General features: G+C 43.9%; 3 protein-coding genes and 1 pseudogene across 8 annotated transcripts in view; 3 read left to right on the plus strand and 1 right to left on the minus strand.

The window, feature by feature from the left end:
- Positions 1 to 1,522: 1,522 nt before the first annotated feature.
- On the minus strand, positions 1,523 to 1,621 carry LOC133458856 (U6 spliceosomal RNA; annotated as a pseudogene).
- Positions 1,622 to 10,612: 8,991 nt separating this feature from the next.
- Positions 10,613 to 33,602, plus strand: misp (mitotic spindle positioning). Of its 3 annotated transcripts, XM_061737509.1 has the most exons (6): positions 10,613 to 10,727; positions 14,902 to 15,012; positions 22,321 to 24,196; positions 25,073 to 25,251; positions 28,837 to 28,875; positions 33,208 to 33,602. In XM_061737509.1, the coding sequence occupies exons 2-6, from the start codon at positions 14,941 to 14,943 to the stop codon at positions 33,295 to 33,297; spliced, it is 2,256 nt and encodes a 751-aa protein (XP_061593493.1). In that variant the 5' UTR covers positions 10,613 to 10,727; positions 14,902 to 14,940; the 3' UTR covers positions 33,298 to 33,602. The 3 variants fall into 3 exon arrangements, with proteins under 3 accessions (XP_061593493.1, XP_061593494.1, XP_061593495.1); XM_061737510.1 differs by lacking the exon at positions 28,837 to 28,875; XM_061737511.1 differs by lacking the exons at positions 10,613 to 10,727; positions 14,902 to 15,012 and adding an exon at positions 16,600 to 16,669.
- Positions 33,603 to 39,402: 5,800 nt separating this feature from the next.
- On the plus strand, positions 39,403 to 56,723 carry med16 (mediator complex subunit 16). 4 transcript variants are annotated; one of them, XM_061736983.1, is made up of 18 exons: positions 39,404 to 39,592; positions 41,471 to 41,563; positions 41,710 to 41,798; positions 41,959 to 42,138; positions 43,206 to 43,313; positions 43,396 to 43,565; positions 46,191 to 46,472; positions 47,715 to 47,864; positions 47,948 to 48,053; positions 48,138 to 48,293; positions 49,259 to 49,473; positions 51,206 to 51,412; positions 51,486 to 51,696; positions 51,766 to 51,899; positions 53,708 to 53,900; positions 54,011 to 54,227; positions 56,245 to 56,328; positions 56,473 to 56,723. In XM_061736983.1, exons 4-18 carry the CDS (start codon positions 42,000 to 42,002, stop codon positions 56,597 to 56,599), a joined length of 2,499 nt encoding a protein of 832 aa, XP_061592967.1. In that variant the 5' UTR covers positions 39,404 to 39,592; positions 41,471 to 41,563; positions 41,710 to 41,798; positions 41,959 to 41,999; the 3' UTR covers positions 56,600 to 56,723. The 4 variants fall into 4 exon arrangements, with proteins under 4 accessions (XP_061592971.1, XP_061592967.1, XP_061592968.1 ...); XM_061736984.1 differs by having other exon boundaries at positions 41,475 to 41,563; XM_061736985.1 differs by lacking the exon at positions 41,471 to 41,563.
- Positions 56,724 to 67,664: 10,941 nt separating this feature from the next.
- The window catches only part of plppr3b (phospholipid phosphatase related 3b), a 25,216-nt gene continuing 21,399 nt past the window's right edge, over positions 67,665 to 71,481 (plus strand). The window contains exons 1-2 of the mRNA XM_061736988.1: positions 67,665 to 67,807; positions 71,221 to 71,323. Coding sequence (XP_061592972.1) covers positions 71,225 to 71,323 — 99 coding nt within the window. The 5' untranslated portion in view covers positions 67,665 to 67,807; positions 71,221 to 71,224. The remainder of the gene's footprint in view (positions 67,808 to 71,220; positions 71,324 to 71,481) is intronic.

The raw sequence follows: 71,481 nt of genomic DNA on the forward strand, positions 1-71,481 counted from the left end.
GTTTATTTGTATAGCACAATTCAACACAAGGTAATTCAAAGAGCTTTACATCAACATTAAAAGCAGCAAGACACAATTAAACAGTAAATAATAAAATAAAATAACATGATAAGAAAAGAGGTAAAATAATAAAAAGCACAAGTTGTTAAAAAGTAAGGACAGTAGAGTACAGCAGGTACATCTCATTCTCACAATGGCAAGAATTACGTTTCTATACGGTCAAAAGGTACAAAGACCAGGTCAAATATATAGTATTACGAGAAGCAAACAGCATTCTTAATATGGTGTGGTTTGTGGCTGCTTCCGCTTTTATTTGTTCACAACACTTTTTCTCGTTCATTTCCTCCTCAGGAGGAGGTCCAGCGTCCTGATGTCCAGCCGGGATTTCAGCATGTCCTGGTGGAGGCCGTTTGCAGCAGCTCTGCCGTCTCCATCCTGCCGCCACACGCGTGGGAGGATCATGAGGACCTGTTGGTCCCTCATCCAGAGGATCATGAAGACCTGCTGGTCCCTCATCCACGGAGACTACGTGTCCATCAGGGAGACGGTGCTGGCAGCCCGAGGCTGATGCTCGGACCGAGGACTCTGTGGTGAGAGCTGCCGTTGGTGGTGAGTCTGGCCGACTGGAAGGACATGAAAAGACAAAAAAAAAACATGAGGTTTTGTATATAAATGTATAGTTTTTTATCATTTGTATATATATATATATATATATATATATATATATATATATATATATATATATATATATATATATATATATATATATAAAATAATATATGTATATAATTTGTTTTTATTTTGTATATAAATGTATATATTTGTTTATCATGTGTGTATTATTTTTCTTTTTGTATGAATAAATGTGGCTTGTTTTTCTTTAAAACTTTGAATCTTTGTCTCATTCCTTGTTAAATTATAGATGAATATAGTTCGATTATCCACTTGAAATGATTGTTAATTACATGACTGGATCAGATGAGATCCCATTGAAGAAAAAAACCTCAGGGAAAACTTTTAATTGTTCTTGTTATAAATGACATAAATAACAAGAAGAACTGGAGTAAGCAGCCAAAACAGGATCTGGTTTATTTATATATACTATTTATTTTTGCAGCTTTACTTTACAGATTCTTGGCAGGTACGTCGTCTGGTTGTTCTCCGGGCCCACGTATCTGAAAGAGAAACACATTTAATATAATAATATTAATAAAATAATTAATATGGTTTTAAATATAAACCATGTTATGGTTTTATCTATCTTTATCCTTGGGGCAGGCAGGGCACACTGTTGTGCATGTTTTGGTTATTTCCCTTCATAATCACACATTTTATTAATTAATTAAGAAAAATTAATTGTTTCAATTTAATCTAATTGTCATCTGTTGATGACAGAGTTGGGAACCGCTGATCTGTTTTATCCACCGTTTGTTGTTGTGGTGATTTTTTTCGTCCAGCAGATGGCGACATTTCACCCAATCGGGCGCGTCTCCCCCGCGGCCCCCCGCCTCCCCCGACAGAGAAGAACGGGCAGGGTCCCTCCCTCGCGCAGGGGCCATGCTAATCTTCTAATCTTCTCTGTATCGTTCCAATTTTAGTATATGTGCTACCGAAGTAACACAACAGAGAGGTGTCTGTGAGCCGTATTTAAATACCCCGGATGTCAGACCGTAGAGTCACATGGTCGGCTTACCAGAGGGCAAAAATGGGCTTTAATGGGAGAAAAACAACTCAAAAACAAGAATTGCAACTTCATTTGCACAGATAAATGCATTTAACAACTCATCCATTTCCCAAAGTTACAACATCTGGTTCTGATCCGTCACATTTAGCCTCAGTTTTACCCTCTAAAACATGCAGTGGGCTGACGGGAGAGAGGGCAGGCTCTCTTACGTCAGGCAGTCGTGAATGGCTGGCTGCAGAGACAAAGACGGGCTGATATGGCGTCCCTCCCCCAACAGTACGACGAGGAATGCTGGTCTCAGTAAACCTATGAATAAAACCTGCTCAGGGACTGAGAACTCCAGTACAACATAAACCAGAAGGCTAATCTGGATTCCAACAAGACCTGGAGATACTCGTGTCCTGCTTGGATCACAAACCTGGCTGTTTGTTGCACTGCAGAACAGATCTGGATCTGGATTGAACATGAAGACGCTCTGGGGTTTTTTAGTTCTGCTTAGAGCCTCTGTATTTAAATTAAGTGCATGTGAGTGATAGCGTTGCTGAAGAAATGTTTTTTGATTATCTTTTATCTTAAACTGAAAAAAAAATGGCGGGTTTTTTTTGTTGTTGATGTAATGTCACTTGCCTGCCACTTGGTGTCGCTGTCTGACCGCTCTCCTGCAGCCTGCCGGCGGAGCCCAGCGCCTGAAAGGGAGATGAATCCAGTTAATAGGTCAAATCAAATGTAATGGGTACACTAAGATCTAGTTTGGATGTTTTTTCAGCTTTGACAATGAAGAGGGAATTTAAAAAGAGGTTAGTTATTCTGGATGCAGTTTACAAAAATGTTCAAGAAGTTTATTGTCATCCTCAGCAGTAACACAAGGTTCTATTGAGCAATTATAAACTGGTGACAAGGCATGCATTTAATAATAATATTAACACTCAAAGCAAATAAAAACAAGAAGCTAAAAGTATAGACAGCAAGCAAAAAATTAACTAAAATCTGTATAAAAAAGGGCATTTAAAAAGGTAAATAAAATATTTACAAAGTTGCAGGAATGTATTGACCAATTTGCAGAATGTAAAATGGATATGAAAACTTGCAAAAATAAAATGTGCAAAGAGTCAGTTTTTACCCTTTTTTTCAAGTGCATTTGTACAGGGGTAGTGTGTGAAGTCTGCTTGTTCAGTAGTCAGATTACAGAAAGGCTGTTTGTTTAGTCTGATCCTCTCTGTTTTCCTGAGGCGAACCTCAAAGAAGAGAAAGGCAGCTTACAGCCAGGGATGTGCTCAGCTGTCTTCACCACCCTTCCTGTTAGCAGCAGAGCAACCGCTGTACCAGGAAGTGATGGTGCCAGTCGCAACACTCTCAATGGTGCATCTGTACAAGGTGCAGAGTGTACTGGTGCAAATTCCAGGCTGATCTGAGTTTCTTCAGGAAGCCCGACATAACTCGAGAGCGTAGTCTCTCCTGTCACTCTTCCCGGTCTCTATCACCAATCTCCTTTGTTTTACAGATATTGTGTGAGACAGCAACAGCAGACTATTTCAGCAGCTAATACAACGTTTTTCTTAATTTTTCTTCAGTATATAGGCAAATCTCATCATCAGGAAGTTGAATAGAAAATAATTAAGGATGAAATAAATAAAGAGCTATGACTGGGCTGCAACGAATAACGAACATAGTCGACAAACATCGATGCATTAGTTGCCAGTAAATTTAATAGTCAATAATTAGGTGGACGTCATCACATGTCCTTTTCATGATGTCGATTGCAACTTGCAACACTTCTTAAAGGAATAATGGCGTTCACGTTTCTTTTGATGACATCAGTCAATACAACAGCAAGTAAAAAAGGAGAAGCTAACGTTGAATGTATGTGACCATAAACTGTAAATAAACGTGTGACAAGCTGGTGAATCTTCAGAAGTCCCGGGGATGCCATAACGACTCCCATATGGGGGCAAACCTATATTTATCTGCATTCTGGCCTTTATTTCTTTAGGCTGTTCCCTCCAGGAGTCACCACAGCCAATAATCCACCTCGGTCTAGCCCCGTCCTCTGTGTCCTCCTCTCTCTGACCATCTAACTTCATGTCCTCCTCACTTCCATAAATATTTGACATTTTCTAAATGTCTTCAATGGTCCAAAAGTTATACTCGACCATTGTCCAATAAATTACAAGACGTTGGATTAATGCCTCCACATTTACAATCACTAACAAGGCAGGGGGAGGATGATTTTCCAGGACAACCGTTTACAGGACGTTTGACATTTTTTCTCATGTTCCTTATGCTTTCCAGGATCATTTTCCAGGTTTTCCAGGACACATGGGAACCCTGATTTAGTAACTGAATGTACAAATTGAAGCTTCCCAATGGGAATGTGTCAACTGGCTCACAATACTCTGCATCACTTCCTAAATATAATAAAATAAAAAACAATGTCCAGGATAAACGCTGCAGGTCTGAGTCTGTGCTTGTGAGTGTTGATGTCTGTAGACACGAGAAAAAAAAACACATGCAACACTTTTGTACTCACAGTTTCTCTGTTCTGTCACTTCTGCATCAATGGTTGCAACTGGCGACGGGGAATGTTGAAGGAGGAATGACGATGACCTCAGAAAACCTCCACAGCAGCAGGAATAATCTGGGATTTCTCCTGGAAAACCTCCACAGACACGGGAATATTCCGGGATTTCACCTGGCTAGCTGGGCCTCCACCTCAGCTAGCTGGGCCTCCACCTCTGCTGGCTGGGCCTCCACCTCTGCTGGCTGGGCCTCCACCTCTGCTGGCTGGGCCTCCACCTCTGCTGGCTGGGCCTCCACCTCTGCTGGCTGGGCCTCCACCTCTGCTGGCTGGGCCTCCACCTCTGCTGGCTGGGCCTCCACCTCTGCTGGCTGGGCCTCCACCTCTGCTGGCTGGGCCTCCACCACCACTGGCTGGCTTGACATCGATGCCAGCGGGACCTCCACCACTGCCAGCAGCTCATTCAGGCTCCCTCAGCAGTGCAGCGATAGGTGAGTCCAGGAGTGGGTTATGCCCCAGAAACCCTGTGTTCAAAAAACAACGATCTGCAAATCTACACAGCACCCTTAACCAAGCCAAGGTAATCTGGGACCCACAATATAAGCCAAGAGGTCTACTTGGTGGACATTTAAATATTAGAAGTATTTTGCCCAAGTGTGACCAAGTTCATAATCTATTAAGTAACTCGAACCTGGACTTTTTATGTTTGTCTGAGACCTGGCTAAATATAAATTCACCGATGGCTGGACTACATGTACCAGGCTACAACATCTTTAGGAAAGACCGGGTGGGAAATCGGGGTGGAGGTGTAATATTTTATGTAAGGGAACACTTTAAGTGCAAACAGATAGAATGGGTCTGTGTACATAACCTTGAATGTATCGGTCTTAAAATAGCTCTCTCTCCACAAATGTCGATAACGCTGATTGGGATGTATAGACCTCCATCAGCTTCTAATGCTTTCTATGCAGAGCTTCAGGCTGTACTTAAGGAATGTGACACGAAAAATGAAGTAATCTTGCTTGGAGATTTAAATATTAACTGGCTTGACAAATCAAATCGGAGACAGTTAAAATCACTATTAACTAATCTTAATTTTACTCAATTAATCAAAGGTCCCACCAGACTAACTACTTCCTCGGAAACATGCATAGATCTTGTCTTTTCCAACAAGTGTGAGAGAATTCAAAAGACGTTCAATATGATCACAGGTCTGTCAGACCATAACCTCATTCTGTTCTCAAGAAAGCTATCTAAAAATAGATTTTCTTGTACTAAGAAAACAACATCAGAGCAGATGAGAGTACCAAGGAGGGAGATTCCAAATTTGACAGAGGCACTAAACAATATCAACTGGGATAATTATCTCACCCATAATCATGTTAGTGATAACTGTAACGTATTCATGACTGTTATCCAAGACACAGTGTCTGCATTTACTAGAAAAATTAAAGCAAAACCATCAAAAAAGAATCACCTCCCGTGGTTGAATGAAACCATATGGACATTACTGAAAAAACGAGATCATGCTCTCAAAATATCACTTAAAACGAAAAGGGTGAATGATAGACAGACATTTACTTCTCTTAGAAATAAAGTCGTAAAGGAAATTCGATTTGCAAAAGCACATTTTTTTATTAATATAATCAGTACTGCAAGAGGAAATGCTAAAGAGATCTGGACAAATATTAAAAAATTGACGGGAAATAGTACAGTGCACAGAGAAATTAGGGAGCTACAGCTAGAAGAGAAAGTCATCCATGATCCAAGGGACATTGCAACAATGTTGAACGATTATTTTATAGACTCAGTTAAAGAACTGACTCAAAGCAACTTCCCCCAGATAGAATACCACCCACCAATGCCACTGAACGCCGACAACCCCGTTCTTAATTTGTGCGTAGTGTCGCAGTCACAAGTTGATAAAGCTGTGTGTGGCCTCAAAAGCTCTAAAGCCAAAGATGCATTTTGTATGGATGTAACATTTCTAAAATATCACAAAGAATCTTTCATAGCACCCTTAACTACTATTATAAATAAATCCATAAACGAAAGTTCCTTCCCTGAACCCTGGAAGTGCTCTGTCATTACACCAGTCTTTAAGTCAGGTAATCCTGCAATACCCAGCAACTACAGACCGATAAGCATACTTCCAGCAGTCTCCAAAGTCATGGAAAAAATAGTAGCAGAGCAAATTGAAGATCATCTTAACAACAGTCCATATACCTTGAACAGGATGCAATTTGGCTTTAGAAAACATCATTCTACTGAGACGGCGGTTTGCTTCTTTCTGGAAAATATCAAATCAAAGCTTGATGGAGGCGGTGTCATTGGTGCTGTTTTCATCGATCTTAGAAAAGCATTTGACACCATTAACCATCAGATACTGTTGACCAAACTGTCTAGCTTTAACTTCTCCCAAAGTACTCTGAATTGGATTGAATCATACATATCTGCAAGATCACAGTGTGTTAGGATACAGAACATGAAGTCAACATTACGCAACAACAATCTTGGGGTACCGCAGGGGTCAGTGCTAGGTCCACTGCTTTTCAGTTTGTTTATAAATGATCTGCCAAGTTGTTGTCCTTCGAATGTCACCTGCCAAATGTATGCCGATGATACTGTTCTGTATGTCCATGCAAAGGACAAAAAACACGCTGCGCAAGAACTGACAGATGCTATGACAAAAGTGTATAACTGGCTTGAGAAATCCCAACTATACTTGAACACATCCAAGACTGTGTGTATGTACTTCTCAAAAAGAGCAAATACTGACAGCGATACCAACGTTTCTGTGCAAGGCAAAACAATTGAGGTGGTACAAGAGTTTAAATACTTGGGAATCACTCTTGACTCACAACTTCTCTTTAAACGACAGATAAAAAACACTGTGAATAGAATTAAGTTTAACTTGTCCAACTTTAGGTTTATTAGAAACAATCTAACTCTTGAGTCAGCAAAATTGTATTTTGATGCTATGATCATGTCACATATGTCCTATTGCATAACAAGTTGGGCATCGGCCTGTAAGACGAGACTAAAACCGATTGAAACGGTTTATAAACAAGCTCTGAAAGTATTGGATAAAAAACCAAAAACGTACCATCACTGTCAGATATTACAAAAACATGAGCGCTTAAGCTGGGACAACACTGTTAAACACACCGACGCTATCTTGATTTACAAAATCCTCCATGGCAAAGCACCTCCTCCATTACAAGATTTTGTGAAAAAAAATTCAAACAGATCAACAAGAGCTGGTTCTAGAGGTGACTGTGTAGTTCCTTTTAGAAAGAGTGCCTTTAGCCAAGCCACTTTTTCTGTTCGTGCTTCCCACACCTGGAATTCAATACCAAACACAATACGTGAACTCCCCAATCTGTCCTCTTTTACCAAACATCTTAAAGCTTGGCTATCGGAAGAACAACAGTGTTGCCACAACCGTGCCTAAAACATGTATACTTTTCATTGATGTTGCTTTTCTTTTCCTTTTCTGTCCTATTGTGTTTTTAAGGACACTTGTAATTGCTCCTCCTGCTAACTGTTCTACTTGTCGTTACTGTTGTTTTATTGATTTTAGTATTTTATGTTGTTGACATTAACCTGCCTAAGGGACTAAAGATGAAAATTAGCCGTTGGCTATAATCTTGCATATTTACATGTATATGTTCATTAATATGTATTGTCCCTGTTATAAATAAAATAAACTCAAACTCAAAACCTCCACAGCAGTGGGAACATTATACGATTATATACAATTCTATCGTTTTATTTGATATTTGATAATCATTCAGTCATTCGCCTTTATTTAAGGCGAATGACTTAAATAAAGTAATTTGCCTACAATAAAGGCAGGTTAAATAAACCTGCCTTTATTTAACCAGGCAGGTCATTAAGAACATTCTTATTTACAATAACGGCCTGGCAAGCGACAAGGACCACTTGGGGGGAAAGGAAGTGGTTTACGGAGTAAAACACAGTAAAATTGTAGCTCTGTAAAAGGTATAAAACCATTAGGGAGCATTTTTTGGCAAAGGAGCAGAAACCGTGATCAGCATGTGTTGCAACGCTATCATGTATTTCTTAAATGTTGTAATTTGTGTTAATGATATAAAGAAAAACTCGAACTAAATTAATTGGTAATACATTTGTAATGCAAAACGAAGTAATAAAGGGACATGTATGTTATGTGTTTTTTGACGCTGCTGTGAAGGTTTTGTGAGGAAAAACCCGGTGTTCTGCCAAAGGCGAATGACTGAATGAATATCAAATAAAGCGATAGAATTGTATATAATCGTATAATGTTCACAAAATGTAATGCAATTCATGTCATGGGTAATGTATTTTGAAGGATCAAATACTCAACATCCCATATTATCAATTTAGCGTAGCAATCAAACTTTGAAAATCGAGTGCGCATGCGCAGAACCACAAAATAGCATTTCTCGGCAGGTAGCAGAAATTGGCAGAACACCGGCTATGATACCGTGTAATGATAAAACGTTTTGTAATTACATAAAATGGTATAGCAACAAAATATTGGCTATCTTCAAACCTTTATATGGCCCTTTATTCATAAGCGAACTCAATATCCAGCAGTTATATCCACTATATCCACGAAGTTTGAGGGTTTACAGGACACGAGCAGCGACGTCGTCCAAGTGTGTCCGTCCAAAAATCGGGTTTCCGGTGGGCCCGCCCCCTCACCTGCTGATTGGACACACATTCTGGGACAACCAATCAAAATTAAGATATGCTAATGCACCTGCTTGGAAAATACTGAGCAAGGTTGGTTTACATCGCACGCATGTGCAGTGCAACCAGCAAATCGAATCAATCTTTATTTGTATAGTGCTTTTCATACAGAATAAAAAATGCAACAAAGCGCTTTACATAAAACATAAAACTTGATAAAAGCTTAACAAAAACTTAACATAACTTAACATAAAACTTAATAATGCCGCACACAATTATCATAACATTGTTCGAAAATTACAAATAGTCGTAGGTTATGACTCTAACTTTAAAGAATGTTATAGGAACTTATTAACTTGACATATGACCTTATTTAAACACTGTTATTATAAATAATGTAACTTTATGCAACTTTTTCAAATATGTCCATGTCTTATGTCCAGGGGAGGTTTTACCTGCGAGTGTTTATGTTTATGTAATAATTGCTCGGGGGTCATGTTCATGTTCTGGGTCTCTGGAAAGATCATAGAGACAACTTCTGTTGTAATAGAACCTATATAAATAATATTGAAATGAAATTGAAAAGTATTAGTTCCAGTATGTCTTCAGTTTTATAAGGTTGCATTGTTCCCACATATTGAAGAGGGTTCTTACCTTGTGGTTATACTGTACACAGATAGTTATACACATGCTGACAAAAGTGTTGGACCCCAAAGCAATGAACATGAATATTGAATTTGCAAAAAATATTGATGAAGGGGTTAGGAGAGCAGGAGTCGGATCTGAAAGATTTAAAGGGGACCTATTATGGCATCTAATACCTATTTTAAACAGGCCTTGAATGTCTTAAAAACAAGCTTTTGATTGTTTTTTGCTAAATAAATTAGAAATTCAGCCTCTGAGTCATGTCTTTATCTTCCCATTCTCTAACCTCATTATCTATGCAGGATTCTGAGTGGGCGGGGCTATGATAATGAGGCTCTGTGCTGATTGGCTGCCTGAATGACGTGATACACCGCTATGAAAAAATGGCGGAAGCGGAGTTAGTTGTGGGCGTGGTTTCACGCATCGGAGGCCAACCTATGTAAATCGCTCCCGTCGTTACTTAACGACGGGAGCGATTTACATAGAATCTGAACGTTTCGTAGATCCACATCACACTGGACGGCTCATCCGGGCGGCTGTACAGACACTGCAGAATTTGGTTGCTTTCTTCCTTCTCTGAGTTGGCAGGCTGAGGGGAGACCACTTTATATATGTTAAAGCAAGAGAAAACCTGTTTTTCATAATAGGTCCCCTTTAAAGTTGGACATTTTAACATGGGGGTCAAAGGGGATTGAGTCACTTTTGGAGCACGCCTCCAGCCGTCAGATGAGAAACTACAACGAATCCTAGTTGTGCATGAGCCTCCTCCAGGAAGTGAGATGGTTGGTGCTTGGACCTGTTGTCACGTCGCCTTTAGGCGTTACGAGAACATGTTCAGCAGGGTTCTTCACAGCAACAACATCAGATAGACTCACCGCCCTCTCCTGCCCCCTCTGCCGATTCCTCCTGTCGTCATGGTAACCTGCCCGACCACAGCTCTGCACTGCCCCCTGCTGAAACTCCAGCTTTTAGTTTGGAGAGGATTCTGGAACTCTGCGTGTCTGTGTCTGTTTCTGTTTCTGTTAGTCAGCAGCATTCCTGGTGAATTCCACCATTCAGCAACACACACACACACACACACACACACACACACACACACACACACACACACACACACACACACACACACACGCACCGTCAGCCTGGGTGCATCAGTCCTCAGCGGTGGGCGAAGTCTCCCAGCAGGTGAGTCTGTTTGTGTCTTCTTAGCTGTGTGACATCATCCCACACACACACACACACACACACACACACCTGTGTGTGTGTGTGTGTGTGTGTGTGTGTGATATTGTTGATAAACAAGGTTGTTTTGGATGCTGGCCTTGCCACCTCCATGCTGGGATTGGTCAGAGTTAATGTTTGTACGGTAAGTAGAGTAACCAGGTAAACAGCGGTGAAGGTGGTGTCACAGGTTTTGCTTGATTACAGGATTTCCTGTTTGTTTGGAGTTCAAAAACTGAACTGAAATGGAAATGTAGCTCATCTCACCAGTTTCTGTTCATCAGTCAATATGATTACCGTTAACCTGATTCAGCTCCACCCTCCCTCGCTGTCAGTTGGTTAAACAAAACACATCACTCAGAATCGTGGTGGTTTCATGAAAGTGCGAGACTATACCTGAGCTGTTGTGACAGGGGGTGGCGCTTAAAGCCATCCTCTCTCATCCTCTCTGCTGCATCCCCAAGTGATGCAAACAAAGTTGGATGCAAAGCTCTGGTGAAACATTCTCTAGAAGCTGTTCCCAATGACATCACCGTAAACTGATGACATCACTGTCGTCGGAGCAGCTGCATCCAGACTTTGGAGTAAAGTCCAAAGTGGAAATAAAGAAACGGCAGTTCTACAAATGACCACCAGGGTCTGGATCCAGACCTGCAGGCCCTGTACTGACCACTAGGGTCTGATCCAGACCTGCAGGCCCTGTACTGACCACCAGGGTCTGGATCCAGACCTGCAGGCCCTGTACTGACCACTAGGGTCTGATCCAGACCTGCAGTTCCTCTACTGACCACTAGGGTCTGATCCAGACCTGCAGGCCCTGTACTGACCACTAGGGTCTGATCCAGACCTGCAGGCCCTGTACTGACCACTAGGGTCTGATCCAGACCTGCAGGCCCTGTACTGACCACTAGGGTCTGATCCAGACCTGCAGGCCCTGTACTGACCACTAAAGTCTGATCCAACAGTGAGTCCATTGACTTCCAGGTTCAAATGTCCGATTTTACAGCAGGCTGGTACAAAAAAAACAGTTTTTATGTCCGTAGTGAGATTTCACATCCATGATAACTGTACGGGGGAATTTTATGTACCTTATCAGGCCCAACGATATTCAGCAATAAATGTATGTGCAGTAAAAATGATTTTGTGTTGACAACCAGCCAGCTAAGGTTAATGACTAGCTTACATTTACTGATTTACAGATGCCTTTATCCAAACTCCCAACACAGATGAAAGCTTCCATGAAGTGGACGTGCAGTCAGTTGAAGGAAGGTGTAGGAAATAAAACCTGACAGTGTAGACAGAACTGATAAGTTCAATAAAGTTTATCAGAATAAGGTGAGTCATTAACATTAATTTGTTAGAAGAGAAAGTGATTTCAGAAGAAAAAAGAGGTGTGTCTTCCAGATATCTAAAGATAGAGAGGGAGACCGGTGCGAGCCCCTATAGCTCAATCCAACAAGGTGTCATGGATCCCTTAAGGACCCTGCAGGTGAACCCGCCTGGACCAGGTAGACCAGGGGGGACCAGGGGAGCCGGACTCTGGTCCTCGAGGGCCGCAGTCCTGCATGTTTTAGATGCTGCTTCAGCACACCATGATACAAGGAGCTGTGTCATCAACGAAGATGTCCAGACTGTTAGGATTTGATGAAATTGTTTAAAAGTTTGAAGGGTTTTTGTATAAGATTCTGCACTGGTGTTTTTTCTCTATTTGCAGGGTCAACTCCTGTTTTATGACTAAGCTAAATAGTGCTTCTTTAGGTGAAGACAATGAAGAGAAAAAGATGTTTTAACACTGATGGGTCTCATCTGTTATCTGGGTTGACATAGGAGGCAATAAACAGGGATATACGGCTGAAGGTCTGACATGTTTGGTAGATGGGGTTCACGTATAAAGAACACCTCCCTTTGTAGTATAAATACGACTGGATCGATGAGACCGGGTGCATTTCTCTCTTGCCTATGTGTTTTGAGAAAAATGTACCTCCAGCTAGAAAAAATTGTGCATGATATAATAAAAGCTTGTATTAACATTTGATTCCGTTCACTGGTTTTGTTATGGTGCACCAGACAAACGAACACAAGGATCTTACAAGACGTTGATGACAAGCTGGTGACGACCGTTAATTAGAATCAGGTGTGTTGATGCAGGGAAACAACTGAAACATGCAGGACTGGGACACTCGAGGACTTGAGTCCAACGCCCCTGATGTAAACGCATCCACTTGGAGACGGTGGACGAACCCCCCTGGAGCCTGTAGGCCAGATGGCTTCAACCCTGGTCCTCAAGATGTACTGACCTACAAGTTTTAGAATAGATGTTTCACACCATGATACAAGTAACTGTCAATAACAGAGTTGTGCAGACCTTCATGACAAGCTGATCACCATCATTTATTACAATCAAGTGTGTTGACGCAGGGAAACATGTAAAACATGCAGGACAGTAGATGTTGAGGACCAGGGTTGAAGAGCATCTGCACACCAAACCCGCAGGGACCTTGGACATGGTTCCCCCTGGACCATAGATGAACCATCCCCGATCCAGAGTTAGAATAGTTTTGAATTATTTTTATTGTTTGATTATTTTAGTTTAATTTTACTTAGTTTAACAAGCGCATTCGTAGATTTAGTTTAGTTTAGTTTCTAAAAATGTATCTGTTTTTGGTTTAATTTTAGTCTTAGTTATAGTTTTTGAGGTATTGATTTAAAGACAGGATTCTTTCATCCTATATTTTTTATCAACAGTGCCATACAGTACAGAAATCCTTTATTCTTTCTTTTTAGTAATTACAATTAGAAAAAACAAAAAATAACTAGAACAAACATAAACATAAAACCAAGGCATGAAATGAAAATGAAAACAATTTTAACGTTTCAGTTAATTTTGCATCGTTAATTTTAGTTTTTATTTAGTTTGCGTTGGATAAAAATCTTTACTTTTTATTTTCATTTCAGTTCACAGGGTTCATCTTTTAATGTTAGTTTCAGTTTAAGTCTTTGCGTTAGCTATAATAACTGCCTGGACCCTATAGATCAACCCACCTGGTACTTGAAGACGAACCCACCTGGGATACATTTTTACAGCCCACTTAAACTCAGATGGACCACATAGAAAACCTGACAGGGTATCTGTTCCCAGACGTCCACCAGGACGGAGTGAGCTGATTATTGCAGTGTGAGCTCATGCGGGCCATGTTTGCAATTGAAGCACCTATAGATGCATTGGATTAGCTCAGGGATCGGCAACCCAAAATGTTTAAAGAGCCATATTGGACCAAAAAAGCAAAAAACAAATATGTCTGGAGCCGCAAAAAATGAAAAGTCTTTTATAAGTCTTAGAATGAAGGCAACACATGCTGCATGTATCTAGTTATAACTGGGGGAAGATTTTTTTTTTCATTATGCACTTCGAGAAAAAAGTCGAAATGCCGAGAAAAAAGTCGAAATGTCGAGATTAATGTTGAAGTACAATCTCGAGAAAAAAGGCGAAATGTTGAGGAAAAAGTCGAAATGTCGAGATTAATGTTGAAGTACAATCTCGAGAAAAAAGTCGAAATGTTGAGAAAAAAGTCAAAATTTTGAGAAAAAAGTCAAAATTTCGAGAAAAAAGTCGAAATGTTGAGAAAAAAGTTTAAATGTCGAGGAAATAGTCAAAATTTCGTGAAAAAAGTCGAAATGTTGAGGAAAAAAAAGGAAGAAAAGGGAAAAAAAGAAGGAAAAAAAGAAAAAAAGGGAAAAAAAGGTCAAACATTTTTGAAAAAGCTCCAGGAGCCACTAGGGCGGCGCTAAAAAGCTGCATGTGGCTCTAGAGCCACGGGTTGCCGACCCCTGTATAAGCCTATCTGTGGATTATCCGCGGTGGGTTAGTCAGCTACTACCAGTATGACGCCCCCCAGAGACCCAAAAAGGAAACTTCAAGGCATCTCTTTAGAAACATCTGGATGTGTGTCCAGTTCTTTTTACAAAGTCTGCGACTCCAGATTTGTATTCATGTTTTGTTTACACTGTTGTTTCTGGTTGAACATCAAAACAAAACTGAACCTGATCAATAATTCTGATAGGTCTGTCTCAGGATCAGACCTACGAGGTTCCTGATGACTGACAGTGTGACATCCTCTTCATCCTTATCCTCTTCTAGACCAGAAGCAGCAGCAACCCGGGCCGGTCCAGCTTCAGGATGTTCCGGTACACCCCACCCTGGAAGGTTCTGGTTCACACTCTGGACCATAACGCACAGTTAAGATCACAGGTGAGACCCGCCCTGCCCAAGTCACGTTTCCTCTGCTCTGCTCTGGTTGGGAGGGGCTAAACTGAGATGAGCTAAGACAGGAGGAGTCATGTGAGTGTAATGAGTTATCTTTGAAACAAACAAGTGCCATCATTTTAACTTCTGGGTTGAGTTGAAGCAGAAGACCTACAGTTCCTCCACTGGCCACTAGGGTCTGGATCCAGACCAAGCGTCAACCACTTAAAGGAGCATGAGGCTCCTTTTAAGAAATGAGACTCTCTAGCGCCACCCTTCACCACGACGGCCGTCGGGGGTACTGCAGCCAACAGTGAAGCCGGCACGGGAGAACGGGGAGAACGCGCATGCAGCGTCATGTGACGTCACATCTGCAGGACAGCGCGGGAAACTCGGCCCCAGCACTGCAGCACATTTTGCAGCACACAGCCTGTTCAAGGCAACGGAGAGATACACTAGAGGGATCATTCTTTTTGGTTTGGAACACTTCATCTGACATTATTACTAGAAAACTTAAAACGTTTACGAATTTCTTTCATAAATCCTGCCTCAATCCTGCCTCATGCTCCTTTAATTTTCAGGTTGAGGATCATGTGGAAGATTCATCGCAGTTTCTCGACTGACTGATAGGGTCTGGCTGCAAAAGAGAGTCAATCTCCACTGACATATTTAATAAACATATTTAAAGTCTGGTACAAAAACTGGTTTGGTTTCAGAGGTGTCAAGTAACGAAGTACAAATACTTTGTTACCTTCGTTATACTTCGTTATACGGGATGTGTACTTTAGTTTATAAATACGGGACGATTCCATTTTTCAAGGGACGGTTGGCAACCCTACCTGGATTATCCACCTCTGCAGCGGATTTAGACGATGGCTTTTTAATGAACTGTGGGTTTGGACCCAGACCCTAGTGGTCAGTAGAGGAAATGCAGGGTTTGTCCGGGTTGATGTGTGTTCACTACACATGTTTGACCAGTAGAGGGCAGCGTAGTAATTTCTGCTGATGATCTGGAGCAGGGGTCACCAACCCTGGTCCTGGAGAGCACCTATCCTGCAGGTTTTAGGTGTCTCCCTGCTTCCCCACACCCTGATACACATGGCCGTGTCATCAGCAGAGCTGTGCAGACCTCGATGACGAGCTGATGAGGAGTATTGGTTAGAATCAGGTGTGTTGAAGCAGGCTGGATCGGTGACCTCCAGCACCAGGTGACCCCTGATCTAGAGTAATAAACCCCAGATAGCACCACCTCTACTGGAGCCCTTGTAAACCTGAGTATTGGAGTATAATGTGAGTATCTGAGTGCTTCCGTAGTGAGTCGTTGAGTTCTTGAGTACTCAAGTACACCAGTATGTCAGTAGAGTACATCGGAGTACTTACATGATTACTTTAGTACTTGAGTACTCTAATGTGCAAGTACTTCCTGTCAGCTCAGGGGTCAGTTCTGTCTGTTTCTTATGAAATGGTGACATAAGATGATGAAGCTGTAGGTTATCATCCCCATCACAATATGAACTTCCTGGTCCGGTCGTGTGGGCGGGGCCTATCTACTGGCAGGGTCGTGTGGGGGGTGGGGCCAGTTCTGGTTGTAGAGATGACCTTTGCTTCATCATCTGGCTTGTACTTCAGAGTGTTCGAGCTGCTGACAGGAAACTGAGTTGAGGTAAGAAACCAGCTTCAAACTTTACATTTCAGTCAAGAACCTGATCAATCAGTCACTAATAACAATAACGGAGAGGAAGAGGGAGACCGGTGTGTTCTCCATGTGTCTCTGCGCGTCTCTCTGCTCCGACTGCTGTGCAGATCAAAGTTCACTGGTGTTGTGGTTTCCTGTGTGAAGGCCTCCTGCAGGTCACGGCAGCCACAAACCGCCGGCAGCAGCATGAAGCCGCTCGTGTTGTCCTGAAGCCTCTGGGACTGCAGAGCTCAGCTGTCAGGTGTCGTCCCCGCGGTCGGTCGGTCGTGGTAAACAGCGGGAGGCTATCAGGCGGCCGCAGCAGCAGGAGGAGCAGCTTATCAGTCGCAGACAGCTCACTGTCTTCTGAGGCTTCTCTGCAGATGAACCCTCACTCACTCACTAACCAGCACCAGCAGCAACTCTGGTTCTGAGTGCAGCTCCACTCCTGCTCTGTTGGGGCTCTGCTTCTCCCAACACCTGAACTCCTCTGGAGGTCAAACTAGGTCCGGTACTTCCTCCCGCCCCAGCCGTCGATAAAGAATGTACCGAACCAATCACAACAAAGAGGGCTGGTCTTTATGTGATAACTAATGGCGCTTTTCCACTAGAACCTACTCGGCTTGACTCAACTCAGCTCAGCCTGGTTTCTTTTCCATAACAATTCAGCACCTGGAGCAGAAGTAGGAGGTTGGAGAGAAGCTGCTGTGACGTATTTGATTGTGTATCTAAAGGAAGGAGACAACAACACTAAAGATGTAGAACCTGGAGGAGATGATAGATGTGCTGCTGGGTCTGTGGCTTGTGTTTGATATCAAGTTGGCGCTGCTGAAAAGTCAGCTGGAGCCGTGAACAGCTATGAAGTGACAGAGCTCCTGGTAGATCTGGTCGTTCCTTATCACCGTCTAGATCCCTTTTTAATTCTCTCCTCAGCACCAGGTTTATGAACATCTGACCCTCAGAGTTGGATCATGAAACAGACTTTTGCCGCCATTGCTGTTGAATAAAATGAACAAGAATCCGTCAGTCTCTTTCTCTGATGTCACATCCTGACTCAGACGTCTGACTCCAACCCCCCGACCAATCGGTGGCCTGTAGTGTGATGATGTCAGATACAGCCGACTCAGCAGCTTAGAACCTCGGCAGAATAGTTACAGAAAAAGTATCTACTCGGCACGTTGGACCCCTAGTGGGAAATAACCAAACTGAGTGGAGGAGAGCGGAGTCGGGCTGAGTAGGTACTGGTGGAAAAGCGCCATAACAAGCGAAAGCGAGCAAGATGGCTGCAGAGTCACTCGCAACACCCTGGCTGAAGGTTCAATCATGAAACCAGCAGCAGCCGCCAACGTCCCACTGCAGACATTAACGTCTTTAGTTGATACTAGTCTGTAGTAGCGCCACCTATGTCACATGACTTCTCTCTGATTGGTTGGTCATGTATCCGGTGGTCCTGAGCTCAGAGGACCCAGACTGGTTCAGGAACTGAAGTCGCAGAGCTGGAAGATCCTTCATTTAATACATCCAGACACGGTGGCTAAAGGGCCAATGCTGCGGTCACACGGCTAGAAGGTCCAGGTTTTGCTGCCAGCAGGAGTCTCCTTGTGTGGGTTTTTTTCTCCAGCTACTCCAGCTAAGCATTAAGAGGTTACAGACGACAGAGCTGATCGTCCACTGATGAAGGCACCAGAAAACTGTACGTCTAAACTCACAGGCAGCAGCTCTATTTGATCCATATGAGCTGAAAGCGGGCTGTAAAACTGTTGGCAGGTCCCACGGTGGGCTAGAGCAGTGGTCCTCAACCTTTTTTCAGTGATGTACCCCCTGTGAAATATTTTTTCAGCCAAGTACCCCCTAACCAGCACAAAGCTGGTAAAAAAAAGACCTAAAACAGAGCACTGTGCCATCAGTAACTGATTTATTAAACATAAAAATATCAAAGTAAAAAAAGTCAAAGTAGCTTTATTGTCAATTCTTCACATGTCAAGACATACAAGGAATCGAGCGGACGTTTCCCACTTCCCTCGGTGAAACATATAAAGTGCGCAGGCACAACAGATAGACAAGACATTCCTAAAAGTTCACATAAATAAATACAACATTTATTATATTTATATACAACAAACATTGCTGCTACGCTTCAACCACAACTCCATCGTTGGTCCAAGTGATTGACAGGTGAAGCCAGGTGATTGACAGGTTAGGTGGAACCATCCTGGTGTGGGGGATACTCTGGGGTTTTAGGATAATAAGTTGAATAGCCTACTCCTGAAGATACAATTAATTTTATGAATTTAGACTTATATTTTCCTCAATTATTTATGAAATATTTATTTTTAAAGGATTTTTGCATGGATGCTACATTTTAAATATATGTATATTTTAAAGTCTCACGTACCCCCTGTAGTGCCTTCACGTACCCCCAGGGATATGCGTACCCCCATTTGAGAACCACTGGGCTAGAGAGGCCGCAGGTTGAGACTAGGCTTGGAGGCCTTGACTAGGTAGCTGGGACTAACAAAGACTAGGAAGCCAGGACTAGGACGCTGGCGCTAGGAGACCGAGACCAGGAGGCTGAGGTTAAGATCACAAGGATAGGGGGGCGGGAGACGAAGGCCAAGGCTGGGAGGCCAGTCTGCAACCGCTGGGAACTTCCATGAGTGGGACCTCTAAGGTTCTGTCAAGAGCAGCTGTGAGGTTCTGTGTGTACAGGAGGTTTCTTCACTTTACTTCATTTATTACTTCTTCCTCATTGGCGTCACTACAGAAGTTAGGTTGTTGGTGCTTCGTTTCAGCAGATGGAGAAGGCAGGAAGTCAGACATGACAATGGTGTAGTGGGGACTGTGGAGTTTCAAAATAACACCACCGATGGCCCCATCTTCCACTATTCTACGGTACAGTCACCTGGGGAGACTGTGGGTACGCAATGATGAGTTTCAGAAGAAATATGACCCATGAACAAGGAAATGTTTTGATAGGAAGTAGAAAAGCTAACTTATTTAACACTACTCATCCTTTTTATTTGTAAGGTGTTATGATGAGATGCAGTACACATTTCTAAATGAGCAGACATGATTATCACGTGATCACCAAACCTTTGGAAAACTCAAAATCCCACAAATCCAACCGAGGAGGCAGTCCTTGGATGCCCTCCAGTGTTCTGTCCAAATGGTCTGTTCAGATGTTCTTCATTCTCTCTGTCTGGTCTCTCTTTTCCTGCTCTGCCCAGCTGGCCTTCAGCAGGAGGGTCCCCCCTTATGATCCAGATTTATGTAATAATTGCTTGGGGGTCACGTTCTGGGTCTCTGGAAAGATCCTAGAGACAACTTCTGTTGTAATAGATGCCGTATAAATGCAATTACCCGGTAAATTGAATTCGATCCAGGCGTTCTGCATCAGCATCGTTGGAGTTTTCATTAACATCTTATAAACTCCTGCTAACTGAGAGTTTTTTCAACCAGCTGTATACAGATGTGTGCACAGGTGTGTGTACAAGTGTGTAAACAGTTGTGTGTGCAGGTGTACACATACACGTATATGTACGGGTGTGGGAACAAGTGCACAGATTTGTGTACAGTATAGGCAGAAACCGATGTGCATTCAGTTGTGCTACGTTCAGGTCGTGGTGACTCAGGTTTAATGGTTTGATGAGCGTGTTTGAACCTTCAACCTGCTCCAAATTCACCTTCCTGGTTTATGATCTAAACTCTGGCTTTATGATTTCTCTGAACTGGATTAAACCAGACTGGGTCCGATCGCTCCTCCCTCCTGGTTCCTCCTTCCTGGTGCCAATGACCGATCACTTATCAATCTCAGCTGCTGAATGAGGTGATATTTCCTGATAAGTTGATACCCGACTTATTGCAGTTACGAGAAGTCACGTGACCTCGACTCTTATATGAATTATAAACTGCTGAGCTCACACTTAATGCTTTGCAAAGAGGGTGCCTGGAACTATGTATCTGGTTCTGGTTCTTATTGATCAGTTACACTTGGGTTTTGTTATGCAGATAAACACCTTAGATAAACAACAACATAACATTTATTTTCTTTAACCACACTGTTATTTAACAAAAACTGAAGACTAAGAGAAGAAAAAAATGTAAACAATACTAACTACCCCCACACCCCCCCATCATCAGGTGGTGAGCTCTGAAGAAGATGTCTTGGCAATTTGCTCTCTTGGAGCATTCAGGTGTGTGTTTACACAATGCCAAGAGGGAAAGAAATGCGCAGTGGTCTTATGGCGCTTTTCCACTAGTACTTACTCAGCCCGACTCGGCTCGTCACGCTTCTACCCGCATCTACCCATTTTGTCCCTGTTTTTCCACAGCCAGGGGAGAAGTGGGCAGGTTTGGGTGAAGCTGCTGTGACGTACTCGATTGCGCAACCGCTTTGTTTGTGTCGGCGCTGATGAGAAATCAGCTGGAGCCGTGAGCGGCTGAGAGTAAAACAGAGCGCCTGTGGATTTGATCGTTCCTTATCGCCCGTCTAGATCCCTTTTTTAATTCTCTCCTCAGCCACCATGTTTATGAACATCTGCACCTCAGAGTTGGATCACCAAACAGACGTTTGCGCTTTATAATAAAATCGCCGCGACCCGCCAGTTGTTCTCGCGCTGACTCCTACTTCCTGATTCAGACGTCTGACGGCCCCGCCCCCTGACCAATCAGCTGCCTGTAATGTGATGACGTCGGATATAGTGCCGGCTCAGCCCGGTTAGAACCTCGCCAGAATGGTTACAGAAAAAGTATCTGCTTGGAGCGGCTCGCCCCGCCTCAGCCCCTAGTGCAAAAGTGCAAGACGGGTGTGTGGCGGGTAGAAGCGAGCTGAGTAGATACTAGTGGAAAAGGGCCATTAGAGAAGTATCTGCTTATGCATATCAATCTGGAGATGCTTGTAAAACCATTTCCAGAGTGGTTAGCACTGTCGCCTCACAGACAGAAGGTTCTTGGATGGATGGATGGATGGATGGATGGATGGATGGATGGATGGATGGATGGATGGATGGATGGATGGATGGATGGATGGATGGATGGATGGATGGATGGATGGATGGATGGATGGATGGATGGATGGATGGATGGATGGATGGATGGATGGATGGATGGATGGATGGATGCAAGCTGTCAATCCTCCCAGGAATGGATGTCCCAAGTAACACCGGGGTGTCAGAACAAACCATCAAACTTCTTGAACATCGTCCTGTGGACACATAAGACCCAAGTGGAGTTGTTTGGTCTGAATGTGCAGAACCACGTTTGGAGAAAACCAAACACAACATTTCAGCAGAAACACCCCAAGCCCACTGTCAAGTGGGTGGTGAAAGGGTGGTGGTCTGGGTCTGGGATCTGGACACCTGTCAGTCACTGAGTGGACCATAAACTCGTCTGTAGACCAGAGTCTTCTAGAGACACATGTGAGGACATTAAAGACCAGCTAAAACTGTGTAATGGGACAGGAAGTGATCCCAAACACAGGAGAAAATGTAGAGCTGCAGTTAAGAAATTAACTTTTCTGTTACTATAATAAGTACATTTTAATTATGTTTTCATGAAAAATTATTATAAGACTCAAATTTCTGTTAACAAGACAATCTGTTAGCACATGAGCAACTGTCTTCTTCACCCTGTCATTTCAGAGACTCTCAAGCGCTGACCATCAGGATGATTTGACTCCTCCCTCTTTTCCGAGTTCTGTTTATCTACATCGTCCACCTGAGCCTCCACCCCGTCCTGACTCCATAGCGCCCTCTGCAGACATGGACAGTAACCCAAAACTGTGGGAGCTGAAGCCTCTCTCGCCCCTGTTGCAACCATCAGACCTGCGCACCATTGCTGGCCCCCCCCCCACCCTGGTTGACCTGGACACCCCCCCTGGTAGCATCCTTGTGTCTCACAACCAGTCCTTGGTGGTGGTCTCTTCACCCCACAGCGAGGAGTCGCACAACATTCTGATCCAGACCCGGCATGTTGCAGTGTCTGAGGATGGCAGTGCCAGCGATGATTGGCATCCCAGCAGCCCCAGCAGCACTTCTGGCTCTCAGTGCGGGTTTTATTCCTTTGTGGAGGACCCCACCAGTCCTGAAGCAGAGCAGAACGAGGCCTGGATGACGTCCCCGCAGCGACAGGCTTACCTGGCCACCCTGAAGGAGGAGCAGGGATTCAAACTACAGACCTACAGCAGCAACAAGAAGCCAGAGAGCTTGTTCTCAGAGAGCAATGGAGACTCGCGCTATGAACTGGGTCCCTCCAACGATACTGAGCCGGTCGGCGAGGAACAGGACGAGCAGCTCCGGAAGGAGATAATCCGCAGCCAAGCCCCCAGAAGGAATCCAACAGATCCAAGCCAGTCTGCAGACAGGCTGATGGAAGGCTTTAGTCTGAGCTACAGTCCTGCCAACTCCGGAGCAGAACCCCATCAAACCATCGAACCTGACGCCATTGACGTGGAGCAAATTAACTTCAATGCAGCCCGACAGCAGTTCCTGAAGATGGAGCAGGACCGGCTTGCAGCAATCCTCAGCTCTAACAGGTCCTCCAGGACAAGCCTGAGCTCAGGTCTCCACCCAGTCTCTAAAGAGGCCAGGAAGGTGGAGGAGGACAGATACAACACAATGAAGTTCACATCAGGAGAAGAAGAGATGAATCAGCAGAAGCTGGTCAAGGTGACCCAACATGAAGACAGCAGTGTCTTTGATGACCTGGACTCTGGTCTAGAAGAGCTGTCTGTGGGATACGCCAACGATGATGGCACCGGGGAGTCCACAAAGGTCAATGAGACCCCCATCGAACGGGAGATCCGGTTAGTTCAGGAACGTGAGAAGAACCTGCGTCGCTCTCGGGGCCTGAGCCACAGCAATCCTGGTGCAGAGATAGTCCAAATCAAAACCAGACGTTTACAGCTGAATAAGACCTCCATCCAAGCCGAAGAGAATGACCAAGTGGGCTTCATTGGCCAAAGCGAGGTCCAAAAACAGACCCAGAGGAGGGAGAACCCCCAGCAGCAGGGACAGTCCCTGCAACAGTACCAAGAGCCAACACAGGATGTGAAGCTGGAGAAAAAAGATGAGGATGGGAGGTTCAGAGAAAGGCCTGGGTTTGAGTCTGCAGGAGATGAAGGTTTCCCGTCTCCTTGCTGTCCTCATCGACATCCTGAAGAACCGGTGTTCCGTGAAACAAATCTGTCTACTTCCTCTTATACGGAGAAGGACTCTGTGGTCCAGGAAAGGAGGCGGTTCTACCAAGATACGCTATCGTCGTCCTCCTCCTCTCACCATGAAGATGTGTCCCGTTCCTGGAGAGAGAATCTGGAGCCCACCGGCCTGAAGTCCAGAGGACAAGGAGCTCCAGATTTTATCGAGAAGGAGATCGAGGAGGCTTTGAGACGGGAGCAGGAACTCCAGGAGCTGAGGGAGTCCAGGAAAGAGACTCGCAAAGTGGTCTTCACTCCAGCTCCTCTGATGGATCAGGCAACAAAGATGGCCACAAGGCAGTTCTACCCCCCCACACACTTGGGTATGTAATCTTAGACCTCCTGTCCTGGCAACCAGACCTGCAGGACATAGGGGTCTCCGCTCAACAATATCAGTGTTTGTAAATTAGTTTTGGAAGCCGTTTGTCGAAATCTGGTTGTAAGAGCTGCATTCTTTTGCATTTCTAATCTAAAATGAGTTTATCTCAGTAACTAGCCGGTTTATGTGAAAACGTTTGTAAGATTCCATCAGAAGTGGAAAATTATATCATCATATCATCAGAGCAGAGTAAATTAAGATAAACAGCTAAAATATGACTACATTTTCCACTTTTAGAGGTCACATGTGTTTAGATTCATGTAGTAAAAACCTAAATACCTGACTATCTGAATAGAATATCTGACCATTTACTGGACCAAGATTGATGTTCCTGTTGTGAAACAGAGTTTAGAGGTTTTTGAAGAGGAATCCTCTTCAGGATGTTCTGGTACACCCATGTGGAACAGTTGCTGGGTTGTGGATATTTGTACAAGGAAATATCTCAGGAACAATGATGGAGTGGTCATCTTTCACCGTTACAATCTCTGGAGTCTCTAAACCACTAACAGTGTGATGTTGGTAGCAGCTGCTCACTGGTGACGGTATCATGGTTGTGATCAAACTGATCAAAAGGTGCTGGCTGAGGTTGGAGGGACTGAGGCTTTTCCAGAACTTTCTCTGGATCTCATTCTGACTGCATGCTTCTACACCTCCAAATGTGAACATCTGCAAAGAGAACCAGAACTTCAAGTGAAGCACCCATGTGTCCATCTTTTAAGTTGTGCTTTCATGTACACATTGTGACAACACAGTAGCTAGAGAAACTGTTCCGCCTGCTGCTCAAAAATGTTGCCATACATGTTTCCTTCTTGTGTCTCAGAGAAACCCGTCAATCTGGCCTCCCCCATTCTTCGTCCTGCCATCGGTCCGTCCTTCACCTCCTCCCCCTCCTCCCCTGTGGGGATTCAGCCGGCCCTCCGGGCCCCTCGAGGTCTGACGGAGTCTCTGCTGCAGGACTTCGAGGAGCGTCGATCGAAACTGAAGCAGGAGGAGAACTCGGTGAGTCTTTGATCCTCTGCAGTAAACGATGAAGTGTTCAGTTTATCACCCCATGAGATGTCACCTCTCTGGGGGGTGAGGGAACCTGAATTTGTGTGGGCAGTTGAGCAGTACCTACTAGATCTAGTCAGGTTCACCTCAATCTAAATGGAAAAGGCTGGACCTTGTTCCACTGTGGAGTTGCCCATGGTGCGAGGCATCGAGATGGGGTGGGCTAAGTTATTGCCCTATTCAATTCAATTCAATTCAATTTTATTTATATAGCGTCTAATACAACAGAGTTGTCTCTAGACGCTTTCCAGAGACCCATACCCAGAACATGACCCCCGAGCAGTTATTACATAAACAATGGCAGGTAAAAAACTCCCCTAGTGGGAGACTCCCCTATGGCTTTTAGTCCCTATGTTGGTGTTTTCTCCAGTGGACGAGAGGGTAGCGTCCCTGTCCCTTCAGACTTGGGGGCAGCTTCTAACTGTTGTTTGTGTTTCTGGACCAAACACCAGTTTTAAATAGCTTCTTGGAGTCTCTGGCAGGTGTGCTGGAAAGTTCTCCCAAAGGAGACTCTGTTGTTCCACTGGCAGACTTCAATGGTCTCATGGATAATGCTAACTGGAAGGGCGTGATTGGGAGGAGCTGTCTTCTCTGACCTGAACCTGACTGATGTCTTGTCTTTGGACTCTTTGGTAGGTCTGCCTTCATCAACACTGCTGTGCAACAGTGTCTAGTCAATAGTCAAACCTCGGATTCAGGCAGAACAATGTGGGTTCTGTCCCGTTCGTGGAACCTCGGACTCTTGCTAAGCTCCTGGAGTATGCATAGGAGTTTACGTCATGTGTGATGACCACATATGGGCATCAGCCTGTTGGGCCATAGCAATAGGTCTGTTGCTACGAGCTATCCAGTCCCTGTAAAAATGGAGCAAGAATCTGGTTTGCATTGGTGGTATTGAGTCAGACTTGCTCTGTGTTTTGGACTTTGTCAGGACTGAACATTTTATCAAATTCTGTTTATAACTTTTATGGATGGAATTTTTCAGGGTCAAATATTGTCAGCATGAAATCTCTGGTATTTACAGATGATGTGGTCTGACTGGTGTAATTAATAGTGGATCTACGCTCCTACCCTCACCTATGGAACTGTGGGTAATGACCAAAGAACCAGATGGAGGAGACAACATTTTAAATGAGTTTCCTCTGCAGAGAGACTCAGAGTAGAATCAGTGCTCGTCCACGTCCAGGGGAGATAGTGAGGGGGTTTTAGCTAGTTAGGATGTCTCCAGGAGGCCCCTTTGGCTGGGTGTTTCAGGCCTGTACAACTCTAATCTCATCGTATGCAAATACTGTGACAACAAAGACTTGAATCTTGAATCACACTCCAGAGATTACATCCCTCAGTCGCTCTGGGAACAATTGTGTGTCCTCCTGGAAGATCTGGAGGAGGTGGGTAGGGTTGGATGAAGACTAAAATGGACCCTTAGGCTGCGTCCCAATTGACCCCCTCGCCCTCGTTTTCTTCACTACCCCTAAATTTTGCGCGTTCCCGTGAGGGTAGTGGTGTCCCAATTCCTCTTTTCACCTAGGCGGAGGGGGCATAACGAGGGCGAGGGGCTGAGAATAGCCCCTTCAAATCGAGGGATGTGACAAGCTGACCTCGCGAACGAGGGGGTATAAAAATTCCCCAGAATGCTTTTCGTCGTCATTTGCGGACTGAATCCAAAAAAAAAACATGGCGGACATTTCTTATTTTTTTTGTGAATAAAATCAATATTTTGAGTTAGTTTCTGCATAAGAATGCGTTTTGATTACATTTCTAGCGACAAATATATATTTTACTTTCATAATATTCACTCAGTGAATGTACATAATCCCTTTTTTGTCCGTTGTTCGCGAAGATCGCCTTGGAAAAAAAGGCTGTTAGGTTACGCCGTAGGTTACGTAACCTACGCCGTAGGCTCTGCGGCTCTTAACAGGGACGACGGCGTGAGTCGACCCAGCGATCACGTCTGTTCTCGGGCCGTGAGCTGCTGCTGCTCCCCGGGCAGTGGTGTAAAGTAACGAAGTACAAGTACTTCGTTATTGTACTTAAGTAAGATTTTTGAGAATTTGTACTTTTATTGATACTTTCATTTTTCTGTACTTTTACTTTTACTTCGTTACATTTTCAAGGAAAAAATCGTACTTTTAATCCGCTATATTTAAAATTGGACACGTCGTTACTCGCTACAAATTAAAGAACAGCACAGCGGGGGCTGATTTATGGTTCCGCGTTACACCGGCGCAGAGCTACGGCGTAGGGTACGCGGCGACGCACACCCTACGCCGTAGCCTACGGCGTAGGGTGTGCATCGATTTAACGCAGAACCATAAGGCGGACGGGAAGGAAGGGGGGCGCGTGAATATACCGAGAAGGAGCCGCAGCTCCCGGGAGAGTTGCGCCGCAGAGGCGGGCCGGAAGGCCGGAGGAACCGCCGTCGCGTCGAGTACCGATGAGGACTGAAGCCTGAATTATGGTCCCGCGTTAAATCGACGCAGAGCCTCGCCGTAGGGTACGGGCCCTGCGTTGGTGTAACGCGGAACCATAAATCAGCCTTGAGCGGCAGCCGACGCGTGTCCATGCGCACCATTCTTTGATTCCACCCCTTCTAAGGTGGTTTTGGCATTTAAAAGTTCAAAAGTCTCATCCTTTATCAGCTGGGGTTGCTTAATGTTGTCACTGGATACTACAGGCTGGGGGTGGACCTGTCAGCGGGGCCAATGGGCTACAGCAGCAGTGATGAGCAAAGGGAGAAATTAAAATGGGGTAATGGAAACAAATGCTAAAGGGGTCAGAATAATATCACCATTACTTAGAGTTGTAAGCAAATTCTTGGATTCTTCATTTCTTTGCAATCCTTTTGAAAATAATTTTGTACTTTGAATTTTGTACTTTGTACTTTGTACTTTTTACTTTTTACTTTTGTACTTAAGTACATTTTACACCATGTACTTTTGGTACTTTATTATATTTAAGTTGAGGTACTTTTATACTTTTACTTAAGTAATGTTCTTAATGGGTACTTTTTACTTTTACTTAAGTAATTTTCAAGCAGAAAATTTGTACTTTTACTTAAGTACAATATTTTTGTACTTTTTCCACCTCTGTCCCCGGGGCCGGGGGCTCTTCTCATCTCCGAAAACGTTGAGTCAAATTTCTTAACAGGGGTTATTTGGATAAACTGAGCCCAGGTTGGATCTTAAAGTTACTTTTACGCCTGAAAAAATATTAAAACTTAATAAAGTGCCATATTAACAGCGCTACAGCTGAAATTAAAACAGCTTTTGGCTCTCTGCTTCCTGATCAGGGTAGGGATGAAAACGAGGGGTAGGGGGAGAATTGGGACAGGCACCTGGGCCAAGTGCCCTACATTTCAAGTGCCCTAAAATCTCCCCCTTCTTTTTTAGGGGGTAGGGAAGAAAAGAAGGGCGAGTGAAGAAAAGAAGGGCGAGTGAAGGAGAATTGGGATTGGGCCTTACATCTTAAATCATGACCACTGCAACAATACATTTCCCTTCAGAGTTTTTGAATAGCTGTCTGTTGGTTTTTCAGTACGCAGGAATCCAGCTGGTCGACAACGTCAACAATGAGGTACAGAATCCAGCCCACGCCACTCACATGACCACACCAGGATGTTAGACCGGAAACCAGCAACACCAGCAACACCGACCTCATTTACGCCATTTACACCATCAGCAATGTTAATGAATCCCTTTCATCCGTATTAAACATCCGTCCGTCCGTCCGTCCGTCCGTCCGTCCGTCCGTCCGTCCGTCCGTCCGTCCGTCCGTCCGTCCGTCCGTCCGTCCGTCCATCCATCTCTTTGTTGTGGCCGTCATCTCCTCAGTCTGTGCTGTGTAAATATGTACCTTTGTCATTCCCAAACAATCTATACACAAAACTGGACACAGATCTGGTTTGTCCCCTCACACCCACCGTGACGTCATCCACAGGTTTTCCAAAGAGCTGTTTGAAGCCTTTTCTTGCTCATACTCTAGAGTCTTTTTGGTAGAAACTGGTTAATCCAGAAATGGGTAAATGGATGAGACAATCAGATGTGGAAGCTGACTACAACACACCTACCTTAGCTTTAAACAAAACCTAAATATCGCAAGGAAAAATATTTAATAGAAATGCCTATAATTAAAAAAAAAAAAAAAAAAAAATATCGCAAAATCTTTTTTACACTTTCACAATCCAGTTTATCCCAAAAGTGAAATGGAAACACTTTGGCAGCACTGGTTGTAACAGTCTGTCAATCTAAAGATAAAGATTTAGTTACCAGCTGTTTTTAGGCTCCTTAATACACTGCGGTTGTGCTTTAACACTTAATCAAGAATAAATTGGATATTCTTTATCATTCAGCCATTTGTTTAGCGACAGACGCATGTTTTTACATCTCTAAATATTGGTCGGGTGGTCGTCCCTTCCCTCTCGGCGTCTCCACTGTTGGGTTCTTTTTATTTATAAATCCATTTGGGGAAAAACACATTTGTATTCGTCTTCTCTTCTTCAGCCGGCTAACAGAACGTAACATCAAGTCACTATATCAAGTTCCTCACTATTTTTGGACAAAATTCATTTTGTTCTGCTGCAGCAAAGATCTGGAACTGTCAAACTAACACTTTTGATACAGTTATCCACCTTATCGCCAAGCTGTTACTGATTATTCGTCATGTTACTTATAGTTTTTATATTTTTTATACAATTTTATACCTTTTTTTATTTGTTGCTACATTGTGTATTTATTGATTTTTTTAAAGGTGTTTTATTTCTGTTTGTGTGTCATTCACAGTTAACATTAAAGGTATTGTGACATCATTTTTAACATGCTTTTAACACTATTAAAAGTCTTGGCCAACATCCCTCAAATGTGTCTAAAAGAGTGTAACAAGAAAATATTCACTCTAGTACTCTTTTCCTGGCTTTTTATTACAGTGTTTTTTTGCGCCGTGAAAAATGCTTCATTTTCCCCCTTTCCTGTCAATCATTGCTCCGCTCCTCCTCCAAACCTCCTCCTCCTCCAGCCATACGCTCACAGCGGCGTCGGAGAGAGCCGGGAGCGACAGGCGAAGCATGCACAGAAAAGCAGCACGGCGAACCACAGCAAACAATCATAAAAATAAAGGCATGCAAGCAGCAGTGTCACCTTATCTTAAGTCCAGTCAGTGGCCGCGGGTGTTCTTAGCAGTTTTCCTCCGGTGATTAGAACAAAAGAGGCTCTAAACAGCTGATTTATGGTTCCGCGTTAAATCGACGCAGAGCCCTACGCCGTAGGGTTCAGCGTACGGTGCGCGTCGCCGCGTAACCCTACGCCGTAGGCTCTGCGTCGGTGTAACGCGGAACCATAAATCAGCCTTTATGGTGCGCTGGAGAGGAGAGGAGACAGGGAGCTGGGTGGAGGGGGCGGTGATTTAGCGGGTCTATACGTAACGATCCGCCACCAAACCAGATGAGCCGTTTTTGCACAGTTATGCGGAAAATCCCAGAAAGCACACAATACACTGAATGTTAAAAGTTCGTTGTTTTTTGGGTGTAATTGATGTCAAGACACCCAACAAAACACAAAAAATCAAGAAAAATTTGTTTTTCATGTCACAATCCCTTTAAAACAAAAATTGCAAGTGAATCTCCAAATGTGATTTGGGTAAAATGGTTGGTCATCAACAGCCGTCTATCAACGTCATCCGTCATGGATCACTTGTCAACAGAGCAGTAATCCTACAGCCTAAACATGAGCGGGGGTTATAAACACCAAAGGGGAGCGATAAAACGCAGAGAAAAAGAAAAAAGGGAGCAAGAAAAAGCCAAATTGTCCAAGCTAGAGGCATTTGCTCCTCTGGAGCGTTTTCCAACTGATCAGGAAAATTATTCTGAAAACATTGTGGATGCCAATATCAAGAGATATATCCTTAAAATGGGCCCGTGCAGACCCAAAGGTCTATTTCCCACAGATAAGGATGATCGTTGTTTTTCAGAAAGTTATTACAGCTCCACCACAAAAGTTGGAATGTAATTTCCACGCAGATGAAATTAGACTGCTGTTACTGTGAGCATTGTTGGCTTTTTGCCAACCGAAACGCTTTCGTGAAACATCGGCATGAGACGAGAGGCTACAGGCTGCAAAGGGCCCGGTCATATGCCCCGCTACTGGGTACATTTACCCCGTCCTCCTTCTACATACACTGGCTGAACTCTTTATTGTCCTGCATGGAGGATGGTACCAGCAGTGTGGAAATGACACTTCCAACACTCCTTCACAATCATCCCCCTCCTCCAGCTCCCCCCAGGATCAAAGACAGCTGTTGGAAGCGCCCCAGTTGCAGGTTAAGGCCCGGCTCAACATCAACAGGAGGAAAGTAACTGGTCCAGATGGAGCAGACTCCCCACCTGCCTGGAGAACTCAACAGTCTCAGGCTCGGGGGATTACCGTACTGGCCGGCTGCTCTCATGCTGGTAATGGCACACCCTGCCAACCTGGACCACTTCCAGTTTGTGTACCAGAAAAACAGGTGTGCAGAGGATGCATCCCACTCCCGTGCGACAATTCCACTGCTGGATTAAGGACTTCCACACCACAGCTTGTGAGACATTAGACAGCTCCTCTCCTCAACAGGATCATCTGATCATCAATAAGGTCCTCTACAGACTGAAAGATCTTAGTTAGTTTGTTTGGTGCACCATAAGAAAACCAGATGAACAGAATCAAATGTTAATACAAGCTTTTATAATATCTTGCACAATTTTTTCCAGCCGGAGGTTCACTTTTCTCAAACCACAGAGGTAGGAGAGAAATGCACACTGTGGTCATCAATCCAGGCCTATTTATACTGAAAAGGGGGGTGTTTTGTACATTATAGGTGTGAATGTTGAACTTTATCTGTGGAGACATCTGTGGGGGAAAGAAACCTAAACATGTTACACTTTCACCCATATACAATATATCCTGCTGATTGTTTCTTACTTGAGAAGCTAAATCAGCAAATACCTAAGATCACTAAAACTTTGAGAAAAACAGAATGGAACCAATCTGTTTTAAATCTGTTTCTCTTCTTTGTCTTCACCTAAAGAAGAACTCATCTAAACAATCTAGTCCTACAAACCAGGATGTGTTCCTGCGTTGAGAGCAACCACCAGTGTAGTCTTATAGAAAAACCCTTCAAACCTTTAAACAATTTCATAAAATCCTAACAAGACCCAAAAGCATGACCATAGCCAGCTGTCAAGCAGAAGAAAACTCCCCTCGTTGTACATAAATGCATTGTTTATATTATTTATTGTTTATAATCATATATTGTTCGATATAATGTCACCTGATGGGGTACAAATGTGTTTTTCCCTGCTGGAGCCGGACCCTAGTGGTCAAGAAAGAAACTGCAGGGTTTTTACTTGCGTGTCAAACTCAATACTTCCCTCTTGGTCTTTTTGTCTCCTCAACTTAAAGGAGCATGAGGCAGGATTGAGGCAGGATTTATGATAAAAAATTTGTATACGTTTTAATTTTTTTAGTAAAAATGTCAGATGAAGCGTTCCAAACCAAAAAGAATGAGCCCTCTAGCGTATCTCTCCTTTGCCTTGAACAGGCTGTGTGCTGCAAAATGTGCTGCAATTGTGGGGCCGAATTTCCCGCGCTGGGCTGCGGATGTGACGTCACATGACGCTGCATGCACGTTCTCCCCGTTCTCCCGTGCCGGCTTCACTGTTGGCTGCAGTACCCCCAATGGCCGCCGTGGCGAAGGGTGGCGCTAGAGAGTCTCATTTCTTAAAAGGAGCCTCATGCTCCTTTAAGTCTCTTTGGTGTCTTCAGTGTCTTCAGTGTCTTCAGTGTCTTCAGTGTCTTCAGTGTCTTCTGTTTCTGGCGTCTTGGTCTCTCTAGTATCTCTGTCTCTCCGGACTCATGGGTTTCTTCCTTCTTGTTTCAGCTGGTGGAGTCGACTCGAGTCGTTCGGCATAAGAGCCAGCGAGCCCTGCGCTGGGAGGCCGGCGTGTTTGCTAACCAGGACGACGAGTGAGCCCTGCAGGGCCGGGTTTGGACCGGAGCCGGGTCCAGACCTGTGGGGACGGTCCACCCTGAGGACTTCAGCAGCAGAGTGAGCTGAGACGGGACGTTTTGAATAGAGCAGGCTGCTCCTGAATGGCTACTCGCTTCGTCCAATCAGCTTCTGAGTAGAGCAGACGCCTTCAGACGACCGCCGGTGCTTGTTTGGTCGACAGACTTTGAACCTGATATCAAAACAACTGGACTTTGTAGTTGCTGATGATTTGAAGCTGATGAATCTAGAAATGAAGAAAGAATAAAACTATTTTTTTGTTCTCACATTTCTCCTGCTGTTTGTCCAAAGAACTGCCCCTAAAACCGGTCTGTAGGTTTGTGTCTGTCAGAGATCATTTGTGTGTCGTGTGCTACAAGCAAGACAAACTTTGGAAAACAGAGAGCATGGACGGGTCTGGATAATGTGGCCGTTCTTCAAAGTTCTGACTTCCTACAGGTATTTAGGGCCGACACAGACTTTAACAAGACTCTGGAGCTGTTTGGGGTTTTTTTTTTTTTTTTTAAAGATTTTATTTTGAACATGCATGTTAAAAAAAAAGAATACAAAAAAGTAAAAAAAATAAACTACAAATATATATATATATAATATAATATACTATTCAATATATTGAATAGTATATTATATTATATATATATATATACATAATATATATATTATGTATATATATATATTCAATATAGTTTTATAATACTAAATTATAAGTATATATAAATATAGTCAAAAACAAAACAAATCAAAGCAAACAAAAACAAAACAAAACAAATGCCCACCATTATTACGTATGTAATAATAGAAGTAATTATAATGTATAGTATTACATTATCATTACTTTACAAAAAAACTATAATATAATAGAGAACAATAGACAGCAATGATATAACGATATACTTGATTAACTACGGTATATAAGAGTAGATATGCTATATATACCAGTTCATATATTTACCTCCAATTATATACATAAAAACTACCATAAATCAATATATCAACATATCTACATATAACTATAAATCCATATATATGAATAGAGATATAGATACACAAATACTGTACGTATAATACAACTCAATATATCCATATACATACCTAACATATCTATATCCATAATATACACCTATATATCTACATATATTTTTTGTCAATGTAGATGTTTAAGGGCCGTCACTGGTCAGAAACGTCACTAGTCAGCATCACCATGATAATTGCCAAGGTTAGGATGGTCACTGGCCAGAACCGTCACAGGCCGCAGAACTTTTCTTCATAAAATACTTTTGTCTGGAACTCCTGCCCCCTCAGTCTCCTACATTCCCCACATCGTGACATACTTTGCACTTACTGAGAAAAAAAGTCTTAGAATCCAGACATAAACTCAGAATAAAAATTGTGATTTCCAATTTGGATCTAGGATTCTTTAGTCTAGGATTAAAAAGAGTGAGGTAATCCCAGGTCTTTTCCTAGGCCGAGGACTACTCAGACTATTAGTCAGCCGCTGGCTCATCAGAACCCTGGCTCTGTTTTATTCTCTTCTATTAATGATTAATAATAAGCCGTTTTGATAATGAGGAACGTGAAAACGATATGATCCTGCTGCTGCTGCCAGGTTTCTGCAAGATGAAATCAATTTTATGATCATAAATCAAATCATTAACTAATAGATTTGGACTGAAAAGATCTGAAATTAAGGAAACTGCCTTTAAATCACTTATGATTATGTACAGTTTTATTTTTTAATCTGTATTTTTATGAGGTTTCCCTGATTTACAAATAAAGGTTGGCGAGTTGGAGTTGGGGTGTATTGTTGACTCATTTAATAAAATGTCCTTTGATATTAGCTACAAGAGCCTGTAGTATGGCGTGAACTATATAATTATATTCTTTTTGATTGCACTTTAAATTATGCAGAGTTGCAACACAAATGCCAGGAGAACAGGAAGTGATGCAGTATGTTCCTGCCTTCAACCATTGGCAACTATGACTTCAGTTCAGTTTTTAATGCTGGTTATTCAAAGACATAAAACTGTTTGACAGTACAACAGTCATGGCACGTTTCCAGACCAACCTATAACCAGTCAGTGATCTTTTATTTAGATTAACAACACAGTAATTAACTAAAGTGATGACAGCGAGCCATTAGCTGCATCAACCATCAATCAAAAGAACACGCCCATAATTATACATAACATTTTGGTTTAGTGAGGAGCTGCAACTTTTCCATGCACATTGCTTTCAACTTGGAAGTTGGAACATTTGTCACTTGATGCAGAACGCTGGTCCCTCGGTACCATCGGTTCTTGAACACGTCAAGCAAGTCGGTCTCTTAAAGCACCTCCCGCTAATCCTCCAACAAAGATTTTAGTTCTTATATATATATACATTTGTTTTTTTTTCTAGTTTTCACTTTCAAATAGCTGACCATATTTGAGATTTTCTTTTCAGGTTTTTTTTTTTCTTTTTTTCTTTTTCAACAAATATATTATTGAAATATACAAAACAACAGGTATACAGTAACAAACAGCACATTGTTGACAGTACATATAAAAGTATATCAATTACATCAGGGGTAGTTATATATATTAAATCAAAGTAAGTAATTACAAGAGAGGGTTTAAGAAAAAATAAAAATAAATAACTAAATAATACATAAATCTGGAGTGAAAGAAAGAAATAAATAAATCAAACAGGGGTTTCAGGAAAAAAAAATGTCATAATGGCTCAATAAGGTATTACTTTTTTAGTTATTTAATAAAATCAGAGATTTAAGCAAAGAGTTAAGTAAAGGAGCAATCTGAGGTAGAGATTTTGCAAATTTTTGTTTGTGAATAAAAAATGTTGCATATATGATAACAAAGTTTATCAGGTATTCAAGAGCATAATCTTCTGAGTTAACATAATAATAACAAATAACATCTATAAGGCAAATAACATCTTTAAGGCTAAGAGAGTATGTAGATTTAGCAGCATCAAAAAAATCAGATTCAACATCATTCCAAAACTTTTTAGAGATATCACAATAAAAGAACAGATGTGAAATTCTTTCAGTATTATGATTACAAAAAGTACATGAATCATCAACATTCTTTTCAGATTTTATGTCATTTGAAAGATGTCTTGATGATGTCACTCGTCTTTCCTTTATATCATACTCCGCCTAGGGTTGCCAATCCCCTGAAAAATAAATAAGGGACACCTCATCGACAAGGTCGGCCAACCAGATTGCCTTCACCTTTCCTGGCGTGGTGAATTTTTTTAGACACTTTTTTTTGTGAGTAAAACGATTTTTTAACTATTTGGCTCGAACCTGAATTGAATTACATGCATATTTTTGAATGCCATGAAAACATGGAAAACTAATTATTATCCAGCACTTCACTTTAATACAAAATATCAAAATGAACTGAATAAAATAAGTATCTTTCTTAAACAGAAACCTGTCCTGCTTAATTAAAATTTGTATAAATTAATATAAAACAATAGAAAAAGAAAGCAGAACATCCATTCTGTAATAGTGCACCTTGTTAGTGCAATAACAAAAGTGCAAACAGAAAATCTGTAGAAAACTTACATATTTGTGCCTCAAAGGCCATGACTGTAGCTACAGTTGTAGTAAAACAGAAAAAAATAACTTATAACAGCTCAATGCCATTTTCCATTGGCATTTATGACTATTTTTTCAATCTCACAGAAATACAGGACAAAGTGCGTCCCTTTTCACCTCAATACGGGACTGGTACTTTATTATGATTCCGTTTTTCAAGGGACGGTTGGTTGGCAACCCTCCGCCCCCTCACCCCAGTTAATTGTAAAAATAAGAAATGTGTAAAAAAAAAAAAAAAACATAACAGAATGTAAAAATATAAAATGTGATAAGCAAACATAGATTTTTTTTTAAACTAAATCTTATATTTTTATACAATTAAACAAAATAAAATGATACAAATTTACAAACTATAAAAAAAGTTTCTATGCTGTTTTTTAATCTAGATTTATTTTTCAATGATTAATTCTTAAACTTAAATCACAGTTCCAATCAATATTTATTAAACAAGTGTTAGAGCTCCATCTAGATCATGCTGTTCCATACCTGTAAAGCTGGGCATACACTGTGCAATATTTTAAATCGTTTGACACCGCCCCATCTCACTCTAATCCTCCCGTCGGACCTCTGTTACTGGAACTCGAGGCTGGTTTTGGGGCAGGGGTGGGGGCTGTGTCCACCCAAACGTGCGTCCTGCCCACCCGATCAAAGGTAATGGGGATCCTTTATTTTTTTATAATTTTATTTTTTATATATATATATATATATATATATATATATATATATATATATATATATATATATATATATGTACCGTTTCTGATTGGGTCGGCACTGCGCATCATTTTTAGACATAACAATGAACGCATACCGCAAAAGTTGTGTCTCGGCGGAGGGACCCGACGTCCCATCAAAATGAGAAACAGAGAAAGGTGTTCAGAACAAAACCACCAGCAAACTAACAAACCAACCAACAAAGCTCAGAGTTAAAGGAGCTGTATGTAAGAGCAATAATAAAACGAATCATAAAATGACCCCAATATGTCAACAGACATTTAAAAATCATGTTCATTTCAAATACTTATGTCACTGACAACAGCACTCAAGCCAGGATATTCCAGTTTAAAAAGAGGAGTTGCAGCCCTCAACTGATGTTTATGTTGTCATTTTTTGTTTTGGCCTGAAGCTCCACCCTCCACCTATCTCCCAATCACCAAGTCAGTATTGTTTCTGAAGCTCCACCCTCCACCTATCTCCCAATCACCAAGTCAGTATTGTTTCTGAAGCTCCACCCTCCACCTATCTCCCAATCACCAAGTCAGTATTGTTTCTGAAGCTCCACCCTCCACCTATCTCCCAATCACCAAGTCAGTATTGTTTCTGAAGCTCCACCCTCCACCTATCTCCCAATCACCAAGTCAGTATTGTTTCTGAAGCTCCACCCTCCACCTATCTCCCAATCACCAAGTCAGTATTGTTTCGGCATCCGGGTTGCCAGCTCGGCTCTAATTATGGCAGCCATGGCAGCCTACGTTCCTGCTGCATTCTGCAGCCTACCTGGCATTTCTTACAGACGGCTCCTTTAACAAAACGAACCAGCAATGAACAACTGGCAGCCCCGCTCTTTAACCTCCTCCTGATGAGCTGACGGGCTGCAGGTTCAGGCTCACAGCGCGACTGAAGGCTGATTTATGGTTCCGCGTTACACCAACGCAGAGCCTACGGCGTAGGGTACGCGGCGACCCGCACCGTACGTGGAAATGCGGTCTTTTTTCTGCTATTAAAACATGTTGTAATGTGAATTTGCAACACTTAAACTACAAATAATAGTTTTTGACGTGACATCAGAGATTGTACATGCTCTCTGTGAAAGGATGAGTAGCTCCACAACTGGAAATGGGCGGGTGGTTTGGAGCGTCTGGGACAGTCATATCCCATCCGAGTGTTTGGAGCTGTTCAGACTGAGACGCATCGGCCCAAATGCGATAATGATCGGATATGAAACTACCTCCCGGAGGTGGTTTCCATCTGGTTTGCAAAAATCGGATCTCATGCGGTTTGGGACTGTTCAGACTTCAAAAGAGTCATCCAGTTTCAATCTGAATGGGCTAAAAATCGGTGAATGAAGGGAGGAAACGTTCATCTTCCTGTTGTACTTTGTTTGCCAAACTTCTGCGCTAAATTTTATTTTTGAATGAAAATGTTTCCACTGATCTGACCGAGGGAATGTTAAGAGGGGTGTAAACATAACGAAAATGTTTGAGCACTTTTATGAAAACGTTTTCTGGCACCTGTAAGGCCATGCTCAGGGTTGTGTTTGACTCTGTCACAGAAAAGGCAGCCTGCAGCTCCTCACAGAAAACCTTAGAGAAAAACCAAAAATACCGATATTACACGGCTTCAATACGTTAAATATTAGCATATTAGTGTAGAATTAAACCTGTGACACTCAAATTTGAAATAATTGAAGAACTAGTATGTATGTATATATATATATTTTATTATTATTATTATTTTTTTTTTTCAGACAGGCAGGTGCATAGACAGCTGTGGAGCTATGGGTCCTGAGCGTTGTAGCAGCGGTGTGTCCAAATCGTACAACAACAATTCCTCCGTTTCAGGATTAAAGGCAGAAATGCAGCCGTAAAACCCTCCGGATCGGTCCAGAGCCGCTTTAAAACGTGTCCGAGGTTTTTTTAATTTACTGAAGACGATCAGGTGAGCAACTAACGTGGAGCTCCGTCTCTGTGACTCTTAATGAGTGATCACTAACGTGGGTTCGTTACTCTGAGCTCTCAGTAACGAGTTCTCAGAGGAGACAAGTCAATACACATGTGATCATTCTGCTTTAAACACAAGAACTAAGTGTAGTTATGCTTATGCTAAAGTTTGAGTTCAGGATCCACAAATTAAGTTGTTCTTTCTGTGTTAGGCTTTTTTTCTCCTAAACGTATCATTTTATTCTTCTAAAGTTCTGTCTTTCTTCCTACAATATTGCAATTTTTATTAAAAAAAATTTGTGACTTTGTTTATATTGTTTTATTCTATATACAACTGTAATTCTAATAAGGTTGGGAGGCTGTGTTTAATGGAAATAAATGTTTCATAGGACTATTAATTAATTAATTAATTAATTAATCTTTTATTCCCAGAAGAATATGAACATATCAGAAGTTTAAACTGGGAGCATTGGTCATTTCATGGAAAGATTTTCTTTTTTGACTTTGATGTCATCGACACATCTGTAAAAAGTTGGAACAAGGTTTATCTGGTGTAGCATCTCTTCCTCCTCTAACATCTGCCTGTAAACATCTGGGAGTCGAGGAGACCAGTTGCTGGAGTTATGGGAGAGGAATGTTGTCTCGTTCTTGTTCTCTGATGCAGGATTCCTGCTGCTAGACAGTCTCGGGCCTTTGATGCTGGATTTTTTCATGATACTCCAGATGTTTTCTACTGGTGAAAGGTCTGGACCTGTGCTGGACCACTTCAGCACCCGGACTCTTCTCCTGAGAAGCCATGCTGCTGGGATGGATGCAGTATCTGGCTCTGCATCGTCTTGCTGAAATATGCAAACTTTTCCTTGAAAGAGACGTCTGGATGGAGCAGATTTAACATTAAAATCTCCCTGTACCTTTTAACATTGATGGAGCCCTTCCAGATGTTCCAGCTGCTCACGCCGTAGACACTAATGGAACCCCAGACCACCAGGGAAGCTGCTGAACTAAGCTGATAACACGCTGGCTGGCTCCTCTCCTCAGAATTACAGATGTTGATTCATCTGACCCTAGAACAGTTTTCATTAGAGCTTTGGTCCAAAGAAGACGGCAGCGTTTCTGGACGGTCTTCACATATGTTTTCCTCCTGGCTTTGTGGAGCCGTAACGAGCATTTGTGGACTGTATGGGGAACTGATCTCTGGGAGCGTTCCTGAGTCCGTGCAGTGAGTTCTAGTCAAGAATCCTGTCTGCTTTTAATGCAGAGCCACCTGAGGGCCCGGAGACCACCGGATCCTGTTTGGACCTTCAGCCTCGTCCCTGGAACACAGACGCTCAGTTTGGAGAAGCTCTGTCCATCTTTACATCCGAGAGGTTCTGCCTCCCTGAAATGCTCCTTTTTATATCCAGTCATGTGACCCAGCTGTTGACAATCAACCTAACTGGTTGTTAAATGCTCCTCCGGTTGTTTTTTGATTTGTGTTAATTATCCTTTCCAGCATTTTAGCTGCTCCTGATCTGACTTTTTACAGATGTTCCCATCAAATTCACACTTTTTTTAATGAAATGATAATATTTCTCAGTTTCAACATCTGATATATTGTTTTTGTTCTATTGAGAATTAAATGTCTTGCATTTGGTTTTTAATTTGCATTTTATACAGCATCTCAACTTTTATGGAACTGGGGTTGTAAATAAACAACTTCATATACATATACATATATACATATATATATATATATATATATATATATATATATATATATATATATATATATATATAATTTCATTATAAAGGGTGGTTTGGTTGACTGTAGGCTGTTTTGTAACTTTTATTCTACCTTACACCAGTAATAATTAAGCACTATTGTAATCTCTCTCAGCAAGAGTGCCGGGGGAGGAGTTACACGCTAGATGAGGTCATCACCTCATTTCCATAGTTACTCATCTGTGTACAAATACGCTAGATGCTGAAGGTGAGAACAATGAAGTTGTGGGAGAGATAAAAAGGAAGTAAAAAGCGAAATGTGTTTGGAACGACAAATAAATGTTCTTTTTTGACCATATTATATTAAGTTAATGAGAATGACTTATGAATTATTATTCAATGACTTATTTGCAGTCTGGATGCGGAGGACTGAAGTTCTCCTGCTGTGACTGAGTGTTTCGGTTCGGGGGAGGGGACTACGGCTCGCTGAGAAGAGCTTTCAGGTTAGTTTCCATTAGTCGTCAGTCACACCTATATTTTGTGACAAAGTTCCCCAATTTGCAATAAATATTTCTGCTGTAAAGTGGATTATTTTAACATAAAGGTCACTGAAGATTGGGAGGTTTAGCCTTGACTCTCAGACTGTCACCTGTCTCCTCTCAGGCGAGGTGTCCACCTGCAGCTTCTTCTGCTGTGGTTGGGTCATGGAGCTGGCGTACGTCTGTGAGTGGGAGAAACGGCCCAAGAACACCCACTGTCCGTCCATCCCGCTGGTGTGTGCCTGGTCCTGCAGGAACCTGGTGGCATTCACCACAGACCTGAAGAACGACGATGAGGACAAAGGTGTGTGTGCACACACACACACACACACACACACACACACACACACACACACACACACACACACACACACACACACACACACACACACACACACACACACACACACACACACACACACACAGACGGTATGGACAAAAAAATTTATCACAATAATTTCTGGCATTTATCCCGATGACGATAAAAATGACGATAAAAAAAATACCAATTCAACTCCACCTTTGTAACTATAAATCTATCACCACATTCAGTCTTTGGAGCCCCCAAAACACTGCTCTAAAAGAATACTAAATGCTACTAAACTACACCAATTAAGTTGAATTAATAAAAAACAATTAAATTACTCCACCTGTACTGCAAAACTGGAATGACTCAAATTAAAAACAAGTTTGAAATGTAAGAACAGATTCAACATTTATTCAAACTGTATGGCTTAAAATGTGGGATAACAGGGCAAACAGCAAAAGTACCATCGTCCTTCAAGTTTTCTTAGCTTATAAAATCACAAAGTAGAAAAAAATACTACCTGATAAATAAAGAAACAGGACAGATAAATATAAGTTCACTGAAAATAATATCAGTGATGACCTCTTCTAATATAAATAAAATGTGCAAATTAACCTGTGGTTGGAACATGCCACAACTTAGATACTATTGCAATTTTTTTTCGTAATAGTCAAACGTTATATCAAAATGTAACAACCATTTCCTTCTGTTTTTGCAGACTCTGCATATAATAGATGATGTTTGCTCCTCGTCTTTCTTTTTAAATCCAAACCAGTTCCAGATAACGGAGCTGGAGCCTCGTTTAACAACGAGCTCCTTCCGCCATGTTTGTTACACAAAATCCTCATCAACGGGAATTTATCATTTTTACCGCGAGATGACAAATTCTTACCGGCGTGGGGAATTTTTTTGACGGTATATCGTGAACGGTAAAATATCGCCCATTCCTAACACACACACACACACACACACACACACACACACACACACACACACACACACACACACACACACACACACACCCCTGCAGCCTCCCAGCTCCATCCTTTGACTCCGTGTTTCAGATGTCAGCCACATGATCCACATCATCGACACGGAGCACCCCTGGGACGTGTTCTCCATCAGCTCTGGCCACACCGAGGTCATCTCCTGCCTGGAGTGGGACCAGTCGGGTGAGCGGCTCGCCTTACATGACCACGGCTGAGCGTGTGCTGCGTGTTCGGGTTGTAACAGTGTTCTGTGTTTTTGTTTGAGGCTCGAGACTGCTGTCGGCCGACGGCGACGGGCAGATCCGCTGCTGGTCCATGTCGGACCACCTGGTGAACAGCTGGGAAAGCGCCCTCTCCAGCTCGCTGGACGGAGACCCCATCGTAGCTCTGAGCTGGCTGCACAACGGCGTGAAGCTGGCGCTGCACGTGGAGATGGTGAGACCTTACCCTAGATTCACACCAAAAGCGTCAAAAATCACCTGTGGAGGCTCAAGTCACCTGCATCGCACTGCTCGCTAAAGTCTGTTGACGCCTGCAGGGGGCGGCGCTTTCAAGCTGCAGAACTGGAGGAACAAAGTACATATAGTCTACATATATCTATATATAGCGTGCACATTTTCAGGTTCCTATTTCACCATGGATCACACTTTGGGAAGCCTTCTTTATATTTCAGCGTTATTTCTGCGTAGATAAGAGTGAGTTTGATCCTTAACCAGGTTGGTCCTGGATCAACATCAACCACCATCGTTGGTCCCGGTGAAGCTGCAGTCGGTCTAGTGATCACTGACACACCGGGTCAGAGCGGATTTGGTCATATTGTTTAAACTGTGTTTTGTGATTAATAAGCACGGTTTTTAATTATTTTGCTTTGGATCGATGTAGCAAATAAAATAGTTCGGACCATCCAGCTCCTCACCCATCAGATACGTGTTTCACATGAGCAGTTCAGGTAAAAACTGCAGTCAAATCAGCAAAAATGTCAGTTTGCTGGATGAAATATATTAATTCCTGATAAAATAAGTTTGTTAGTCCACAGCTCTGCTCCGGTACGCATGTGAATAAGTGTGTGCGTTTGTGTTTACATGAAAGTACAATCAGCATTGAGGGTTCTTGCTTCGGCAATCCCAATCTGTGATTGGACGCTGCCTCGGCGTCGTCGCTGCTCATTTACATAAAGATTTTCAACTTCAAATTGACGCTCTGAACGCCTCCGTGGCCTCCGAGGCCTCTCGCAGTGAGCTTTCATAGACAATGAATGGCAACCAGATGCCTATGACACCCGTGACGCTTGTGGTGTGAATCCAGGGTTACACGGGTATGGCGTCAGCCCCCAGAGAGGGACATGCCCCTGCAGCGCCAGGGGGCTGGACTTCTGTGTTTAATCAGTTCCGTTGGGACTTTTTGACGGTAGATGCAGAAGTTGAGTCGAGTGTTCAAGTGTGTAGCAGACGAGTGCATCAGTACCATCGTGTTGGTTTTATTGGTTCTATTGAACGGAGCCCAAACAGCTGCAGACTTTGGGACCAGTACTTTTTTTTTCTTTTTTCTTCTTCCACCAATGATGTTATATTGAAGGTTTGCAATATACAAGCAATGTACAACAATCAGTCATTTCATATCATATTTCATATCTGTGCAACATCAGCAGCATAGTGCACAGTCATACATCATCATCATCATCAACAACAAACGATAGTTAAAGGAGCCGTCTGTAAGAAATGTCCAAAACTGGTACTGCAGTCACTTTCAAAATATTGTTGAGCGGCGTGTACCCTCCCCCTCCTCCCCCCGACCAGAGGTTGCCAGGTAGGCTGCAGAATGCAGCAGGAACGTAGGCTGCCATGGCTGCCATAATTAGAGCCGAGCTGGCAACCCGGATGCCAAAACAATACTGACTTGGTGATTGGGAGATAGGTGGAGGGTGGAGCTTCAGAAACAATACTGACTTGGTGATTGGGAGATAGGTGGAGGGTGGAGCTTCAGAAACAATACTGACTTGGTGATTGGGAAATAGGTGGAGAGTGGAGCTTCAGAAACAATACTGACTTGGTGATTGGGAGATAGGTGGAGGGTGGAGCTTCAGAAACAATACTGACTTGGTGATTGGGAGATAGGTGGAGGGTGGAGCTTCAGAAACAATACTGACTTGGTGATTGGGAGATAGGTGGAGGCTGGAGCTTCAGAAACAATACTGACTTGGTGATTGGGAGATAGGTGGAGGGTGGAGCTTCAGAAACAATACTGACTTGGTGATTGGGAGATAGGTGGAGGGTGGAGCTTCAGAAACAATACTGACTTGGTGATTGGGAGATAGGTGGAGGGTGGAGCTTCAGAAACAATACTGACTTGGTGATTGGGAGATAGGTGGAGGGTGGAGCTTCAGGCCAAAACAAAAAATGACAACATAAACATCAGTTGAGGGCTGCAACTCCTCTTTTTAAACTGGAATATCTTGGCTTGAGTGCTGTTGTCAGTGACATAAGTATTTGAAATGAACATGATTTTTAAATGTCTGTTGACATATCGGGGTCATTTTATGATTCGTTTTATTATTGCTCTTACATACAGCTCCTTTAAAGAAAAATGAATACATAAAATAAAATACATAAATAAAAAGAAAAAAATATACATACATAAAAGAAACAAAACCTTGGTGTGACAGACTTCATAATATCTCGTATAAAATGAGAATTATATTTGTGACAGCTTAATGATTGAAAATCTCTGAATGGATATCCATCATTGATATACATTTCTTATTTGTAATGAACTTAAGAGACTTGAGATAATAATCAACTTCAATCAAAAACAACTTAAATAATGAAGAATAGTTTTTTAAATTTACATTTTATGGATGTTAAATTTTCCTAATAAAATATAAAGATTGACAATAGTACATCTTTTCTTTGAATTCAAAATAAGTAATAATGTTCTTCCCTTCAATGTTGATTTTATGTGTTGTTTTACATAGTATATTTTTGGACCAGGACTCTCCTGCACTGCAGGTGTATCAGTGACATCACATGCAGCATCATGTCTGTCTCTGTCCTGTCGCTGCAGTCGGGCTCCACCAACTTCGGGGAGAAGTTCTCCCGGGTTAAGTTCTCTCCGTCGCTGACCGTGTTCGGGGGGAAGCCGATGGAGGGCTGGCTGGCGGTGACGGTGAGCGGCCTGGTGAGCGTGTCGCTGCTGAAGCCCGGCGGCAGCCTGCTGACGGCCAGCGAGAGCCTGTGCCGGCTGCGGGGGCGCGTGGCGCTGGCCGACATCGCCTTCACGGGGGGAGGCAACATCGTGGTGGCCGCCACGGACGGCAGCAGCTCCTCCCCGGTCCAGTTCTACAAGGTCAGCAGCCGCTCCCGCACAACGATTCTAACCCGTTTGTGATCCTGCAGAGATAGCCACCTGAAAAACGAAACCACAGCAGATACAACCATCTCCAGCGCTGATCCTCATATTTAACCTCCTTTTTTTACTAACAAAAATGGTTTATTTTTCTTTTTTGTTTCATTAAAGGATGTTTTGTTTCATCCAGCTGTTTAATTCCTTGATGCGCTGATAGGACCATGATGAGAGCTGTACAGGTCTGGTGTTACCGGAGAAACGTCATAGTGGTGGTGAACGTAGAGGAGGCGGAGCCAGACAGGTGGAGGAGAGGCGGAGCCTGACAGGTGGAGGAGGGGCGGAGCCTGTACTAGGGCTGGGCGATATGGACCAAAAGTCATATATAGATATTTTCTAGCTGAATGGCGATACTCGATATATATCGATATTTTTTCTGTGCCATAATTGGGGTTTCCCCCAAAGCATTATAGCATAGCATCTCTGTTAGCTTCATTTTTTTCTGAGGCAAACCCTTAAAAAAACAGTCAGTTTTAATACAAAGCCTCGTGCCAAATGTTACACAGGTTCCTTTATTAACAGAGGTCTGCACAATATCAAAATGTATAAAACAAATGAAATAAAAATAAACTGCCTGCATATATAGAATAAAAATGCTTCTTGAATAAAATAAAACAAATATCCCTTTCCTGCATAACAATTAAATTAAAATACACTGTGCAATTAATACAATGTAGACAGTAACAGGCAGACTTTTCCACTGAGGTTGACAGTTGCAAATAACAAAACATTTGTGCAAATCTCAAATAAAACATTCAAGTCAATTTGTCACAAAATAAGCTATATCAAAATCATAAAAAAATATATATTTCTTTTAATCGATATAAACGATATTGTCTCGTACCATATCGCGTTTGAAAATATATCGATATATATTAAAATCTCGATATATCGCCCAGCCCTAGCCTGTACCGGTGGAAGAGGCAGAGCCAGAAAAGGTGGAGGAAGCGGAGCCTGTACTGATGGAGGAGGTGTAGCCCGTACAGGTAGAAGAGGTGGAGCACGTAGTCGGTCGCCGGTGACGGTCATGAGTCCTCCTCAGTAATCCTACTGAAGGGGAGGGGTCTGGACCTTTGGGTCCTTAAATCATCCAGTTTAGTTTTTCAGCCTTTTTCAGGTCCTGCAGAGGATAATGGCTCCGCCCGTCTCCCCTGCTCGTGCTCACCTGGGCTCTGCCGCCTGCAGGTGGTGGTCAGCGTGGTCAGTGAGAAGTGCCGCATCGACACGGAGCTGCTGCCGTCTCTGTTCCTGCGCTGCACCACCGACCCGCAGAGGAGGGACAAGTACCCGGCCGTCACACACCTGAAGTTCCTGACCCGGGAGAACTCCGAGCAGGTGAGCCGCTCCTCCAGGACAAACATGCTCCTACAGAGCAGGTGGGAGGAACCGTTCTCTGACAGATTCTGGTTCTGCTCCAGGTTCTGCTGTGTGCGTCCAATCAGAGCGGCAGCATCGTGGAGTGCTGGTCCCTGAGGAAGGAGGGGCTTCCCGTCAACAACATCTTCCAGCACCGCTCCCCAGTTGGTAAGAGGCACAAGCTGGTTCCGCCGGGGCGGGTCTCGGGACCGCCACCACCTCTGACCTCTGACCTCTGACTTCCTGCTGCAGTCGGGGAGAAGCAGCCGACCATCCTGAAGTGGCGGATCCTCACCACCACCGGGGACCTGGAGCGGGTGTCGGCCGTGGCTCTGCCCAAACTCCCCATCTCCATCTCCAACACCGACCTGAAGGTGGCGTCAGACACCAAGTTCTGCCCCGGCCTCGGTGAGTAGAGTCACGTTCAGGAGGGGTGGACTCCAGATAGTCTCCACATGGTTTCATAATCATTTCCAGACTGATGAGCAGTAACAGCGGCTCCTCTAAGTACCGTATTGGCCCCAATATAAGACGGTGTTTTTTGCATTGAAATAAGACTGAAAAAGTTGGGGTCGTCTTGCATTCGGGGTCTAGACGTTATACCCATTCACAACGCTAGATGGCGCCAGATATCTTTAAAGCAAATGCTGAACTTAACTCTCCAGGCCAAAGCGAACCCCTGTCACGAAGAAGAAAAATAAAAATGATGGTAAAAAAGAAAAGAGAAGAGATAACAGAAAATGGAGAAACGTAGCGACAATCTGGAGAAAAGTGGGTGGAAAAGATAAGATAAGATTATCCTTTAATAGTCCCACAGAGGGGAAATTTGCAGTTCACAGCAGCAAAGGGGATAGTGCAAAAAACGAGAGGCATTAATAGAAATAGTAATAACAAATACAGTAATAATAACACATTATAGACAGTAAACTGGTATGTACAATAATAATAATAAGAAAAATAAATAATAAGAAATACTAGTATATAAAAAAAAATAATAAAAGATGGATATTTCCATAATTGCACGTTGCAGAGAGTGATATTGCACATTATTTTCCAGTATGTACATTGAAAATCGGCAGGTAAACCGGCAGCTGAGGAAAAGTTATGATGCAAACTTCAAGAGGATGATTTGAATGAGGCAAAATAACATGCTTTTTCTCTCGAATATATTGTTATAATAATTTTTTCCAGATGTACTGTAATCATTTTCTGTATAAAAATTGAATTTGGTGTTCAAAAAGTATTTTTTCAAACTTGAGTCTTGAAAGAGGGGGTTGTTTTATAATCAGGGTGGTCTTATATTCGGGCCAATACGCTGCACTGCTGATGTCTTTCCTTGTTGGCCTTGTCCTGAGCACGACTGTGTCCTCCAGGTCTGGCTCTGGCCTTCCACGACGGCAGCATTCAGATCCTGCACCGCCTGTCGCTCCACACCATGGGGGTGTTCTACGGCTCCTCCTCCGCCCAGCGACCCGGGGACGAGGCCGCCATCAAGCGCCAGCGCACCACCGGCCCCGCCCTGCACTTCAAGGCCCTGCAGTTCTCCTGGACCTCGCTGGCCCTGGCGGGAGTGGACAACCACGGAAAGGTGAGGACGGCCCAGTCGGGGGTTCCGAACGTGAGAATGATCTAAATATTAAAAGAGGCTGAAGTGTTGTCTGATCTGGTGTGAGGAGGATCACGCTCAGGTCCTCCGGAGCCGGGCTTCTCCACGCTCCTCAAACACAGCCGTTTTGTGCTAAGCTCCTCCCAGTGTCGGCTCTCCGGGGTTCCCGCTAACAGATATCTGAAGTCCTGAACACCTCTGGATCCTCTCCACAGTTGGAACCATGATGTTTCCAGATGTTTGATTTGATTTCAGCAGAAAATTCCCTGAAACTCACAAATATTTCACTGTTCCAAAATGAAAAAATAAACATACAAGGTTTTTTTGTCAGCTGTCAGTCAACATAAAAGGATGAGGTTGAATTGTTTATCAAGAGCTCATCTGTTGCTTCGTAACTTTGAGTAATTAAGTTAAAACACTGCGTTTACTCAAAACACGTGACCTTAATGAACCGTTTAACGTAGGACCTCAAAACCTGCAGTCAAGACTGTTTTTACTCCCAAGAAGCTTTGTTTTATTTTAAATGTTTTTATCCAGATACCCATATAAAGGAGCTCTTCTTGCTGTTTATCCTTCACATCCACCCGTGTTTATTGTGTTAGACTTGATGATTTAGGTTAAGTAGACTAATAACGGCTGCAAAGTCACGCATTAAGCTGCATCCATGTTGAAACATTAACTGGGCTTTTTCAGTCTGGCGACACAAACAGGGAGTGAAAATCAAATCATGAACGTTGGAGCCGATGGAGCTCCGGGGCCGCTCAGTCCTGCAGTAACTGATCCTGCAGTAACTGATCCTGCAGTAACTAATCCTGCAGTAACTGATCCTGCAGTAACTGATCCTGCAGTAACTGATCCTGCAGTAACTGATCCTGCAGTAACTGATCCTCCTGTAACCCTCTGATCCTGCACTTAGCACGGAGCAAAAACAGTGGTGTTTTCATGCGTTTTGCCCGTTCGTTTACACGAAAACGGAGCTCAAAGTCACCAAAAACGATCATTTCTGAAAACTCCGGCCAAAGTGGAGATTTTCAAAAACTCTGTTTTCAGGTTTGCGTCTAAACAGAGGAAAACGGAGATTTAGGCTTCAGAATGTCACATTATGGAACAGAAACGTCACCAGCGTCATGTGTGTGACCTGTGTTTACAATTAGTTTGGCCACCGTCAATATTTTCTTGTATTTTACCTGTTTTATATTCTAAAGTCACACTTAAAAGTAACTCCACTTCTCTGTCACTCCAAACGAAAGACTCTCGTTCCGTCTTGGAAGTAAAGCCTGATTTATGGTTCCGCGTTAAATCGACGCAGAGCCTACGGCGTAGGGTACGCGGCGATGTGCGCCGTACGGTGTGCATCGCCGCGTACCCTACGCCGTAGGCTCTGCGTTGGTGTAACGTGGAACCATAAATCAGCCTTAACTGGAAGTTACACGTGTCATTTGTTGATGTTTTTTCCAGGATTCTGATTGGCTGGCATGACGTTAACAGCGTTTTCATCGGGTCCGTGTAAACGAGGATATTTTTGAAAACGTAGAGGGGAAAATATCCGTTTTTGTAAATACCCGGCTACGTGTAAACGTGGCCTAACCCTCTGATCCTCCTGTAACCCTCTGATCCTCCTGTAACCCTCTGATCCTCCTGTAACCCTCTGATCCTCCTGTAACCCTCTGATCCCTCTGATCCTGCACTAACCCTCTGATCTGCTGCTCCTCAGCTCCACATGCTGCGGGTGTCTCCCTCCATGGGCCAGGTCCTGGAGATGAACACCACGCTGCGCCACCTGCTGTTCCTGCTGGAGTACTGCATGGTGACGGGCTACGACTGGTGGGACGTCCTGCTGCACGTGCAGCCCAACATGGTGCACAACCTGGTGGAGAAGCTGCACGAGGAGTACATGAGGCAGAACCAGGCGCTGCAGCAGGTCAGCCGGGCGCCGGGGGACGGGGAAACGCCGGTGGGCCGCCGCGGTTACTGACGGACGGCGTGTCTTTCAGGTGCTGGCGACGCGCATCGTGGCCGTGAAGGCGTCTCTCTGCAAACTCTCCACGGCCACGGCCGCCAGGGCGTGCGACTTCCACGCCAAGCTGCTGCTGATCGCCATCAGCTCCACCCTGAAGTCTCTGCTGAGGCCTCACGTCCTCAACACGCCCGACAAGAGTCCGGGGGACCGCCTGGCCGAGATCTGCGCCAAGAACACCGACACAGGTGAGACGGGAGCCGGCGTGCAGCTCCATCAGGTAGCGGGCGGCGGCTGATGGCTCTCTGCCTCCTCAGATATCGATAAGGTGATGATCAATCTGAAGACGGAGGAGTTTGTGCTGGACGGGCCCCCCCTCCAGTCCCTGCAGCAGCTCATCCAGTGGGTGGGGGACTTTGTCCTGTACCTGCTGGCCAACCTGCCCAACCAGGTGAGTCAGCTGCTCGGCTGATAGAAACCCAGCTGACCTTGAGGGAACTTTACACTCAGATTTATGAATTTTGTCTTTTTATGAATTCACAAATACGAACAAAGAAAAGACAGGAAATTCTGCCTTCATTGCATTTCAAATTTGATATAAAGAAATTCTGAATGTCTGACTTGAAAAACTCCAGATTTTCCCAAGGAAACTACTTTTTTTCCTGAATTTCCTGAATACAGGACTGTCTCAGAAAATTAGAATATTGTGATTTTCTGTAATGCAATTAAAAAAACAAAAATGTCATATATTCTGGATTCATTACAAATCAACTGAAATATTGCAAGCCTTTTATTATTTTAATATTGCTGATCATGTCTTCCAGTTTAAGAAAACTCAAATATCCTATCTCAAAAAATTTGAATATTCTGGGAATCTTAAACTGTAAACCATAATCAGCAATATTATGATTAAACTTTTTTTATTGATTTTCCATCACTCAATCAAGCACTTCACATGTCCATAATATGGCCGTTTACAGCAATACAAAACCAAGCTGTGAACACGAGAAAAGAAAAGACAAAGAAAAAAAAAAAAACAAAAAAAAAAAAAAAAAAAACAGAAAACAAAGAAAATGCACATTCCTCTTGACACCCTATGCAACACCGCATTTCCTCCTACAGCATTGCACTTCACATTCATCTACCACACATTATTTGATAATACACATACCTCAGGAATATGACACAAAGATTTCAATTATTATGGCTAACCTCTCCACTCATCATTTCCAGATAGGGTTCCCAGACTTTTCTGAACACACTTATACTCATAATCAGCAATATTAAAATAATAAAAGGCTTGCAATATTTGAGTTGATTTGTAATGAATCCAGAATGTATGACATTTTTGTTTTTTTAATTGCATTACAGAAAATAAAGAACTTTATCACAATATTCTAATTTTCTGAGACAGTCCTGTGTGTGTGTGTGTGTGTGTGTGTGTGTGTGTATATTAATCCCTGGCTATAACACGGTTCACCTTTCACGTCTCGCTGCTTCACGGATTTCCATTGTGTATCATGTTCTGCATTCTGATTGGCTGAACAGTCTCCCCTCTTCTTCACTTCCTGTGTCAATAACGTTGGTTGCTTAGCAACAAGCTGAGAACGGCCAATGAGCTTCAGCAGCAGCTCAAGAACGGGACCTTTGATGAATCGTTCATTACAGTCTCAGATATAATCCATGGTGTCGGTTTATAAAAATCTTTTAGCCCAGAAGAAAAAAGAGCGACAATAACGACCCATAACTATTTTCTTCTCTTGAAAAATCAGACCTGCACCGCGACTTTAGAAGAAAAAGACGCTACAGAGCGAGTCAGGATACAGCATCATAAGAGCAGTGAAATACGCACCAGTCACAATTTGTCCTACTGTACTTATTGTATTTTTTTTCATAATCCTTTTTCATTTTCTCGCGTTCAAATCCATTTAATCGGGTCATGGTGGAGCTGATCTCCGCAATTTGAAGCCTTGTATGATAATTAAAAAAAAAAAAAAGGTTGCTACTTCGCAGATTTCACTTATCACGGGTTCTTTTTGGAACATAACCCCCGCCAAAAACCAGGGATTACTGTACATACATTTTCAGGTGAAAACCCCACAGTCGGGTCGGGACCTCTTGAAAGCCGGGAGGATGTTGAATGTTGCTCTCTCTGCAGCTGCAGATGAAGCTGCTCTCCTCCTCAGAGGCTCAGGCTGCCCCCTGGTGGGTGCATCTGCAGCAATCCTGCTGCTCACGTTGCTGCTCTTCTCTGTGCAGGGCTCCATGGTCCGGCCCGGGTTCGGCTTCATGAGGGACGGGGCGTCTCTGGGGATGCTGAGGGAGATGCTGGTGATGATCCGGATCTGGGGGCTGCTGAAGCCCGGCTGTCTGCCCATCTTCACCGCCACGTCGGACAACCAGGACAGCATGCAGCTGCTGTTCAGGCTGCTCACCAAGCTGTGGCTCTGCTGTAAGTGAGCCGGTCCCGGTCCGGTCTCGGTCCGGTCTCGGCCGTCCACACGTACGCGCTGTAACCCGTCTTAACACCTCAGGACTTCCTGTCTGTGTGCTTCCTCTCAGCCCGGGAAGAGGGGCCCCCCCAGGAGCCGGACGAGACCCTGATAGACGAGTGCTGCCTGCTGCCCAGCCAGCTGCTGGTTCCCAGTATGGACTGGCTGCCGGTGAACGACGGCATCATGGTGAAGCTGCAGGGAAAACACCCGCTCAGGCTGCAGTTTGGAAAAGCCTCCTCGTTGCCGGGAGCGGGAGGTTCCACCCCCCTGGAGGTGTTCACCAGGTAACGCACACCCGCACCGCTTCAGCCCTTTAGGCTCTAGTGGCCTTTAATGGGAGTAGCTTGACAGGAGGAGTTATGGTTCTGCGTTAAATCAACACAGAACCTACTAGGGCTGAAAAGATTCCTCAAATAATTTGAGTAATTCGATTACAAAAAATTATCAAGGAATTTTCTCTGCCACGAGGAATTCTTTAATTTCTCCAGCTCAAAGCAGGTATTTTGCCCAGACTACGTTTAATGCGGCACAATGCACTAAAGCCACGGACGTAAAGGAAGAAGAAAGAGATGGCGGGTATGTTTGGTTTTAGTAATATCATGCTCAGGCCATGAGTCTGCAATGGCCCAGATGGGAGACACATGTAGCTCAGTGCTTAACTTTTATTTTTAATCCACTCTATATTCTTCTGGTTGTTCTCCTATATGTTCCCCCTCTAACCCGGTACATACATAAGTTCCTCTAAACATCTGTTCCCGCTACAGTTTTAACTAAAAGAAAATGTGCTCCAATACAGCAGGTCTCATAATTTTATTTTGAACACTGCCAAAACTCAAAATCTTAAAGACTTTAACTTAAAACTTAACTAGAACTTAAAATTTGCTTGACACAAATGAAAGTTCAATTGAAACACGTGGGAAAAACACCTAACCTTTTAAGTGATGTGTGTTATCAGGTGTAATGGCATTTTTAGGTTAGATATAAGAAAATTTCTTGGTAAGATCCTTAGTTTTTTGAGTGAATCAGTGAATTTGTTCAACTGGTGTAAGTTCAGGGTTTTTAAATGCACAGCCATGAAACTACTGTATTATATCATTTAGTCTTAGTAATGTTAATTAACATCTAACATCTTATGTATATTTATAATTGCTCTTTAAATAAACAAAAATATGTTTTATCCGATTAATCAATGGAATTTTCAGTAGAATACTCGATTACTAAAATTTTCGATAGCTGCAGCCCTACAGCCTACGGCGTAGGCTACGTGGGAGTTTCTCCATAGCCTACGGCGTAGCCTGACCTGCACCTCCCAAAAAATGTAACTACGCTTGGAGGCGACGCAGACCCAAAGCAGACTGAGAGGGCTGTGATTGGTTCGCTTGGTAGCAACGCATTTCCAGTTCCGGTTCGTGAAGCAGTAGTGAACTTTCAGCACTCTTTTCTTTGTGTGTGTGTGTGTGTGTGTGTTTTTTTTTTTTTTTTTTTTTTTTGGGGAGGGGGTTGTTTTGGTTTTTTGCACAATAGTTTTCCTTATCTCTTTGATTCACTGTGACTGGAAAAGCCTGAAGCTAAACAAAGTATCAACTAGCGCTCTGGGGGGGTACTGCACCGCGGAGAAATGGAGTGACGGAGGGTTCACGACGGCAAATGGTAAATGGCTTACACTTATATAGCGCTTTCCAGCTGTACTCCTACAGCCCCAAAGCGCTTTACACTGTAGACCAGGGGTAGGCAATTCCGGTCCTCGAGGGCCGGTGTCCTGCATGTCTTAGATGTTACCCTGCTTCAGCACACCGTGATAAAAGTACCTGTGTCATTAACAGAATTGTGCAGCCCTGGATGACAAGCTGATGACGATGATTAATTAGAATCAGGTGTGTTAAAGCAGGGAAACATCTAAAACATGCAGGACACCGGCCCTCGAGGACCGGAATTGCCTACCCCTGCTGTAGACATTCACCCACACATGCACACACTCACACACCGGTTGTCGGCGGAGCTGCCATACAACGGCGCTGGCCTGACAACCGGGAGCAACCGGGGGATTCAGTGTCTTGCCTAAGAACACTTTGGTGGACACAGGAGGAACTAGGGTTGGAACCACTGACCTTCAGGTTCATGGGCGAACGCTCTACCAACTGAGCCACCTTCCCCTCTCGGCGTCACGGCAACGGCGTAGGCTTTGCGTTGGTTTAACGCAGAACCTTAAATCAGGCGTAACTCTACCTGAACTGGTCCCTCAGGGACCGGTGCCGGGTCTGTTCCCAGGTAACTCACACGGAGTCATGTGTTTGTGTTCAGGAGCCCGGGCTCTCAGAAGATGGACAACCTGCGGTGCGTCCACATGGGGGTCTGTCCCACCGAGGAAAGTAAAGCCTGCACCAGGTGAGTCCACACGAGGTGATGTCACTAAGTTTAAAGAAGAATTCTGGACCAAACCTTTAGAACCATAATAATCTGATGGGTTTAGATTGAAATGTTAATTCCATTTGCAGACGATGAGCTCTAATGGGTGAATCTCCTCTACAGGTGCGGCTGCGTGACGATGCTCCGTTCTCCCAACAAGACCAATGCTATGAAGCAGTGGGAGCAGCGCTGGATCAAGAACTGCCTGTGTGGGGGTCTGTGGAGGAGGATCCCCCCCACGCTCACCTGAGCACAGTTAGCACTCACCTGGACCAGCACCAACAGGCTTTCTGGAGGAACTGGACTGAGCTACTCCAGGACGCAGCTGGTGTTTGTTTCTCCTGTAAATAGAATCACTTTTCTAATAAAACTGATCCAACTGATCAACATCTCTGTGTGAGCTCTGGACCGGCTTGTTCCTGATGTGGGGTTCATTAGTGGGATGTAGGAGCCACTTCCTGTCCAAAGACGTCAAAGCTCAGCAGTCGCTGTTGCCCCTCGTTCATGATCGGTGTCCCAACTCCTCCTCCTCTCTGGAGGTCACACATGTGTAGAACAATCTTCAGGGTGGTTTTGGTGCGTAGATCAGAATAAAATAAAGGGTTTAGGTTCTGATCCAACACAAAGACCATTCCACTGCTTTTATAGGGGACTACCTTAGACCAGGTCCTCACTACTGAAGACAAGGTCCCCATCACCTTGGACTAGACCAGGGGTCGGCAACCCAAAATGTTGAAAGAGCCATATTGGACAAAAAAAACAAATATGTCTGGAGCCGCAAAAAATGAAAAGTCTTGTATCAGCCTTAGAATGAAGACAACACATGCTGCATGTATCTATATTAGTTATAACTGAGGGAAGATTTTTTTTTTCATTATGCACTTCAAGAAAAAAGTCGAAATGTTGAGAAAAAAGACTAAATGTCGAGAAAAATGTCGAAATGTCGAGAAAAAAGTCAAAGTCGAGATTAAAAAGGAAGAAAAAACGAGAAGAAAAAGGAAAAGAAGAATAAAAGAAAAAATAATAATAATAATGACTTGGTTTTATATAGCCGCCTTCAAGGCACCCAGAGCACTTTACAGAGATCATTATTCATTCATACACATCCTCACTGGTGGTGGTAAACTACGTTTTGTAGCCACAGCTGCCCTGGGGCAGACTGACGGAAGCGTGGCTGCCATATCGCAGAAAAAAGAAATAAAAGGTCAAACGTTTTTGAAAAAGCTCCAGGAGCCACTAGGGCTGCACTAAAGAGCCACATGCGGCTCTAGAGCCGCGGGTTTCCGACCACTGGACTAGGCCCTAACCACTCACGACCAGGCTTTTGGATCAGCTTATTGTTGTATCATTAACAACTCAGGAGGTCCTAACCACCCAAGACCAGGGGCCTGTACTACGAAGCGGGATTTGGGGTTAGCGAGGTAACTTCAGGTTTAACCCTGGGTTTTCAGGACTACGACGGTGGTTCACTTCTTAGCGGGGCACATCGCCATGGTAACTTATGCTGAACAGCTAACCTGCTCCGGAGCAGGTTATGTTCGAGATACAGATCGCCGGGTGTAAAAGCACCGCCCACTGACCAATCAGCTCTCTTGGAAAATGACATGCCCTTTCGAAGAGAATCTAGTGGAGCTTGGTGCGCGGATCGTGAGAGGATCCCTCCGAAGAGAACGCGTATTCAGGGACCACCAAAACCCCTTTGCTTTCCCTGATGAGTACCTGTATGAACGATCCAAAAAAAAAGAAAAAAGAGGTGGAGGAGAAAATAAAAAATAAATCAATCAATGAATAAATAAAACAAATCATCACCCAAAATCCGATGTACAGTCAATCCAAAACTAATACCAATTAAATAAATAAATCAAGAAGAAATGAAAAAGAAGATGCATTTGTAAGGGGATAGCAAAAAAGGGATTTTCAATTTCGTCCCTCGAACATTCTGAGAAGTCACTTTAAAATACTAAATACCCCCCTCCTGAAAAAATAAAAAATTAAATAAAATAAATAAAAAAACCCAATTCTTTGGTACAGCATCAGCACAAGTTATCGGTCAACAACAATAGTTATAGAACCAATATATACAGACTGTCTCAGAAAATTAGAATATTGTGATTTTCTGTAATGCAAACACAAAAACAAAAAAAATGTCATACATTCTGGATTCATTACAAATCAACTGAAATATTGCAAGCCTTTTATTATTTTAATATTGCTGATCATGGTTTACAGTTTAAGATTAAGATTCCCAGAATATTCAAATATATGTTTATATCCCTATGAATTTACGCATTTATACAGTCAGCGATCTGTTGCCAGCTGTCTTTCCTGCATTTTGCAGCTGCAACTGTGCTGCTTTTTGCCTGTATTCTATGCCTATACTCATCATATTTCCGTAAAATTATAGTTTGCTCTTCGCTACTGAAATAAGCGGCTCTGACAGCGGACTTCTCCATGCTTGCGATTGGTCATGCGCTGAAAACACTGCCCCTTTTATGTGCACGCGCTCATATCCAGATTGGAGAAACCTGGGTTGATATACCGAGTTGATAACCGCCGTCGTGTGACCGCTTAGCGTGATTGCAATTGTCCCGCTTAGTGAATCTGGATAAGGAAAAGATATCCTGGATATGTTGAACTTGCTTCGTAGTACAGGCCCCAGGTCCTCGTCACAGATGTCCCTCATCACCTTACAGTGGGGAGAACAAGTATTTGATACTCTGCCGATTTTGCAGGTTTTCCCACTTGAAAAGCATGTAGAAGTCTGTAATTTTTAATCATAGGTACTCTTCAACTGTGAGTGATGGAATCTAAAAAAAAAATACAGAAAATCACATTGTATGATTTTTAAGTAATTCATTTGCATTTTATTGCATGACATAAGTATTTGATACATCAGAAAAACAGAACTTAATATTTGGTACAGAAACCTTTGTTTGCAATTCCAGAGATCAGACGTTTCCTGTAGTTCTTGACCAGGTTTGCACACACTGCAGCAGGGACTTTGGCCCACTCCTCCATACAGATCTTCTCCAGATCCTTCAGGTTTCGGGGCTGTCGCTGGGCAATACGGACTTTCAGCTCCCTCCAAAGATTTTCTATTGGGTTCAGGTCTGGAGACTGGCTAGGCCACTCCAGGACCATGAAATGCTTCTTACGGAGCCACTCCTTAGTTGCCCTGGCTGTGTGTTTGGGGTCGTTGTCATGCTGGAAGACCCAGCCACGACCCATCTTCAATGCTCTTACTGAGGGAAGGAGGTTGTTGGCCAAGATCTCGCGATACATGGCCCCATCCATCCTCCCCTCAATACGGTGCAGTCGTCCTGTCCCCTTTGCAGAAAAGCATCCCCAAAGAATGATGTTTCCACCTCCATGCTTCACGGTTGGGATGGTGTTCTTGGGGTTGTACTCATCCTTCTTCTTCCTCCAAACACGGCCAATGGAGTTTAGACCAAAAAGCTCTATTTTAGTCTCATCAGACCACATGACCTTCTCCCATTCCTCCTCTGGATCATCCAGATGGTCATTGGCAAACTTCAGACGGGCCTTGACATGCACTGGCTTGAGCAGGGGGACCTTGCGTGCGCTGCAGGATTTTAATCCATGACGGCGTAGTGTGTTACTAATGGTTTTCTTTGAGACTGTGGTCCCAGCTCTCTTCAGGTCATTGACCAGGTCCTGCCGTGTAGTTCTGGGCTGATCCCTCACCTTCCTCATGATCATTGATGCCCCACCAGGTGAGATTTAGCATGGAGCCCCAGACCGAGGGAGATTGACCGTCATCTTGAACTTCTTCCATTTTCTAATAATTGCACCAACAGTTGTTGCCTTCTCACCAAGCTGCTTGCCTATTGTCCTGTAGCCCATCCCAGCCTTGTGCAGGTCTACAATTTTATCCCTGATGTCCTTACACAGCTCTCTGGTCTTGGCCATTGTGGAGAGGTTGGAGTTTGTTTGATTGAGTGTGTGGACAGGTGTCTTTTATACAGGTAACAAGTTCAAACAGGTGCAGTTAATACAGGTAATGAGTGGAGAACAGGAGGGCTTCTTAAAGAAGAACTAACAGGTCTGTGAGAGCCGGAAGTCTTACTGGTTGACAGGTGATCAAATACTTATGTCATGCAATAAAATGCAAATTAATTACTTAAAAATCACACAATGTGATTTTCTGGATTTTTGAAGTTGAAGAGTACCTATGATAAAAATGACAGACTTCTACATGCTTTTCAAGTGGGAAAACCTGCAAAATCGGCAGTGTATCAAATACTTGTTCTCCCCACTGTACACCAGATCCTGCACCAGGTGATTCCACATGAAGTGACGTCACAAGGTTTAAACAATAATTCTGGAGCTCTGTGCTGGGGGCCCGGCTGGCCTCAGGTGTGTCAACAGTTCATATAACCTGTTTTTGTTGGCTTAGCTTCAGTTGGAGCTTTAGATCCACAAATCAGTCCTTTAAATGTAAAAAGCGAACCAAACTAAGATGCCAGCAGGATCAGGTCCCAAATCCTCCATCTCTGAAGTTTTACTGAAGAGGTTCCCCAGCGAGACCCGCTGAAAAGCTGGATGTAAAAGTGAACCAAACTAATGGCGCTTTTCCACTAGTACCTACTCAGCCAGACTCTACTTGCGCTTTCCCACTAGGGGTCTAACGTGCCGAGTAGATACTTTTCTGTATCTATTCTGCTGAGGTTCTAAGCGGCTGAGTCGGCTGTATCTGACATCATCACACTACAGACCACTGATTGGTCGGGGGGTTGGAGTCAGACGTCTGAGTCAGGAGGAGGAAATCAGAGAAAGAGACTCTGACGGATTCTTGTTCATTTTATTCAACAGGCAACGGCAGCAGAAGTCTGTTTGATCCAACTCTGAGGTGCAGATGTTCATGGGCGCAATTTCCACTGGGGACAGGGGGGACATGTCCCCCCCACTTTTCAAAATCATGTTTTTGTCCCCCCCACTTTTTATAGTTTAAAAACTAACGGTAGGCTCAGCCTGTAATTGCAAATCATCAAGACACCCAGTGCTAAGGTACTGACGGCACGGCGGCACAGCAGCCCCGCTCCCCCTCCTCCTCTCCCGTCTCCCCTCACTGCTGCTCAAGGCTGATTTATGGTTCCGCGTTAAATCGACGCAGAGCCTACGGCGTAGGTTACGATGCGATGCGCACCGTACAGTGCGCGTCGCCGCGTACACCGTAACCCTACGACGTAGGTTGTGCGTCGATTAACGCAGAACCATAAATCAGCCTTCACAGACAGACATCCAGGACGCGGCGCAGAAATGAAGAGGAGCCGGCAGCTCAGTTTAAAATCAATTTTTGCTATTAGTATTGTTACTTTAGAACAATATTACTCCAGTAAAAGTAAAAAGAACTTTGCATTAAAAATACTCTTAAATGCACAATTTATCCAAAACCTTACTCTAGCAAATGTAACTGAGTACTACCCACCTGGGTATGTGTGTTATATAGAGTATGGAAAGCACATTTTCCCTCTGCTGTTACTTCACTAACTGTAATGTTGGACTTACACCACAGGCTCAAACTCAGAGAGAGGCAGGGGAAAGCAGCAGCACTGTAGTGCAGGTTAATATGTTGTAAATGGTTAGGTGATTTTGGTTTGTTTATAAGGAAAGGAAGAAATGAACATCATCTATTTTCATATTTCATAGGAGAAATATGTGGAGACAGGTGTAAGTGAAGAAGACCAGTCATTTGTTTGTGTGTCTGCATGTGAGCTCTGAATTTTCTTTATTTTACCTATGTTTCATACTGAAAATTCCAGCCAAGGAAAGTGCCTTTTACATAAACTCTAGAGGTGCACACCGGACTCCTTTTGGCACCTTACAATAATATGAAACTTGGACTTTTTTAGCTAGCATGGCGGCAGCAGCAGTGAGTGGCTTGGCAGGCTCCACTCATGTGCATCAATCTTTGAACATCGCCGTTTTTAATCTCATTTATCTACTTATTAAGATACTTCTTTGGCCTTTAAACAAGCCACTGCATAGTATTTCGAAATGGGGCAGCAAAAGCAAAGGCAAACATGAACACAGCAACGCCGGCCTGTATCAACTCGTGTGCATTTATTTGGTACTACTACCTGTCTTATCTACCTGCAATACGCCGGGGACACTGACCGCAAAAGCGCAAGATCCTCATAATACCAGCGCTGATCCACTGGGCATTTTATCTGAAAAGACTCAACAGAATTTTTTGGGATTTGGTTATGTTGCAGTCTTCACAAGGATTCTTAAGGATGGCCGAGCTCATGATCTCAGGCCAGCAGTCAAAACTACATTCAGGCGGAAGAACAACAGCTTGCTTTCATCCAAAATACTTCTACTACTGTTACTATTATCGGGGGATGTCCATCTAAACCCCGGGCCCATTTTTCATCCGGTGCCCAACTCAACAGAGCAGCACATCATCCCAACACAGACAGAACCATCTGTAGTGACTGAATCCCTCCAATCCCTAACAACATCTACGACACTGACGCAACTCATCCTGGCTCCGGTGGCGGATGGCTTCTGTCTCGATGGAACCGAGGAGTGCGCTGTTTTTGGAGGTCGAAAGGATGGTGGGCTGACTGGTAAGGGCGCCATCACTGGGGCAGGCACGCCGGGCTGGCGTGGGTCCACAGGTGCCCTGCGTGAGCCCGCTGGACCGGCACAGCAGCTGGGGCTGCCTCCGGGGGCAGGTGCAGGGCTGGGTTGCCCAGTGCTTGCAGATGCCTCGGCGGCAGTGGTGCGTGGACAGTCCCGGACTGCTGGCACTGACACTCGGGTGAGTTCTGCGGGTCGCATTTGTTTACACAGTTTGCCGGTTGTGGACTGTCACCTTTGCGGTGATCAGACTGGGACAGCGGACGGGTGTCAACACGGACGGAGTCCCGCGAGGATAAAAGGACATTCATGCAATCATGCAACATTAAAACAAAGACAGTTAAAACTCTTTCAAACTGTAAATAATGCCAAAGTCATCTGGAACTCTGAAAACAAACCCAAAGGAATACTTGGAGGACATATAAATATCAGAAGCATACTGCCAAAAATAGATCAGATACAGAATTTACTTATTGATTCTAACTTGGATTTTCTGTGTATATCTGAAAGCTGGTTGAATTGTAATGTACCCACTGATTTAGTTAATATACCAGGATACTCATGTTACAGGAAAGACAGGATGGGTAGAGGGGGGGGCGTTGTAATTTATATTAGGGAGCATTTCAAATGCTCTGAGCTTGAACTGAATGTGAACTTGGAATGCTTGGGACTGAATGTAATTCTCTCCGCAAACATGAAATTTAATATAGTTGTGGTTTATAATCCTCCATCTCATGATGTCAATTTCTATAATGAACTGAAGACTCTTCTCTCTATTGACAATGGTTATGAATGTATGTTGTTTGGGGACTTTAACATCAACTGGCTGGAAAAACGTGGTAGATCAAAATTAAAATCAATTACAGAGAAATTTAAATATGAACAGCTCATAGATAGACCCACTCGAATTACTAGAAACAGTGAAACTCTTTTAGATTTGATTTTTACAAATAGGCCAGAAAGAATAACAAAAACATATAATCTTATTACTGGACTTTCAGACCATAATATGACACTGATTGTAAGAAAGCTAACTAAAAAACGTCTAGTTCATCATAACAAAATGGAAAATTCCATTTTAACAACAGGAATTCCCAAATCAAAAATAGCTAACTTTGAACATGATCTGAAGAAAATCAACTGGGAAAAAGTAACTAAAGAGCCAGATCTAAATTATAGTGTCAAAAGCGCTACCTCTACTTTAAGCAATCTAATAAATAAATACACAAAAACCTGGAGAAGTAAACCCAAAAAATACTCTCTTCCATGGTTTAATAATGATATACTTCAAATCATTAAAAAACGAGATCTTGCTCTGAAAAGATCCTTAATAACAAAAAACAACACTGACCATCTCATGTATACTAGCTTGAGGAATAAAGTGGTGTCTGAGTTGCGGAAGGCCAAGACTAATTATTTCTCCAAACTCATTGAAGAGGCCAATGGCTGTAGCTCTAAACTATGGCAACACATAAACAGATTAACCAATTCCAGTACGCAAAAGCATCCTAAAATAAACTGTCTTAAGGTTTGTAATGAGCCCATTTACAGTAATGAGACCATTGCAAATGTTTTTAACCACTTTTTTATTGAGTCTGTAACAGAACTGGCAAGTCATTTTAAAACTATTGAGTCAAACTCTAAAGAAGTGAATCAGATTCATTCTGAGTCTTTTCATATCAAAGAAGTGTCTCAGGATAAAGTTAAAAAAGTAATTGTGAACATGAGTAACTCCATGTCAAAGGACATTCATAATCTACATGCTGTCTTAATCAAGAAGTATCTGAATTGTCTGCTGGAGCCAATTACTTATTTAGTAAACCTGTCAATAAAAACAAAATCATTTCCAGACAGATGGAAAACTGCAATAATTACTCCGGTCTATAAATCAGGAGACAAGGAGATAGCAAGTAACTATAGGCCTATTGCTATCCTCCCTGTAATATCAAAAGTCCTGGAGAAAATTGTAGCTGAGCAATTGATGGAACATTTAGAGTCTAACCAATTGCTTTACTCACAGCAATTTGGATTTAGACAAAAATACTCCACAGAAACAGCTAATTGCTATTTGCTTGAAAGAGTCAAAGGTCTACTGGATAAAGGACTTGTTGTGGGGGCAGTGTTCTTGGATCTAAAAAAGGCCTTTGATACTGTTAACCATAGCATCCTACTGAGTAAGTTAAATCAATTCAAAATGTCACCAGAAGCTCTGCAGTGGTTTAAGTCTTACCTGGAGGGGAGACAACAATGTGTCAGGGTCAATGGGGTGAAGTCAAGCCTGCATACCAACAGCATGGGAGTACCACAAGGGTCTGTACTCGGACCACTGTTATTTTCCATGTACATTAATGACTTACCAAACTGCTGTCCGCGTGTCAACTGCCAGATGTATGCTGATGACACTGTCATCTACGTGTCCGCAAAAACACCAAGCTTGGCAGGCGAGCAGCTGACACAGGCACTACTAAATATTCATAAATGGCTTGAGCTGTCATATTTAACTCTTAATGTAAAGAAAACTGTCTCCATGTGTTTCTCTATACGTGATAGGGCTGCTAATGACATATTTGAGGTATGGATCGACCAGGAAAAAATTGATGTAGTGACCGAAGTCAAGTACCTAGGCAATATTCTGGACAAGAATTTAAAATTCAACAGTCAGGTTAAGCAAATTTCCAAGAAGGTCAAACCAAATCTAAATTTATTTCGTTATATTCGAAGGAATTTGTCATGTCAAACTGCTCGATTATACATGCATGCAATGATCTTTTCACATCTGTCATATTGCATCACATCATGGTCATTTGCCTCTCAAACAACTCTAAAACCTATAACATCATTATACAAGCAGGCAATAAAAATTATGGATCAGAAACCTATGAGATGGCACCACTGTGAAATTTTAAGAAAACACAACCTTTTAACTTTTGAAAACTTTGTGAATTTTAGTAGTCTTAAACTGGTTTTTAAATGTTTATATAATCATGTTTCACCCCTGTTCTCTGAAGTCGTTATTAGGCATCAGAGCTCTGGTAGAGTAACCACACGGGCCTGCACCAATGGTGATTGTCGTATCCCAAATTATAAGACCTCTTTTGGTGAGTCGGTTTTTTCTGTGAAGGGTGCAAAACTCTGGAATTCTTTACCGACTAATTTAAAATTAGAAACGTGTGGCAATATTTTTAACAGAGGACTCAAACTATGGCTCAAGTCAAAACAACAGTGCCTACATGAATAGGTCAGGTCTGGTTCTGCTCTTGAATGTTGTCTTTGCTTTAGATCTTATGTCATCCTCTAATTTTATTGTATATCTTATTGTATTGTATTTATATTATTTTTTTAAAAAGCCTCCTGTGGACAAGTGTTGCAAATTAGCATGTATGCTAAAACACTCAAACAGTGCATTTGGTTTGTCCTATGTTATTGTGATGTCCATACCAAATAAAGAAATATAATAATAATAATAAGTGCAGGCAAGCAGGAACCCAAACATGTTAGCCCAAAAGTGATTGTAGAACAGCATCTCAGCAACAAAACCTTAAGATCAAGAGAAGTGGTGCTGTGAGTTTCCTTGGCTCAACATTATAAACAAGGAGGAGTCAATGGAATCCTATGTGTTTTCTGTTCCCAAGCTTTTGAAAATGAAAAATCAAGCCTGGCCAAGAATGCAGACCCAGCATTTTCCCAAAACGGGCAAAAAAAAAAAAATGTAAAATTTCTAAAAAAGTAAATGCATATTAAAATTGTTTGATTGTTCGCATTCACACACACATAGTCTTACAAAGCCACACTGCACATCCACGCTACAGCTACACGCACAAATTTGCCGTTCCTACTTGTGTCCCCCACCTCTGAAACGAAAGTTTCACCCTTGCAGATGTTCATAAACCTGGTGCTGAGGAGAGAATTAAAAAGGGATCTAGACGGAGATAAGGAACGACCAGATCTACCAGGAGCTCTGTCTCTTCATAGCTGCTCACGGCTCCAGCTGACTTTTCAGCAGAACAAAAAAAAGTGTTGCCGCTTGAAGCTTCTCTCACTTTCATTTTTTAACTTTTTAACTATCTAATTTTTTAGCATTTTTTAACTCATTTGTAACTTTACGTCACAGCAGCTTCACTCCAAACTCCTACTTCTGATCTGGGTATTGAAACGAAATGAGGGCAAGGCGAGTGGATTTGCGCTGAGTAGGTACTAGGGGAAAAGGGCCATAAGATGCCAGCAGGATCAGGTCTGAAATCCTCCATCGCTGAAGTTTTACTGAAGAGGTTCCCAGGCAGACCCCCCTAAAAGCTGGGAACGGCCCTGGATGGAGACTCCATTCATCTGCATGCTCTCTCTGCCACCTTCTCTCTCCCTATCATCCGCTCTCTCCCTCTCTACTATCATCTCCTTCTCTCCCTCCCTCTCTCCTTCACACTCTTTTTGTCATTCCCCCTCTCTCTCTCTCTCTCTCCCTCTGTTTTTCTCATTCCCCCTCTCTCTCTCTCTCTCTCTCTCCCTCCCTCTGTTTTTCTCATTCTCTCTCTCTCTCTCTCCCTCTCTACTATTATCTCCTTCTCTCCCTCCCCATCTATCTCCCTCTCTCTCTCTCTCCCTCTCTCTCTCTCTATCTCTCTCCCTCCCTCTCTCTCTCACGCAGCAGTGGTTCATCTTCCACGAGACGGATAAACGTCTGCAGGTTTCGGATCAGGGGAACGGGACCTGAACGGGACCTGAACGGGACCTGAACCGGACCGAAGCCGGGCCGCATTTACACTGTAGCAGCACCGAGCCGGGCCGGGCTGAGCCGGGACGTGTCGGTTCTGCAGCGGTTCGGTTCTACTGCGGCAGCGCGGGTTTGCGCTCCGAGGTGAGCGTGCTCAGTGTGTGTGTGTGTGTGTGTGTGTGTGTGTGTGTGTGTGTGTGTGTGTGTGTGTGTGTGTGTGTGTGTGTGTGTGTGTGTGTGTGTGTGTGTGTGCTCGTGCTGCATGGATGCATCAGAACCTGAACGATGCTCCGAACCGAGCTGCAGTCACGTGACTGCAGTCCTGCAGTCCACACCTGTCTGTCTGCACATGAGTGTGTGTGAACATCAGTGTGTTTGAACATCTGTCCATCTGTCTGTCTGCACATCTGAACATCTGTCCGTCTGCACATCTGCACATCTGTGTGTCGGTCATGATGAAGCAGCTCCTCTTCCTCTCATCATTGGCAGGACCAATCTGTATCACTTCCAACCGCCACAATTGGTTTTAAATAAAAAAATAAATACATAAAACAGGCAGCTGCATCGTCGCATGAACATGTCTCCAAGAGATCCAGCATCAGCAGCAGGTCCTGGTCCAGCTGGTCCTGGTCCAGCTGGTCCTGGTCCAGCTGGTCCTGGTCCAGCTGGTCCTGGTCCAGCAGGTCCTGGTCCTGTAGGTCCTGGTCCAGCAGGTCCTGGTCCAGCAGGTCCTGGTCCTGCAGGTCCTGGTCCTGCAGGTCCTGGTCCTGCAGGTCCTGGTCCAGCAGGTCCTGGTCCTGCAGGTCCTGGTCCTGCAGGTCCTGGTCCTGCAGGTCCTGGTCCTGCAGGTCCTGGTCCAGCAGGTCCTGGTCCAGCAGGTCCTGGTCCAGCAGGTCCTGGTCCAGCAGGTCCTGGTCCTGCAGGTCCTGGTCCTGCAGGTCCTGGTCCTGCAGGTCCTGGTCCTGCAGGTCCTGGTCCAGCAGGTCCTGGTCCAGCAGGTCCTGGTCCAGCAGGTCCTGGTCCAGCAGGTCCTGGTCCAGCAGGTCCTGGTCCAGCAGGTCCTGGTCCTGCAGTTCCTGGTCCAGCAGATCCTACATATATGATGCCATATCTGAACTCCTGTCTAAGGCCCCGTTTACACGTGGCAAAAAAACGTGGTGTTTTCATGTGTTTTGGCCGTTCGTTTACACGAAAACGAAGCTCAAAGTCTCCAAAAACCATAATTTCTGAAAACTCCGGTCAAAGTGGAGATTTGCAAAAACTCCGTCTTCACGTTTACTTGTAAATAGAGAGAAACGGACATTTAGGCTTCAGAACGTCACATTATGAGACAGAAACGTCACCAGCGTCATGTGTGCGACCCGTGTTTACAATTTGTTTGGCCACGTCAATATTTTCTTGTATTTTACTTGTTTTATATTCTAACGTTACACTTAAAAGTAACTCCAAACGAAAGACTCTCGTTCATCTTGGAAGTAACTGGAAGTTACTCGTGTCATTTGTTGATGTTTTTTTTCCAGGATTCTGATTGGCTAGCATGACTTTATCTTCTCGTTACACTGCCCCCTGTAGGTTTGGCTGCTCATAGCACCGTAACAGCTATTTATGCAGGTTTGTGTAAATGATGGTATTTTTTCAAAACGTAGAGGGGGAAATATCCGTTTTTGTAAATACCCGGCTACGTGTAAACGTGGCCTAAGCATCCAGGCAGTCTTGTGGGGATTTAAAGGCTGGTCTTCCCAGGTTCACGCAGGGCGTGCATGTTGACGGTAGTGGGGAGAACTTCCTGGACTAAGACCTTCACGAAGCCCTGGATGACTGGATGCAGCCCGGCAGGAGCAGCACGTACTAAGACACACATATGTGGGAAAATATAGGACCGTCTCCGAGAAACCAGGGACACCAGATGGATGACGGGTGTGGTGGAGGATCCATGCGCTGGCGGATTATAAAACCAGACAGAAGACGGAGGACAGTGATGCTTCTCTACCAGACACGCTCAACGATTTCTGTGGTTGGTTTGAAGCTTCAGATCCAAAAACAGGTGTGAGACCTGGCCCCCTCCAAACACCTGTTCATCCTGGAGTCGTCTGACCCCAGGATCAGGCCAGGAAAGGTGCAGGATGGGACACCCTGGGACACCCTGGGACATGGGTCAAAACCAGAAGATCTGAATGAGAAGATGTCTGATTTTCTGCCAATCCTGTGTTCAATGTAACGGCCTTCCACTGGCCCCAGCGCAGGTGTGGGGCCCCTCCAGAGCAGGTGTGGGCCCTCTGGAGCAGGTGTGGGCCCTCTGGAGCAGGTGTGGGCCTCTCTGGAGCAGGTGTGGGCCCCTCTGGAGCAGGTGTGGGCCCTCTGGAGCAGGTGTGGGCCCTCTGGAGCAGGTGTGGGCCCCTCTGGAGCAGGTGTGGGCCTCTCTGGAGCAGGTGTGGGCCTCTCTGGAGCAGGTGTGGGCCCTCTGGAGCAGGTGTGGGCCTCTCTGGAGCAGGTGTGGGCCCCTCTGGAGCAGGTGTGGGACCTCTGGAGCAGGTGTGGGCCTCTCTGGAGCAGGTGTGGGCCCCTCTGGAGCAGGTGTGGGACCTCTGGAGCAGGTGTGGGCCCTCTGGAGCAGGTGTGGGGCCTCTGGAGCAGGTGTGGGGCCTCTGGAGCAGGTGTGGGCCCTCTGGAGCAGGTGTGGGCCCTCTGGAGCAGGTGTGGGGCCTCTGGAGCAGGTGTGGGGCCTCTGGAGCAGGTGTGGGCCCTCTGGAGCAGGTGTGGGCCCCTCTGGAGCAGGTGTGGGGCCTCTGGAGCAGGTGTGGGCCCTCTGGAGCAGGTGTGGGCCCTCTGGAGCAGGTGGGGCCTTTGTTGCAGATGTGGGCCCTCTGGAGCAGGTGTGGGCCCTCTTGAGCAGGTGTGGCCCCTCTGGAGCAGGTGTGGGCCCCCTCTTGAGCAGGTGTGGCCCCTCTAGAGCAGGTGTGGGGCCTCTGGAGCAGGTGTGGGCCCCCTCTTGAGCAGGTGTGGCCCCTCTGGAGCAGGTGTGGGCCCCCTCTTGAGCAGGTGTGGCCCCTCTAGAGCAGGTGTGGCCCCTCCGGAGCAGGTGTGGGCCCCCTCTTGAGCAGGTGTGGCCCCTCTAGAGCAGGTGTGGGGCCTCTGGAGCAGGTGTGGGCCCCCTCTTGAGCAGGTGTGGCCCCTCTGGAGCAGGTGTGGGCCCTCTGGAGCAGGTGGAGAACACAGCGCGGGTGTGGGCCCCTCCGGAGCAGGTGTGGGCCCTCTGGAGCAGGTGTGGGCCCCTCCGGAGCAGGTGTGGGCCTCTCTGGAGCAGGTGTGGGGCCCTCTGGAGCAGGTGTGGGCCCCTCCGGAGCAGGTGTGGGGCCTCTGGAGCAGGTGTGGGCCCTCTGGGGCAGGTGTGGGCCCTCTGGAGCAGGTGTGGGGCCTCTGGGGCAGGTGTGGGCCCTCTGGAGCAGGTGGGGAACAGCGCAGGTGTTTGTAATGTTTGAAGTTGTTAAAACATCCAGAACTGTCAGCAGGGATCACATGACCTCTGGTTGCTATGGTGACGCTGCTGTGTGTTGCAGGTGGATGAGGATGATGATGACAAGCTTTTCCTCTTCAGACAAGATGAAGAAGAAACCGGCGAAGGACAGCCTGACCCTGCTGCCGTGCTTCTACTTCGTGGAGGTGAGAAACAAAACACACCACTTCAATACTTCATCCGCCCAAAACACACCAAGTGTCTGATATACTTTCACTTCTTTAGCCGACATTTTTAGATGCATTAAACACATAAATTAAAATCCTGCTGAATAAAACTCTCAGGTTGTAGTTTCTGCTTCTTC

This window comes from Cololabis saira, chromosome 13 (genome assembly GCF_033807715.1).
Source record: "Cololabis saira isolate AMF1-May2022 chromosome 13, fColSai1.1, whole genome shotgun sequence".
Lineage (NCBI taxonomy): Eukaryota > Metazoa > Chordata > Actinopteri > Beloniformes > Belonidae > Cololabis > Cololabis saira.

Coding starts and splice junctions, on each gene's coding strand:
- misp (XM_061737509.1), top strand. CDS start 14,941: ATGTTCCGGTACACCCCACCCTGGAAGGTTCTGGTTCACACTCTGGAC. Junction 15,013..22,320: donor ACGCACAGTTAAGATCACAG/GTGAGACCCGCC, acceptor CTGTCATTTCAG/AGACTCTCAAGCGCTGACCA. Junction 28,876..33,207: donor TCGACAACGTCAACAATGAG/GTACAGAATCCA, acceptor TTCTTGTTTCAG/CTGGTGGAGTCGACTCGAGT.
- med16 (XM_061736987.1), top strand. CDS start 42,000: ATGGAGCTGGCGTACGTCTGTGAGTGGGAGAAACGGCCCAAGAACACC. Junction 46,473..47,714: donor CCCCGGTCCAGTTCTACAAG/GTCAGCAGCCGC, acceptor TGCCGCCTGCAG/GTGGTGGTCAGCGTGGTCAG. Junction 48,294..49,258: donor CAAGTTCTGCCCCGGCCTCG/GTGAGTAGAGTC, acceptor TGTGTCCTCCAG/GTCTGGCTCTGGCCTTCCAC.